The 63555-nt window shown below is 41.1% G+C and overlaps 2 protein-coding genes across 6 annotated transcripts; both read right to left on the minus strand.

Moving 5' to 3' along the window:
- Nucleotides 1-2540: 2540 nt before the first annotated feature.
- Nucleotides 2541-32819, minus strand: LSM11 (LSM11, U7 small nuclear RNA associated). 2 transcript variants are annotated; one of them, XM_049707830.1, is made up of 5 exons: nucleotides 32323-32805; nucleotides 26942-27081; nucleotides 25042-25125; nucleotides 24146-24354; nucleotides 2541-2908 (listed from the first exon to the last, which is right to left on the minus strand). In XM_049707830.1, the coding sequence occupies exons 1-5, from the start codon at nucleotides 32768-32770 to the stop codon at nucleotides 2788-2790; spliced, it is 1002 nt and encodes a 333-aa protein (XP_049563787.1). In that variant the 5' UTR covers nucleotides 32771-32805; the 3' UTR covers nucleotides 2541-2787. The 2 variants fall into 2 exon arrangements, with proteins under 2 accessions (XP_049563787.1, XP_004281024.1); XM_004280976.3 differs by lacking the exon at nucleotides 2541-2908 and having other exon boundaries at nucleotides 20001-24354; nucleotides 32323-32819.
- A 1718-nt stretch (nucleotides 32820-34537) lies between these two features.
- THG1L (tRNA-histidine guanylyltransferase 1 like) lies at nucleotides 34538-42599 on the minus strand. Of its 4 annotated transcripts, none has more exons than XM_004280977.3 (6): nucleotides 42371-42599; nucleotides 41373-41549; nucleotides 40545-40714; nucleotides 39653-39741; nucleotides 38338-38445; nucleotides 34538-37280 (listed from the first exon to the last, which is right to left on the minus strand). In XM_004280977.3, exons 1-6 carry the CDS (start codon nucleotides 42559-42561, stop codon nucleotides 37119-37121), a joined length of 897 nt encoding a protein of 298 aa, XP_004281025.1. In that variant the 5' UTR covers nucleotides 42562-42599; the 3' UTR covers nucleotides 34538-37118. The 4 variants fall into 4 exon arrangements, 3 of the variants coding, with proteins under 3 accessions (XP_004281025.1, XP_033263805.1, XP_049563788.1); XM_033407914.2 differs by having other exon boundaries at nucleotides 40545-40619; nucleotides 42371-42508; XR_004477518.2 differs by having other exon boundaries at nucleotides 37161-37280; nucleotides 38127-38445.
- Nucleotides 42600-63555: the final 20956 nt, after the last annotated feature.

Consider the following 63555-nt stretch of genomic DNA (forward strand, 5'->3'; position numbering starts at 1 on the left):
TGATTCAACAATCCCACTACTGGGCATATACCCAGAGAAAACCATAATTCAAAAAGACACATGCACCCCAATGTTCATTGCAGCACTATTTACAATAGCCAGGTCATGGAAGCAACCTAAATGCCCATCAACAGACAAATGGATAAAGAAGATGTGGTACATGTATACAATGGAATATTACTCAGCCATAAAAATGCAATGAAATTGCATTATTTGTAGAGATGTGGATGGACATAGAAACTGTCATACAGAGTGAAGTTAGAAGGAGAAAAATAAATATTGTACCTTAACGCATATATGTGGAATCTAGAAAAATGGTACAGATGAACCAGTTTGCAAGGCAGAAATAGAGACACAGATGTAGAGAACAAACGTATGGACGCAAAGGGGGGAAGCGGGGGGGTGGGGGGGATGGTGGTGGTGGTAGGATGAATTGGAGATTGGGATTGATGCATATAAACTAATACATATAAAATAGATAACTAATAAGAACCTGCTGTATAAAAAATAAATTAATTAAATTAAATTATAAAGAAGTAAGTTTGAAGCATAAGTTACACAAAAACCCATTTTTAAGTCATCTTTTATAGGAAAGTGATTAAGATTAAAGAAATATTAAAGTAGCTTTAATTAATTTACTAGGTTCATCAGTGTTGTCCTTTGGACCTAATTCCTATAATGAACCAAGGAAAGGATATTGTAGCTGAAATTTTTCAGTTGTTAGGAACATTTCACTTACTTTTAATTTCTCCAACATGGAAGGGTGTGTATGTATATCTCCACACATACAATATCAGTCTCTATATATTTATAATTATATAATAAAGGTTGGCTCTTAAATATTGTCTCTTTATCAAATTTTTTAGATGTCCCAAGAGCTCTCAAATTTGAATGATAAAAAGGTGCCATAAGGTATCACTTTAGTAATTAACTGGTTCTTTAATAAGGCCTCAATTACTTTGTTTCATGATAAGGAAAAAAAAAATGTTCCAAGACAGAGTTACATTCGACACCTGGGAACCTCCTAACAGCTGGCTACCTAATGAATATGCATCTGCTTAAGAGGCTGTAGACCATTAATAAACCAATAGATGTAAAGCAGAAACAATCTTTGTCAGCTTCAAATGAGATTGGATGCAATGTGCTGTGAAGTGTCACTGTCACATTGAATCGAGTTTGGGAGGTTAATAATCCACCGTTAGCTACTCAGGTCTTTGTAGCTGTACACTCGTGCTAACACTCTCTCCAAACTGGTGGCCACGTTTCCAGTGTACCACTTCTTTCTCCTGCGCACCTGATTTGAGGCTTACAATGTCTGTGTTTCAAAAATGTCTTCCGTTTTATTCCACTAAACAACACGTTTGCCAAGACTCTTTTAAAACAAAGGAGACTTTTCCAGATGGGAAAGGCAGGAAATATCAGGGTCAAGTTGGTGCAAGATGGACTTGCAGTGAATTAGAAACTATTTAGAATGAAAATTCTGTGTGTCTGCAGGTAACCTGGGTACTGCTGGGTCTCTCTAAGGGAACCCTTCCCTCCCCGTGCAGGCAGCGAGTCAGGTATTGATAACCTGTCTGAATGAGACCCTCAAGTAAGTGGTACACCCACCTAATATTAATAGTTGTGTGATCAGGACCATACTTCCCCAGTTTATCGATGAGATTTCTTGAGGGACATATTCATGGAAGACTTGTTTGAGACTATATCCTAGATGAGGGGAGATTATACCTAAAAGAGCTTGCACTTTCAAAACTAAATGTGTACCCATCACTCTGTTCTCACTGAAGTACTTGCTTACATATATATTTTGGGAGAACGTTAAGGGCAATGAGGAAAATTGGACATTAATTCTCATAAATTCAATTCAACTACCTTCTCTATTTCACTTGGCTTCTCTTTTTAAATTATGGTAAAAGATACATATTTTATGTGTATAATGTGGTGAATTTATGTGTATAAATGTGGTAAAATAACACAAAAATTACTATTTTCATCATTTTAAAGCATTGGTCCCCAACCTTTTTTGCACCAGGGACCGGTTTCATGGAAGACACTGTTTTCATGGATGGGGGTGGGGGGATGGTTCAGGCAGTAATGCGAGCGATGGGGAGTGATGGGGAGCGGCGGGGAGCGGCAGATGAAGCTTTGCTCACTCGCCCGCTGCTCACCTCCTGCTGTGCGGCCCGGTTCCTAACAGGCTGTGGATTGGTACCCGTTTCCGGCCTGGGGGTTGGGGACCCCTGTTTTAAAGCGTCCAGTTCTGGTAGATACATTCACATTGTTATGCAACCATTACCACCATCCATCTCTAGAACGTTTTCATCTCCCCCAACCAAAACTGTGTACCCATTAAACACTAACTCCCCACTCGCCCCTCCCTCAGCCTCTGGAAACCATCACTCTACTTTCTGCCTGAATTTGACCACTCTAAAGACCTGATATAAATGGATTCGTATCCCATTTGTCCTTTTGCGTCTGGCTTATTTCACTTAGCATATCTCAAAGCTCATCCAAGGTTTAGAGTATGTCAGAATTTCAATTCTTTTAAGGCTGAATAATATTCTATAATATGTACATACCACATTTGGTTTATCCATTAGTCTATTTTAAATGTACACTGTTTCCACTTACTGGTTATTGTGAACGTGAACATGGGTGCACAAATACCTGTTTGAATCTCTGCTTTCAATTCTTTTAGGTATACACTCAGAAATGAAATTGCTGGATCATGTAATAATTCTATGTTTTAGGAAGTGTCATTTGGCTTATTTTGGATTTCTGTTCATCTTACCTTGATATGGGGCCCTTAATCAGGTTCCATTTTCTCCCCTTGGTCTTTTCAAGGAAAAAGCCCAATACAACCTTAGGCTTTATTCTTTTTACTTTGATTTTTTTCCTCATTTCATGGCTGGAAAATAAATGAAAATGCACACCATGGGAATAAGTTTAAAAATGGGAATTAAGACACCCCCATTGCCCGCAACAGGAAAATGATTTATTACAAATGTGGTATTCTGTTATAAGCTGAGAATTTTGTTGTCTTTGAAAGAACCCATACATCAAATACAAATGTAAAAGTCTGTAATCTCTCAGTTGTATGAGTGACTCCTTTGTTGAATAAAACATCACCTTGAATTCCTACACAGAAATTATAACATTTTTTGTAGGAATGTAAGATCTATTTCCCCCCAAAACTCTATAAAAATTGACACCACAACTACCACCCCATTTAATATGCTCACATTACAGTTGGAAAGCCAAACACCAAAAATTTCAAATGGTGGACTGGCTCAGTGCTGGATGGAAGTAGTTTTGTAGGGAAGGACAGGTTGTACTGTTCATGTCACTACGACAATATTCTATACCACAAACTAGTAGGAAATCATATATTTGGATATGCAATAATATTCTCTAACTCTGAATGGGAGGGGAGACATTTATTTGAAGGAGTTCCAAGGCCATACTCAGGTTGACACTATTAGGCAGATGCAATCATACCTGTAGCATTTTCAATACAAGTTTTACAAAAATTAAATTTTTGTTTTTAAAGAAAAAAATTTCTTTGAAAATTGTGCTGCATCTTGTACGTACACCTGCATATCTTAAACACTAACAAATAAATGACTTAGACAATGTAAATAATAATATTCATTCACCCCTTGTAACATATTTGCAAGGCAACTTCCTTTTATTATTCTTTTATTCCTCCTTTACCTCACCACGTTACAAAATTATTTGGGAGCAGATAATATGTTCATTTGGTTTCAGTTAGGAGTGTAATCTGAGATGATGGTATTTTTCTCTGCCAAGGTTATATGTTATATTCTTATTGTTATATGGCAAGTATGGTCCCCACATTGGGGATTTTTCCATGGGCTTCCCACTTGCATTCTCAGGATTCAGCCATCGGTGCTGGGGTTGGTAAAATTCTTCAGTAATGTTAAGTCATTATTTAAATTCCTATTGTAGCTTTCAAAATTACATATTTATACTTTAAAAGGATTTTTTAAAATTTGTTATTGGTTGAAAATATGAGAATATATAACTATTTATAGCAAAAAAGAACAATAAAAAATCCAAGATCTGCTCAGGAAATATACAGGATTATAATCGCTCTGAATCAACTAATATCTTTTCCATTCCTTCTGCCATCTCTCGTTTGAGCTCAGAAAGACTTCTCACAAACACCTTGTAACAGCTTCCTAACTGGTTTCCGTGTTTCTAACCTTCACTTTCTAACTTCACTAACCTTCACTTCAGATATCCTATGCATCTCTCCCTGCTCATAAATCATCAGTGGCTCCCCACTCCCAATTGAATCAAGTCTAGATATTCAAGGCCATCTAACCCCAGGGTACTTTTCCAGATTTTATCCACTGGCTCTGCTCTCACGTGCCAACCAAAGGAAACTGCTCCCCAGTCCTGGCACACTCAGTGCCTGTTCTCCTCCCCATTGCTGCTCCAGGCCACTCCTGAACCAGGACCCTGGAGGCCTTCACCTGGACTCAGTGTCTATCAGTTGAAATACCCATACTTCTCTGAGAAGACTGAGTAACCCCAGGGGAAGTGATTTCTGTCTCTCTTTCCTTAGATAATTATATTAATAATAACCAGTAGGCACTTACAGCTGATATTTCCCTCTCTGGATGGAAAACAATAATAACATTATAATCATGGTTCTATTAACCTTTAGTATTAGCTATGTGTCAGGCACTATGCTAAAAAGTTTATATACATTCTCCTATTGAATTCTCATGATGTCCTGTCAGCTGGTCTTACAATGAAGTTACAGCTCCTGTGGAGGTCTGACTGTAGAAGCAGGAATATGGTAGATGTTGGGTAGGGTCAGAATTGCCCTTGAAAATCCCTTAAATTGTACATGGTTTTGTGTACATAAACCTACATAACTATATATGCATAAACATATAGCGTTATATACAGCATATAATAAACATATGTAAGTGGAGCATAATCCTGACCATGGATTGAAACCAGGCCCTGGCAGCGGAAGCGTGGAGTTCTAACGACTGGACCATCTGGGAATTCCCGGCCCTGCGTCTTTAAACACTAGGACACACTCGAAGTTCACATGAGAGTCAGGTGGAAATTGAACCCAGCAGAGGAAACAGCAGACTTGGGTCTCCCATCATCCCTTCCAGGCCAAACATGCACGAAGAAGAAAGGGCCTTGAAAGAGCCTATACTCTTTCAAGTGCTACTGAAGTAACATGCAAATCCACAGTGTACGCCTTATTTTCCAGATTAGGAGCAAACTGGGGCTCAGCAGGGCTGGAGAAAATGGCTCACGGTCCTGGCAGCCCCCGCAGTTGCACCAGATCTAACTCCCAAGCTCACGCTGCTAACCAGGCTGCTGAAGGTGTGGAGTGTGGCCCCTTCTAGCTGCGCTTGAGTATGTTTCCCACATGCTGCCTTGACTTGTGGCTATCCATCGTCTTTCCTCCACAATACTGAATGTGTGGAGCGTACAGGCCCTGTTGACTTGGCCTGCCACGGCACTCGGGACACAGCCCTGAGGAAATGTGATGGCTGGGCTGCCAGAATTCATGCCTGTCTGGGTGTTTGGGTGTTACGTAGATTGGTTCTTCCGTCACCAGGCAGCATACTTTTTTCTTTTCAAAAAAAAACGGGGCTTCCCTGGTGGCGCAGTGGTTAAGAATCCGCCTGCCAATGCAGGGTACACGGGTTCGAGCCCTGGTCCAGGAAGATCCCACATGCCACAGAGCAACTAAGCCCGTGTGCCACAACTACTGAGCCTGCGTGCCACAGCTACTGAAGCCTGCGCACCTAGAGCCCGTGCTCTGCAACAAGAGAAGCCACTGCAATGAGAAGCCTGTGCACCGCAACAAAGAGTAGCCCCCGCTCACCGCAACTAGAGAAAGCCCGCACGCAGCAACGAAGACCCAACGCAGCCAAAAATAAATAAATGAATAAAATAACATTTTTTTTAAAAAAGGGACTCTTCTGCCCATCATGCTTGTTACCCTAGGCTGACTAGTAAGTTAACTTCCTTTTCCAGAAGGAGAAACTGAGGTCCCATAACGTTCTTAATAGAGCTAGGAGAAAACCTGGGACTAAATATTTCCAGAGAATATACAAGTGAATTCTCAAATATTTAGCACTGCTAACACCAAATGAGATCATTTTTTTAAACAGAAATCTATGATATGGGAGGAGAACCATTGGCATTGACAGAGCTGAGAATATTGACTTCTCAGTGATTCAGATCAGTGAATGGCTGGGGGAAGCGAGGTCCTGCATCACACAGCACGTCAATCAATGGCAGAGCTAGGAGGAGCCTGAGAACTAAATTTTACAGCCTCCAAATGGAAGAGGAAAGCTCCTCATGGAGCTGAGGATATAATCTGTTGCTTGATTACACGTGTCAAGATAGCCAGCAAAACCCTTTAAAGAAGGTCTAGCAGATACATTGTTAGTTTTTAAATAGCTTAAGGCAATCTTTCCCAACATGTGGTGCTTTGGGTTTTTTGCTTGTTTGAGTTGGTTTGGTGATTTGGGGTAGCACACGGAAGATTTTTTTTTTGCGGGGGGCATTTTTAAAGCCTTTTCCCCCCAGCTTTATTGAGGTATAACTGACAAAATTGTAAGTTATATAAAGTGTTCATTATGGTGATTTGATACACATATACATTGTGAAAGGATTCTCTCCCATCTAGTTCATTAACACATCCATCACCTCACATATTTAACTTTTTTTTTTTTGGTGAGACCATTTAAGTTCTACTCTCTTAGCAACTTCAATTTTACAATGTTATCAACTACAGACACCATGTTTTACATCAGATCCTCAGACCTTATTCTCCATACAGGCGAAAGTTTATACTCTTTTACCAATCTCTCCCTGTTTCTTGCACCTGTCACTCACTTTTCTACTCTTCGTTTTTATGAGTTTGACTTTTTTTTTTATTCCACATATAAGTGATACCATGCAGTTTTGTCTTCCTCTGTCTGACTTACTTCACTTAGCATAATGTCCTCAAGCTCCATGCATGCTTTCAAAATGGCAGGATTTCCTTCTTTCTTGTGGCTGAATAATATTCCATTGTATATATATTCCACATCTTCTTTATCCATTGATAGACACTTAGGTTGTTTTCATATCTTGGCTATTATGAATAATATTGCAGTGAACATGGGAGCGCAGCTCTCTCTTTAACATCTTATTTTCATTTCCTTTGGATATACACCAGAAGCAGAATTGCTGGATCATACAGTAGTTCTGTTCTTAATTTTCTGAGGAACCTCCATACTGTTCTCCACAGTGGCTTCACAAATTTATATTCCCGCCAACAGTGCACGAGGGTTCCCTTTCCTCCATACGCTCGACAACACTTGTTATCTCATGTCTTTTTGATAATAGCCACTCTGATAGGTGTGAGGGGACATCTCATTGTGGTTTTAAAACATTTAATAATTACACACTTAGTTGTTTTAAAAAATTTCTTCCTATTTATGGCAAGTAAGGTTGGCATTCCATTTATGGCAGTGATATAAAAAATCTTTTTGAATATATTAAGTGAAAATGAGAAAATTTAAAGACAAGTATTTCTAAAATAATAATACCATGGTACTTTGACAAGGTAAAAATTGAGATGGTAATATGAGCAGGGCAGAACTTGGGGAAACACTGGCATATGAAATAACTGCATATCTCTGAAAGCTTTGACCAGTGATCCCAAAAGAAACTCCAGGGAAGGTCAAAGGCCAGAATGTTCTGTTTAATGCACTTTCCATCCAGATTCTTATGCAAGAAATGCCCCGAATCTTCTTAAGGTGCTCCTAGCAGTAGATCTGTTCCCCATCAACATAAGGCACATTTCTTCAAGAACCCTTGGTTATTTACCACAAGTTACGTCAATTGTTCAGTGCAGTGATCTTCAAAGGTAGGTTTACACAGGCCCTGGGTGAATGCCAGAGGATCCGCAAGGCATGACAGGGCTGGAATATCTATTTGTATTTTTTTAATCTAAAATACAGGGCTTCCCTGATGGCGCAGTTGTTGAGAGTCTGCCTGCCGATGCAGGGGACGTGGGTTCATGCCCCGGTCCAGGAGGATCCCATATGCCGCGGAGCGGCTGGGCCCGTGAGCCATGGCCACTGAGCCTGCGCGTCCGGAGCCTGTGCTCCACAATGGGAGAGGCCACAGCAGTGAGAGGCCCGCGTACCGCAAAAAAAAATAAAAAATAAAATAAAATACAGAAAAATAAATTTGCTAATGATTAATACACAGACTGACAATAGAGCAGATGTCTATTTTATAAGTGTACACATTTGGGAGTGGGACACTAAACACCATTTTACAAATAGGACATTCAATCAAAAAGGTATGATTACTACCAGATGAGAGAAAGGGGTTGATTAGATCTAGGACTTGCACTATTGGTGTATTTGCAACCTGTTTTCTCTAGGCAGGCTTGTTCTCTCCCCCCCTATCTATCCCTGAGGAAGGGTGAAGTGAGAGAGGGCAGAAGACCCTGAAGAAGCCACCCTTGAATAAAAGATGTGTGTCCAAGAGGTCACCCTCACATGTGAAGGATCATATGCGGTTTTTTACAGTCCTTTGGAGATCTCAAAACCCAACCATCTTGTTCCAGTTCCAAATTTCAAAAAGGAAAGAAGACCCAAGCCACAAATGGACTGGGTTCCCAAATCTTCTTAGTATTCATCTATAACTCAGAATTAATTTTTCTATAAAAATGGCTTATAGTAATTCATTTTCTTAGAAGAGATCTATTTAATACTCAATATGGCAGAAATAGACATTTGCAATGACAATTTACAGATTATAATGCTGTTACAATACTAGTGATTAATGGACAAAAATTGAATAATGTATTTTGAACCATGTTGTAGGTAGAGAAAACCATGAGAATGAAAAATAGAGACTTTCATGAAGACTTGGAAAATGGCTTCTAGTCTCCTTCGAGGACATGAAAGATACACAGAACTGGCTTTTTCTTGTCCAAGTTCACTGCAAAACTCACAGCGCCTCTCTTCCTTAATACTAGAGTATCACTAGTACACTCCTTTCACTTACATTCATGATTAGCATCCATCTTGGGTTGGTAAAGACGGAAAGAACAAAGATTCATTTGACTCCGACAGAACTTCACCCACCAAAGTAATTATTCATTAATATAAGGGTCTGCTTATATTTAACCTTTTCTTGTCTCATTAAAATATTACGTTCTCAACACACCTCTCAGAGATAATTCAGCTGGTGTTGGGAGTTGGGTATATACTGCTCTTCATGGGTGTTAAAAAAAAAAAAAAAAGGCCCAATGGTTCACGAGCTAAGGTTCCACTTTACTGGACCACTGTTTAGTTTACAATTGACAGAGATTATGGGGGTCCTTTCTGAGGCTTTCTCTTAAGGACCCAGGCAGGATGATACTTTTTCCACGTATCTGAGGAGCACACACATCAGATTTATTGTTTGGGCTAGGTCGCTTTTCCCAAAGAACTTAGAATCCATGGGACAATGTGGAAATTTATGAATATTTTAAAGTTTCATCAACACATCATGAAGGCGCTAAAACAGATTGGAAATACATAAAACATAGCTGTAACCACTTGCAGAGGATGACAGTGGCAGGAAGACATAAGGGAAGAGAAATAGCTCTCTCTGCAGTTTCTCACGTACACACACTAACAACAAAATGCACACAAGTTCATATTGGGGTCTGATTGCAAAAAAGAGCCCGCACTTGCAAAAGAACAGTAATGCTAATGATGGCAGCGTAATGATGCCATCTCCATTTTCTTTCAGTCTCTCTCACCTTCCACTCTCACTCCCACCCTGCCTCCCTGTCTGTCTCCCTGGTTGCCTTCGCCATCCTCCTGCTCTAACATGAACAGGACACAAAGCAGAAAAGAACTGAACAACTGGTGAAATGGGGTGGCTGGGGGGGTGGAAACTCTGAGTTGTTCAAGACTCCCCTGTCTATTTGCCATGTTACTTTCCTCAGAGAGGCCTCCCCTGACGACTCAGTCACAAAGAGCTGCCCCAGTCACCGTCATCACACTCTCCCATTCTCCTGGTTGACTTTTTTCCCTAGCACTTTGCATTGTCTAAAGTAGTTGTTTGTATTTTGTTTTCTCGTGATGTATGATTTTTATTTCTCTTCCCTAATAGAATGTAAACACCATGAGAGCGGGGGATTTGCCTGTCCAGTTCATTCCAAGATCTCCAGTGCCCAGAACAGTGCCTGGTCCCAGGAGGCGCTCAGTTAATAAATGTTGACTCAACAAATACCCTGAAATATCCAACAGATGACATGGGCAACCAACAGTTTCTAGGAAGTAGATAGTAAGGACTCAATACATGGTGGTTATTATGGTTTTATTATTATACTGCTGTTAGCCAGAAAAATTACCTGGCCTCTAGGATTTGACCACATTCTTTCCCAGGCCAGCAAAAGAATCTGGTTCCTCTTGCCTCACCCTGATCCTAGAAATAAAATTTGTCCCCAGGCCTCAGAGCTGCATCCTACCCATCCTCAGCCATAGTCCCAACACCTCTGTGCCCTCAAAAGCAGGCTCACTGCGCGGCCGGGGCCTGTGCTCCGCGACGGGAGAGGCCACAACAGTGAGAGGCCCGCGTACCGCCAAAAAAAAAAAAAAAAAGCAGGCTTAGTGCTACGATCCAGTCTCCTTTGAGAATATTGGGTGAAAAATCCCCACAGCCTTGGCCTCAGCTTTCTTTGTTCACACTGTTTGCTTTGAAGACCTTAACACGGTGCTGAGAAATCAATAAGCAGGGATGCTGCCAACCCTGCGTGTATCTCCTTCTGATTCTCCTCCGGGAGGCTTGGCTCACTCTGACACACTGATAAGTCATGAAGTGCCCAGCTTGGTCTGCAAATTAAGCCCCTCATAAGTAATCAAGGAACACCAAGCTTAGTGTGCTGTGGGTTTTCCATCGTGAGTGTCATTGGATGAAATGAAAGTACACAGTACCGGTTTTCGTAATGAACAAGCCTCAAGTCAGGTTTGCTGTGATAGGGTTATCAGTCATTGCACAAATTAATTATTTAGGAAAGCACTTTTTACAGTGGGTTTTCATTCAAGTTTTGCCCCTTGATGTATGTGTATAAAAATGACTAATCCATTGGACACTGCTATTGTACTTGTGCATCTATCACTATCTGGCCTTTTTTTAGTAATTGGTTTATTAATTATAGCATCTTAATGATCTGTTTAAAATAAATAAACCATTTGCACCATTTCAAAGGTATTTTGTGAGGCTCAGCTGATATTAAAATAGCACCAGCCTTATGTGCTTTTTCAGCAAGTGACCTAATTAGTTAATAAAGTAATTGAATATTAAAAAGGATGTTGCAGGTGATTAAAATTTAAGAGTCTTCAGAATGTTATTAAAGCTATAAATCATACATCACTGTTTTAATTTGCATAGCTACAGAATTACTAATGGTCCCACGTGCACATGGGGCTTGGCAATTATTCCTTTAACAAAATGTTGGTGATGCTGAGGTACCAAATTCTTTCAACTTCTGTTGATAGCTGCATAGAAACCTGTTTCTGCCAGATTAAATATCTAACTGTTGAAATTGCTGCTTGCTCCCTTTTGACAGGTACAGACATTCATTCACTCAAGAATGAATTGTCCAAGAATTGTTAGGTGTTGAGTATAATGGTGAGGAAAACAGACATGGTCCTAATGGCGTTTATATTCTGGAGTTAGTTGGGCAGAGACACTAGTCATAAACTTCCCTAAATTCATGTATAATTACAAAAGGTAATAAGGAGCTATGAAGGAAAAGTACAGGATTTTGCTGGTGAAATCTGACCTCATCAGCTAGATTAGGGATCAAACACTTAATTCCAGGTGAAGGGGCTGGGACTTCACCCAGCAGGCTGTGAGCTCTTGTTCAAGCAGGAAATCCCTGATGAGCCTGCCAGTGGTATGTAGGAAGGACTGGCTGGAAATGCTGGTTGTTTACCCAACAGCCATCACTCTTTCCTGGCTATCAGAATCCCAGTTCTATTTGGGTATAGCACTAGTACTATGCTCAGGGAAAGTAGGCCAAGGCCCAGGGATAAATGATGAGAAGTCCAAATCAATTGTTGTAATCCCATTGCCCTTTGTCTATGATTGGTTTAAGGTAGATGTGTTCTGAGGAACTCAAAGAGGCTTTCTGAAGAATGGAAAAGGAAATATACAAGAAGAACACTCCTTTCCTCTATGCTTTTGGATGTTAGCATGAGTGGTGGTGCTACTTGGAGCTATAGCAGCCATACTGACACCATGAGGGGGAAGACAAAACAAACGAACAAAGCCACACACATACATACACAAACATACTCCCTAAGCCTGAGGCCTAATATTGTTGAATTGCTGAACCAACTCTAGAAACTTTGGATGTCTTAAAACATGAAAGAATAAATTGAAGTTGAATATTCTGTTACGTGCTGCCTAAAGCATCTTAACTGAACCAGAGGAGTCAAAAATGAAGATACTGGAAGCTGAAAGACAAATTAAGAGGCAAATATAACTGTCAGGTGAGCAGTGATAAAATGCTAAGCATGGTAGGGTGGAACAAGACGAATGGAAAGTAAAGTCAAGAATGGAGTTGAGGGGCTTCCCTGGTGGCACAGTGGTTAAGAATCCACCTGCCAATGCAGGGGACACAGGTTCGAGCCCTAGTCTGGGAAGATCCCACATGCCACGGAGCAGCTAAGCCCATGCACCACAACTACTGAGCCTGTGCTCTAGAGCCCGTGAGCCACAACTACTGAGCCCACGTGCCACCACTACTGCAGCCCGGGTGCCTAGAGCCTTTGCTCTGCAACAAAGAGAAGCCAACACAATGACAAGCCCGTGCACCGCAACAAAGAGTAGCCCTCGCTCACTGCAACTAGAGAAAGCCCACGCACAGCAACAAAGACCCAACGCAGCCAATAACTAAATAAATAAATAAATTTATCAAAAAATAAAAGAACAGAGCTGAGGCATTGTGGACACAGAATCAACAGAATTTGTCAACTTACTAGTATCCAAGGTACCAGGTAATGGTAACTGCCATTCACTGAGTATTTCCTATGTTCCAGGCATTATTCTGAGCACTTTACATGCAGCATCTCATGTAACCATTTCAACAACTTTATGAAGTACTATTAGTTTTCACCATGGTTGAATCCTGTTTCAGTCATGCCTTGATTTATCAAGTCAAATCCCAATATCCTCTATAGCCACCAGTGGGCAAAAGCAGATGACTTGCTTCAGACTCCTTGGGAAAGCTGCTGGCTAGACTGCTGCTCCTAACATTTTTCATTTCATAGCACACATAGAAAATTATAATATTAAAGCACACACTGGGGTAAATGCGAGGGGACTCGGGCATCTATATGGGGCTTCGCAAAAGCCTTCACTACTCTTTATTATATAATTATAAGAAAATAAAATTCAAAATTTAGGGAAGATATTAAATACTGAATTTGTGTAAAATTTCTAAAAAATAATCTCTTTGATTTTTAATGAAAAATTTGTTTTTTATGAATATAGTTTTTTAATATCAGATTTTATGCTTGAAATAGCAATTCCTGAAGACTTTTAATCCAATCAATACTTACTAATCATGGTCTCTTCAAATTCTTGATAGTCATCACTAACAATAAATTTTGTTCACACAAGTGATATAAATAAAAGTAAAAATTCTTCTGACACCCTTCCAAATTTTTTACAACTTTTGAGTCATATTTAAAGTGTGTGTGTGCACGCGCACGCAGTCGTTCAAAGTAGTTCTTGTGGTTAAAGTAGTCATCAGGTCCACACACAAGGGAAGAAAGCTGATACAACTGCATTCCCACTTCTTAACATTTTGATTTTCTAATCTGAGTAAGTCTTCTGGCACTTATAAAATGGTCTGGCCCTTTTGTTACTAATTCATGGCTTTCCAAGGATGAGAAAGCTACAAAAGTGGGATAACCCAAGCAGCACTGAAATAACAGGAGTTATTCTTATGGGCTGTTCTTGTGCAGCAAGAACCCACAAGGTAAGGGAGACATGAAAAGAAAAGGAAAAGCTATTCACCTGCTGACACTTCTACGGCCCTGACAACTTCGTGTTTCCATACCGCTAAAATGTTACACTCTGCCTTATGGTATATTTGAATCCAGATTCCTATATAAGACAATTTTCCTGGTTGGGGCTCATCTCTGGACCTGGAAGCAGGGAGAGAGGACTCTTTGGACTTCACATTCACAAACGCCTCACATACAGACTGTGGCTCTACCTCCAAATGAGGCTATGCACCCACTCACAGGTACACAGTGAGGATTGGAAGCTGTACGTCATTCAGCCTGAATTTTACAAATACACCACATTTATGACTCTTTGACATTTCTTCACTATTTTCATGTATTGCAAGCCTCAAATAATGGAAATGGCCAGGCTCTCTCTCTACCCTGAAGAGGCCCGTGTGTGTCTCTGTGTGTGTCTTTTTATGTGTATTTGTCCTCCAGTGCACATTTTCATAAGTGGATTGGATGTAACATGTTCAATTAATTAAGGAATACATTTTTATTACCAACACCACTAACGGTTATATCTTGATCTCCATAAGGAACTGGCCAACTGGGGAGATTAGCGTGCACTGGCTCATGACTGGAGGGGAACAAAGATGTGTGGTCAACACATCTGCTTTGCACGTTTGTGCTTTGTTTATCATAAAATGGGCGATAATGATAAGGATGTGTAAGAAGCACAGTGTTAATGACAGTGCCAATGGAGAGTGTGAACAAAAGCCATGACTTCTGAGAAAGAGCTGGATGTAAATTAAACCCCAGATTTGTTCAGACTATAGGTTTTATAGCTACACGTTTATGGCTATTAGAAAGATCTTTGGTGTTGAAATTCCTGCAAGAATAATTTCATCACTTCAAGTGTGAAACTCCCTAGTCACTGATTCCAACTTCTCCCATGGAAGCAACTGCTTTAGAATATTGTTTTTGCTGATGTGACCATTTTATTACAGAACATAGTGTGTATTACGTAACACATGCAGCTTATATCCATGCATTTCATAACACACAGGAGGACACTGACCACTTGTGGCTCAGGAGGTCTTTGCCTATAGTCTGAAGATAAACATTTTAATTTCAATAGTTGCCTATTTATTTTCATGTATACTTTCAATTTAAGGCAAATTTCCCTATTTTGCACTGATGGTAGTGATGCATAGCTTCTTTTTAAGTGTTAGCTGAAAAGTGAGTCAATGTATAAAACATATCAAATAAATAAAAATGCAGTGGTCTATTTGGGATAAGGCAAAAATCATGGAGATGCTCTGCAAATGACCCAAGTCTTGGAAACCATGGGCTAGGTAATAATAAGAAGGAAGATGTAGGCTTTGGGTTGCGTTTCTGATAGCGATGATGGCCACACATTCATCCTGGAGACCAGTGCCATACACACGTAAAGCTGCTGCCTGATGCCCCAGGAGCGTGCTTTTCCACGTGACACTAATTGGCCCACACAGGAGTGAAACCATGACCCTTCCCTCATTAGCCACATGCTCAGACCAGCTGAGCTAGCTCGCTCTGGGTCACTGGGGTCCCATGTAGGAAATTACCATTCCAGTGCCCTGTGGTCCTCTCGTAACCCCAACTAATGAATGTCCCGTGGAGCCTAATGTCATTCCTGGGGGAGCACATAGCTCTCCCAGCAGTGAAGAAGTTGATGACATGCTGAAGTTTTAACCTAGGGAGAACCAACTGAGGCGGCACGGAGAACTCAGGAAGCCTGGGAACAATCTTTCAAACATCTGTGTGTTAGAAAAAGGCCTGGCCTCAGGACATGAAATGCAAGCACAGGGAAGTGAAGAAAGCAGCTGAGCATCACACAGCAAGTTTATCATGGCATAAATGACAGTAAGTGCTTGCTGTCTGGGCTGAGCACTTCCTGTCACCAACCCTATAAGGTAGGTGGTATTATCCTTATTTTAGAGATCAGGAAACCGAGGCTCAGAAGTCACTAGTAAGCCTCTAAGATAGGCACTCCTCCTAGGATTGCCATATTGTGGAAATTAATACATCACCAAGTAGAAGGGAAATATTACCAGACAGACAGCTTGCCAAACCTTTCTGCTTGTGCCCCCTTTTAGGTCTCAGGGTAAAGACTGTAGGCCTTCAGGTAATCTTTATTTTTCTGTTGCTTTAGCACATCCACAGTGTAGCCTTTAGAAGAGTTTTTTTTTTTAATAAGATGAATAATAAGATTAAGAAGGCAAGGCCTAGGGAAAGCATTCTTCCCAGGTGTTGGAGAACACTGGAAAGAAAGGGATGGCAGCCTTTCTATATGCATTCTGAAGACCTGGGAAAGCCCACTAGCCACTCCCCCTGCTTTTTTAACAAGACTATTGGATCGACACCCCTTCCAGGGCCAAACTAACGGGTGGGTGAAATGAAATACCAAGTGGCCCTCACCTGGCAGCCACTCTTACCAGAGCCGCAGCTGGCCCACTGCCCTGGGGCTGCCCACTGCCAAAGTCCTTTCTGGGAGCTCTGAAGGCCCATGTGAGTGTCCACTTCCAGCCGAAGATCAGGGCAAAAGGAACTAGAGACACTTGGCACAAAACAAAAGCCCTAGTTTAACTCAGCCCTCTGTTTTCTGATTAGTCTAAGGGGATGACTCAGCTTGTCCTCAAAGCTTCCCACTCAATGCCTGAGAAATTTGATATTTTTAAGGCGCAACTGGCTAACAATCAACCTAAGAGTCAGATAGATAGAGACAGAGTCCCAAATTTGACATTTATTAGCAGGAGAGATGTTGGTAAGTTATTTAACCTGTTTCAGTTCCCTCACATATATACTGGGGATAAAATCTTCCCCTCACAGTGGCTGTATCTGAACAAGGCAATGTGTGTAATACACTTGGCACACAGGGTCTAATGCTCAAGAATGACAGTACTTCTTATCGCATCCTCTGTCCTCTGTCCCCTCACGGAGCGCAACTGAGTGAAATGTGATGCAAGTTGTCATGGTCCAAAAAAGCATGAAATAAAACTTCTTATTATCATCTTATTTTTAGTTGTTCATTTGAAGACCAGCGTCTAGTTATTTCACATACTATATTCCTCTTCACCATAGGCTGCTGGGAAATTATTCCTTGACATAGAGAGGGGAAGGTCTTTTGAAGGCCTTGATGTGAAGCGCTTAGAAGACTTACCAGCACTGCCCACCCACCCCTCCTGCCCCCAGTGCCCAGCCTAAAACAACATACTTTTCTGTGTCTATTAGAAACTTTTCTTGCTTGCAGCCTTGGAGTGGAGGCTTAATTCTGGTCACAGAATTGTGAGAGAACTGCAACCTCTCTCATAAATGGGCTCTCAGGCATCAACACTGGAGGAAACTGAATTGTTTCCAAAAGCGAGACAGCGGCTAAGAAATAAGGGTATCAAGACAGTTTTCCTGGAGTAATCTCCTACCCAGTGGGAAGAGGCCAGGCGGAGCGGACAGTATTCTGAGAAGAAATGAGGAGCCCACAATGTGAGAACAGCAACAGACTCCCTAACATAGTGGACAGCGGGCCATCTCTCTCTTCATCACTCTTCCGCGGGCACGTTGGCTGGCTGATTGCCATCGGTCAGGCTTCCTTAACTTCACATTATGTAAATTCAGTAGTGGTAAGAGATGTTTATATTGCCACTTGGGTTGACTATAGTTTGTTTTTCTTGATTATCTCAGTCCAGACTGGTGAACATTTAATAAATTGTAGCAGTGCCTGGAGATCTGGAGACTCAAATCCCCCCCTGGGACTCTGTAGTTAAACAGTTCTCTTTAAACCACTGCCACCTAGTGGTAACTGAGCAGACTGAAATGCGCTTCACTTATGTCCAACGAGAGAATGGGGATGGGCAAAAAGGAACTTGTTTTTTCCCTGCCACCCTACCCAGGAAGCATAGGGAAAGAAGTGACAGAAGATGAATCTCATTCCACTGGCCTCCACTCCCTGCCAATGTTTAACCATCACTGTACATTTTATATGTCAAGCTAGTGGACTCTTCTGACTTTATTTTGACTAATGAGGACATTTTCATTTAATCACAAGCCTTTGAGATATAAAACAAACAAGCAAGGGCCAGAACTGGAGCACCTGGGTCTTGCCTCCCTTTCCTCCACCGTGGTGGTTAGAAACTTCCTGATGTCAGCTGCGCCCAACTTAATGTGTTCTTTGAAAGTAGGGAATTGGGTCTTGACAATTAACTTGAGGTTTCCCCCTCTAAGAATCAACGTCATTTTTGCTTCTCCACCTTACTCAGGTGACTCAGCGCTAGAAGCACACAGAGGAGATCAAGTACTCAATGTGGCAAATCTCTGCAGATCAATTTCCTGTACATGCACAGAGGAGCTGGTGGCAAATTCAGATATTCCTGGAAGCATATGAGGATCAACGAGTCAAACGCAGTAAAATCCTCCGAGGTGAGCAGAGTCAATGGTGATCTCAGCAGGTTGTGAAGAGAGTGGATTAATGCCAGTGAGCTATTAGGTAGAATAAATTCACAGAGCAATTACCACTGCTTGGGGCTTAGAGGAGATAATTCACAACGTGGGCCAATTTCCTTTTCTAAGCGTGAACTTCAAATAAACTTGGAACAACAAAGCAAGCTCAAGGATAGTGATGTAGGTGTGTGAGCTCTGGTAAAGAGAAGGCACAAGGTTACAACAATGAGACTGCAGAAAGCCTGAGATGTTTCAGCTTTCTAGATCAGTGTCTTCCCTTGGTAACAGACTCCTCTGCCTCCTTCTCTGCACCCACCCCTCTCCAATCAGCAGACACAAAGCAGCCAGTATATTGTATTAATCATATTTATTACAGTTTCCAGACTCCCATATGACAAATACCTAAAGCAGAAGAACACTGCAAGCTGACGTTACTAGCAGCAACCCACCTAAACCCTTCCTGGGAGGAAGGGTTTAGGTGAATTTAACAATGAGGAGTAATTTCAAGACAAGAATAAAAGTCATGTTTTTTCTTTTAGCAGCTGGTATATGAACAGTGAAACTATAAATACAGAGAGTCATCCAGGTTTAGCCTTGTCTAAAAAACATTAATAAGTCACGGTGCAGAGGGGTATCCCCAGGGTTGCCAAACAGAAGGCTAATGCCTTTAGATGTCAGTATGAAATAAGCAAATCACTTTTCAAGACACTGCTTACTATCTGCTTTGCTGTCAGGACAACAGAAAAAGAACTGGACTGCTGCCCTAGAACTTAGCTCACACATAATTCAGCCAGACACTCATTGTTTCAATCACCCCTAAATTTTTTTAAAACACATCCCCCCGCCATCGACAGCTCTAAAAACATAACATCAGACATTTGCTCGGAAGGACTAAAAATCAAAATCAATTGCAGTGTATTCGGAACAGCTTTTACGGCTTTCCTGAGGGACAGTTCCTATCTCTTAAGAGAATGTTTTTAAAGAAGCACTAACTCTGGTAGCTTATCAAACTACTCTTTATTCTAAATAAATAAGACCAACTGAAGGTCTCAGGTGTACTTCTTCCACACACACCCCCTCCCCCAGATCTCCAAACCATCCAAAGCCATTTCTTGACAGAGAGCTTTCATTTTTATTAGAGGAGTGCAAGAGAACTTACAAACATGTGAAAAATACTCGAAACACCGACAGTAAAGGAGGCCCAACCCTTCCTCAGAGCCCAGAAAACTGTGGCAGGAACCCCAAAGGCTTATCTTAAATCCATCAACTCAATTTGCCAGAAAGTCATGACAGACCACTCACCGTTGCCACACAGGCCTAGATGGGATTTTCCTTCTTTACAATCACTAAGAAAAGCCTTCTGGGAGTTATTGCCCAGAAGAACACAGGCTGATGAACAGAAGCTACTGAAAAGGGGTCGACTGCATTCTATATCTGGCACAGGAAAAGGAAAATTAAAACATCTGGAAACCATTACATTTATACCACGATACTCTTAGGTGAATCTTTACCTTCCCTCAGCAACCATTTCTTTCATAAAAAATACACAAAGGCTTAGAAAGCATTGGGGCAGCACCAGTGACAGCTACCTGTCTTTGAATAATTTTAATTTTTTCCTAAAGGCAAAATTAAGAGAAACTTAAAGAAGTAATTTACAGAACAGATTCTATTTCATGGTTTTGCCCATGTCAGCTGCTATGGAAACAGTACAAACAGAAATACAAATAGCCACTCTACATCAAGTTAGGTTTCCATTTTTTCTCAAGGGATAGAAGCAGTACACCTAGGTTTCTGTAAGCCTTCTGAGGATGAAGGGCAGCTCATAGCTCATGGCCTGACAATCTCTAAAAGTACTCCTGGACTATTTCACCATGAGGATAGGTAAAGCCCTTCTTCATTCGCTAACGACTCTAGCAAGGATTCTATGCACCTAGACTTTAACGCTAATGGTTTCTAGGCTTTCTGACTTGACATGCGCCATGCACGGAGAGCAAGGAACCAACCAGTCCAAGGCCACCTGCCTTAGACACTGATAACTCCAGCTAACCATCGCACAAACGGCCCACCTGTTGTAAATGGTCTCTCAGAGGAAGCAGAAATACTTCCCAAATACTAGCACAAACAACCTAAAGTACAGTCTCTCCTAGTGGTGAAGCAGTAGAACCATCTCTGTGTACAAAGAATGGCTCATGAAATCGTTCTGGGGGTGCAGCCACACCTTCCATTTCTCGATCCCTTGTTACTTCCTAACAAAGCTGGATACTCCTGAGAAGACCTCAACAAGTGTACAGGTCTGCCCTGTGAACTGCCCCAAAAACACACTGCCATGTCTAGAGATTACTTTGAAGAATCAAAGTTGAATGTTCAAAAATAAGTACTAGTGTCTCAAGCCCAAATCCCTAGAGAATACCAGAAGCCAGTTTTGCTGTGTTTTGGCTGCTTAGGACCCCCTTGACGAGTTGATGGGGGGCCTCCAGAAATCTACCATTCTGGCTTTTACTTTCCCTTTTTCTTTTCTTGCCTTCTGAGGAAGACTTCAGCTATTTCCATAGCAACTTATTTAAATGTCCTAGATGACCACATTTTTGAGCAGCATATACATTTTTAGGACATATTTTTCATTCCTTTTGAACAATTTCTCCCATAATAAAGAAAAAGCAATAATTAAAAAAAATTACTTCTCTAAAAATATGGTTATCATGCTTTGTACACAACAGCACATTTACTAGATAATACTCATTCCAGAATCACTGTCCAAACCAAACAAATAAATGGGGGTATATGGGCACATAAGACAGATGACACACAGTTTTGTTTTTTTTGTTTTTTTGCGGTACGTGGGCCTCTCACTGCTGTGGCCACTCCTGTTGCGGAGCACAGGCTCTGGACGCGCAGGCTCAGCGGCCATGGCTCACGGGCCCAGCGGCTCCGCGGCATGTGGGATCTTCCCGGACCGGAGCACGAACCTGTGTCCCCTGCATCAGCAGGCGGACTCTCAACCACTGCGCCACCAGGGAAGCCCGACACACAGTTTTAAAATAATTTTCAGATCCAGAATTAGTAACTTGGGCAGAAAAGCAGTAAATCAATCCTTATATGGATACATGAAAATTAAATGCAAACTAGAAAACGAGCATGTGTTTAAAATAAATCAGGTTAGATTTAATCAGGCACTACAATGAATGGAAATTGATTATATTCCTTTTGATTCCAAATTTCCACTTTATTGGGAAAATCTAGTAACCATTACAGCTTCTAGCTGAGGGACAAGAGGACAGACAGATGGCGACTGCCAAACAGGGAGGACTGGTAAAGAGGTAGAGGCAGGGGTGCCTGATGATTAAACAAGACAACTACTAATTGGGGAACTGAGATTTTAGCCATACTGTTTAGAAGAGATTTAGACTGGCAGATTCCAAAGATAATTGTTCACGAGCGTTTGTAACCTAGAACTTCTCTAAATGTTTAGTGCACCTAATCTGGCTCTAAAGAGTATATTTAAAATGCATTTTGAAACAAAATCAAATAAACAAAACAAAACAACTTCCACAGATGCCTCTTTGGGGATGCGTTGTTTTTAGGTGCGCATCCTTCCTTCGGTGCTGTCATATAAACCCCTCAGAAAGTGCAGTGGAATTCCCTCTCATCCTGACCAGCAGAGGGCGGGGGCTGGGATACGGGGGCGGGGGGGGGGCAGCAACGAAATGCCCCTCTTCCTTTACTGAAGATACTCTTCTGAACACTTCCATTGTCCCTTAGGAGGAAGGAACGGAATATGGAAAACAGTTCCTGAAGATATCACTGCTTTTTGATAACAAGATCGTAACTGTGACACCTATGGAGATGACTCTCTGATATTATATAGCACCTACCTTGCTCATGAAACACTGAACTTTTACCAAGCTATGAAACAGGGTGAGTAAAAATCACTCATGGCACTCACACGTGTTAAAAGACTTTAAAATGCCTTCCCCAAATTCTTTTACTCAGTGCCCCTGTGAGGTAGGTGTCTGGTGGGAAAAAACTGAGGCACAGAGGGGTTAGTCTGCTCTCCTCTCACTACATGATGAGCCAGAGTCCCAGCTCCTTGAACTTGATTCACCAGCTTCTCAGAAGGCTTATTTAAGTAACACGACAAATACAGCAGAGGAAGTTTTTCTTTTCAAACGTTTTAACTAGTTAGCTATTTATCATTCTCACTTTGAACCTAAGTTATCTAAAATAAAACCAAATAATGTATAAACTAACAAAACAAAAGGTCAACATTGCCTAACAGTCTGTGTCAAGATATAGCCTATTTTGCACTGGTGATTGGAAAAGCATATGGTTCAAGTAGAAGTAGTAGCAGGTGGTCTAGTGTTCCTGTTACTCAAGCCAGGCTGAGTAAAGTGTCCCTTACAGACACCACCGCTGTACTTTGTGAGAACCTCTTTGGTCTGAAACAAGGGAATAAAACTCCACCCCTGTTTCATGGAAACCATCCTAAAAGATACTCTAGACAGGGGCCAGCCCTGCCTGGAAAGAGTACTCTTGGCCACATGATGAGTGTGTATTATTGAGTCCACGCAGAACTCTTTGAAGCCAGACATGAAGGTCACAGTCTCCTGACATAAAGCTCACAGGACAGGTCACACTATATACAGAGGGGCAATACACAGGGTACATGCACTAGCACCATGCCACAGAAGTGAAAGAGAAGGACAAGAGCATCTTATAGTCCCATCTGGTACACCATCTGCAGAAGCTATCTCTGGCAAGAGGAAGACCAACAACGAGGTCCCATATTTCTTTCCATAAAGTGGAGAGGCATAAAAACACAGCATTCATTGCTAGATGCTTTGAGCATACCACCTACCCAAATTTCACTCTTACATAAACTGGTGGGCTTCTTATATCTTATAGATATTAAAAGATAACAAATTACATTTCTTGATCGAGAGAATGGTGTAGAGCAAAATTCAAAGGTCATTTACAAGATGTGGGTTCAGGGCTCAGGGTGATTTATACTGCTACTCTTAGAAACAAATTTATGAGTACTCAGGGCACTAGCTTTTAGAAATGAGATCATTCTTTTTGAGGTGTTTTTTTTCTTCACCGTGCTATAGTGTCTGTGGAGTGAATTCAATTCATACCATGCTCCCTAATTCAAATCTAGTATTTGGTTTGAGTGTCTGAAGTAGACCAAGATACCAAATAAGATGCATGTACCTCTGTACAGCTTTTGCCTTGATATTAATGTACACACCCACCCACCCTCTCAAGGCCTATTTCCCCTTCAGGGACCTCATCTCCCAGAAGGCCCGAGCCTGGCTCTATGCTCTGCACATGGCAGACCAGAGGGAATCATTCCAACTCATAGCTTCACTGGGATACTAGGATATAGCATAGCAGCGATTCATGCATCTTATTTCGAAAAACCAAAGCTCAAGTGAGGCCGAGCTGGTCACTGTGCAAGATGAACCAGCAGGACATTCTCGCCTCGAATGAAAATCTGATTTATGTGTCGAGTGAATACCTGCTGGTAATCCACTTTGGGCTTTCGCTTTTTCTTACGGGGCTGGCCCCTGGAAAGGGTGGTGGCCCTGGAAAAGGTACCTCCCGCACTCGACCCTTCTGTCTGTGTAGTCCTCCCTGACAGCTCTGACCTGGACTCCTCCCTTGCCGATGCCTGCAGGGAAGAAGGGACGGAGCGGGAACGCTTGCGTGAACCCCGGTCAGTGTCTCCTCGTCCCCACACTGAAGCCACCTTCCAGGTGGATGTCTGGGAGTATCTGGACAGAGTGGAGTCTTCAACTGCAGACTTGGAATCTGTTTCCTTCTTGGAGGAATCCTGCAGTTTTAGTCGATCAAAGAGCTATAAGGAAAGCAATGACAAGTATTAGCCTTCCCTTTAGCTTACAACATCCCTCTTCCAATATGTAGAAGAAAGACTAGATTCCTTTATCATGCTCTGTGGACTGCTTGCTTTGCAATTTTTAAAAATTTAGTGGGCTTCCCTGGTGGCGCAGTGGTTGACAGTCCACCTGCCAATGCAGGGGACACGGTTTCGTGCCCCGGTCCGGAAAGATCCCACATGCTGTGGAGCGGCTGGGCCCGTGAGCCATGGCCGCTGAGCCTGCGCGTCTGGAGCCTGTGCTCCACAACGGGAGAGGCCACGGCAGTGAGAGGCCCATGTACCACAAAAAAAAAAAAAAAAAAAAAAAGTTAGTAACGAATTTTCTATTTCTAGCCGTAACTCAGATAAATCAATAAATATGTCAAGAGAAAAGGCACCCACTTTTCCTATGGTATAAAACTGAAAGACTTTTAAACCTTATAAGAGGTAACTTGTTGTTCAAACAATATGCAAGTAAGAAGCACAGACTCATTTTTGATTCGCTGGATGCATGGGAAGAGACTAATGAAGACCGTGGTCCAGGCACACCTGGTTGATAGCAATAGGGCTTTTCCACTTGGAAACCCTGGTCCCTGGGCTCAGTGATCTTAATTCCTAAGCTTGAAAGCATGTTGGGTACTCAGAAAGTCAGGGGAAACTGCCTACCCTAGTGAGAGTCAATGAAGAATCCCGTTCATATGCTTTGCCTAGAACAGGTTTTCGGTAGGTCTCATCCACATCAGTAAGTGCCTAGAGAAAAACAGACCAAAGTGGGGAAAATAAGGTAGCATTCAAATATTATTTTTATAGCTTTCAGGAAAAAATTTAAAAGGCAGAATAACATCTAATTATAGCAGAACTAACCTTAACAGGTGACTCAGCTCTTGGGCAGAAACAAATGGTTATACGTGGCACCCTCTGAATAGGAATTCCAAGCGGCTATGACCATGTAAGATGGGTTTCCCCTATGGTAAGGTGACTTTACCAACGCAGGGTAGAGGTTCATAAATTTCAGGGAGCATGAATATCTAGGAAGTTTATTAAAATACAAATCTAAGGCTATCCTCCTAGAGATTCTTCATCCTGGGATGAAGCCCAGGAACTTTCTACTTGAACCAAAAACCCCATGATTCTGATGCAGGACAGCCTCAGACCACACGTTAAGAAACACTACTGCTGCTTTTCCCTTTTCAGTCTGTATGTCTTATGACAGCAATTAATAGAGATTAACCAGGGTAACGCATAGAATTGCTGGTGAATTCTTGTTGTGGAGAGATGAACCTCACAGGAGAGCTATTAGGGTCAAATCAGATCAGGTATGAGAAATTACTTTGAAAAGTGTGAATCACCCTACAAATATAAGCTGACAGTATTATGATTACCACCACTGTTATCAAATATATTCTTTTAAATCTTTTCCTTCAAAGGTAAAATTATAATAAAATATTTTCCCTACACTTTAGAGATGAGAAAACTGAGGCTCAGAGAAATTACTTGGCCTAGAGTCACACAGCTACCAAATGGTGAAGCTAGGATTCAAATCCAGGTTTTCTGATTCCATACAGCTTAAAACATGGTCTCCGAAGCCAGAAAGGATAAAGTCATGGTCCTTTCACTTACTAACAGTGTGATCTGGGACCAATCTTCCAAAATCGCTAGCCTCAATTGCTTCATTTGTGAAATAAAACAGTGATAGACCCACAACTTATTCATTGAGATATTATATATAAAGCCCTTAGTACAGTATCTGGCACATAGCACGGGCTTAATAAGTATTAGCAACTATTATTATTACCAAGTTATTTTAATTGCCTCCTATCATAGTTGTGCTATAATATATCCCTTCTCTCCTACAAATGTTTAGTAAATAGACAGTAAGCCTCTAGAAGACTGAGGGCACGTGCTATACTCCTTCACAAGGAAACACTATGCAAAGTGTCCGGCTTATTAATATGTCTGCTTCCCCTCTATCCACATCTGTCTTTCTGAAAGCTGTAGAGTAAAAGTTCCTTTCTGAAATTTCTGTACCTAGCACTGTGCCCAGCCAAAGTAGGAAGTCAGCAAATATTTTTAAATGAATGAAAAATAGTTGGTAGGAAATCAACATAAAATTACTAAAAGATGAAATAAGTAATTATTCCTTAAGGCTAGATTGCTCAACCCTGGCACTCATAACATTTTAGACCAGATAATTCTTTGTTGTTGGGCAGGGCGGCGGGGGGTGGGGGTGGGGTTGTTTTGTGTACTGTTGGATGTGCAGCAGCAGCAGCCCTGGCCTCTACCCACTAGATGCCAGTAGTACCCCATCCCACAGTCGTGACAATCGAAACAAATGACATTGCCAAATGTCCCTGGGAAGGAGGAATGGGCAAAATCACTCCAGGTGAAAGCCTCTGCCTTTGGGAAAAGCAATAAAAAGAACTTTTTTGTTATTGCCCAAGAGAGTGCAAAGATTCTAGCTCCTCTGGGAAGTTATTCTGGAGGTTTTGCTGAATAAGGTCCTTGAGATATATGAAAAATTTAATCCCTAGAAGGTTCTCCAGCCCCTTGAGAAAGGTTTAATTACCATATTCCAGAACTTGTCAAATGCAACAAGGAAGCCCGTACAGACGCCCCGAAGTCCCTTGAAAGTGCGGATGTGAACATTCACCTTCACCCCCTCCCGGATACAACGATGGAGTTCACCCAGAGGGCTGCCTTCGTGCACTGAAACAAGAAGAACAGTCAGCACAGCATGAACACCTGCTCTCATTCCCAGAATTAACAACCAAGACCACCCAACCATCTCCAGCAACACAAGGCAACACGGTGTAGTGTCAGCCACACCACAGGAGCAGGAAGGCCCAGCGGGCAAAATGGCTAGCGTAGGCAATGCACACTGAATCGAAACAAGATTCCCTGGAACGTGGAGGGAGCTGTATGGCTACCATCCAAATGTTTCACTACCTCTCTACCCTATTTCTATGATGTCACTGATTCTAAGAGGCACCATCATTTTAAAACTTTTTTGGGAAAAAAAGAAATACTACATTAAATGTGTGCATCAGCAGCTAGATTCTTCTCAGTTCTATGCCCTGTTAAGACAACCTTTTTCAGGATAAAGCTCATGAACCACATATCCAGCTTGAGCCTTCCGAAGAACAAAAACCCTCGTCACAGGTTTAAAGGAAATGAACCATGTAACTCATTTGCCCTGAAACACATGCAATCGTCTAAGAAATAATGGCCTTTCGGCCTCTCAAGTCTGAGCTACTTCATGCACGAGCTCTCTGGGGCCACTAGTGTTTCAGTGTATATCATCTTTACAGTAGGAGGAAGAGGCCTGGTTGTATTCCAAGCCTTGCTGGTATAAAGGCACCTGCTGAGCATCTGACTCTTATGACATTGCTGATAAGCATCATACAAAAAGAGCAGTATGACAACTCATGGGAGGAATGCTGGGATTATAAACTGCAGCTTTTACTATGATGGACTCTTATTTTCAGAGCTTGGGAGCAAGGCTGAATTTTATTTTTATTATTTCATGTTAACTTAGCCTTCAAAATATGCTGGCTATACTACATAAAATCTCCCTAAAGAAAACTGCGTGAGCACACGCGTGCACACACACACACACTCTCTCTCTCACAGTCACATTCACACCCACACATACACAGTCTCATTCTTCCCCCCAAGTTTGCAAGGCACAATTCTTTGGAAGTTATTGTCATTGACAGTAAACAAACAAAAAATCTCTGTTTTGTTTCTAGTGGCATAAAAGAGAACAAAAGTCTTGCACTTCAACTTGGATAACTAAGGTGGTTACTCTTAACCTCCTTACCCCTCACTCATAGATTGGCTTATAAATGATGGCAGTGATAAATTAACACAAGAAGATATGCTTGGATTAAGTGACTTAGCACCCTTAGATTGAGGGTTCAGCAAGAAGGCACAGTTGGAGGCAGAGTGACAGAAACAGTGGCCTTGGAAAGGAACATGAGAACCTTGGTCTGATCTTCATCACCTATCCCTCCTCTAGCCATCTTTTAAAATTCTTTGAACCTATGACATATAAAGATGTATGTACATATATCTGGATATGTGTTATAGACAGTGTCAAATCAAGCACTGTAAACAACTTTTAGGTCATTATAACTAGTTGTGTGAACTTGGCGAACAACTTTTTCTCTATAAGCCCAAATTACCTCGTTCATAAAATGAGGTTAGACTAGTTAACTTCTAGAGTCATGTAAGGAATAAGCCTTTATAGTTCAATTTCTTAGAAACTGATCACAATGCCTGGATTATTCCGTTTACCTATACACATTCACTCCCCTTTCTCACCATACACGTATATGTTCCACAAAGGGTGGAAAGACCACTCTTTTTCTAACTTGAAAGAAAACAGGGGCACCACTTCTCCCCATGCACCCCTAAATCAGAGAGGAAGGACAGGCATGTATCTTAACAACTGTCTCTTATTCTAATTAAATGGCAAACTCAGGTTTTCCACCCTCACATGTGTGCTTTTCTTTTGATTTTTTTTCTTCCAAAGATTTAATAAGGTGTAATTCCAGGGAGTATTTCTCTCCTTATGTGATCAAAAATACAACACTAGCACCACCTATCAGAGCAAAACGCCAAGACAAAAATGAACTTCACATTCTGAATCAGAAGGCACAGTCTGAATCTCTTCGCAGCAGTGTCTGTGACAAACTCCAAATGCATATGAACCAGGCTTCTATATATATAGATAGATAGATGACACACACACACATATATATATATACACATACACATATGCCTTATCTTTGAAAAAGTTATTCTTCCAAATCCCGCTCTCCATTGCCATTACTCTTGGGCCACACACTTCCAAATCCAGGTCATTTTTAACCCCACTCTTATTTTTCCCTGCTTGTAGCCAATACTAAGTCCAAACAATAGATTCTCAATAACTAAGACCTGCCCTTTCTTTTCTCTTTCCACAACTAACAATACAGTCCAGGGCCCATCAGATGACTGGTTCACTTCAAGAGTCTCCTAGCTCCCCTCCTTCACATCAGCAACAGCATCATCATCACTGTCACCAACATTATCACCAATTACTGAGCCCTCAGTATGGGCCAGGCCCTATGGTAAGTTTAACTTTATACACATTATTTAATCCTCACAACTCAAACAGGTTTAAATAATTTGCTCAAAGTTACTTACCTAGTAAACAGCTGAGCCAACAGTCAATACTGGCAGGTTATGTGCATTCTGACCTGGGGCTTTTAATTATGAGAGTCTAAAACTAATAATAACCACAACAGCAATCTACAACAATAAAAACAGTGACATTTAACACTCACTGAGTATTTCCCTACATGTTAGGCCACATTACAATTGTAAACCTTTAAATGTGTTAACTAATTTAAACTTCACAACTAGATTCTATTATTGACCTCACTTCACTTATGAGGAAACTGAGGCCCCAAAGAGTTTAATTAACTTGCTTAAAGTAAAACAGTTGGAAAGTGGAGGAGCAAGTATTCAAACCTAGGCAGTCAAGCCCCTGAGCCTGTGCTCTACTCTACCTCCCCAAACACATTTTACTACTAGAAACTCAGCAATCAGAAACATTTGCCCTACAAAGCCTTTTGCTTAAGAATATACACCATGGTTCCCACTCTCTCTCATAACAAAGTCAAAGAAAAACTCTTTGGTCTTCAAAACATTCTGGCTACCAATCCCTTTCTGGACCCAAATTCAGTTCTCATTGATCTGGACACAAACCACATATGCAGCACCTTCCACCCACCAAAAAAAAAAAAGCAAGGAAGGAAACATTAGAATGTATTCTTCCTCTCCTGAGAATAGCATAATGGTTAAGGATATAGCCCCTGGACTGGGACAACCCAGGATGAGCGGCAAACTGACTAGTTACGTGATGCTGGGCAAGAAGTTGAACTCAATGAGTGTCAGTTTCCTCATCTATAAAAGTGGATCCAAGGGTAAAATGAGATGCAATGCATCTAAAGGGCTTAACATGTGTATAGCACATACTGGCTCAATAATAGCAGCTATAATTAACAACAATAAAGTTACCACCTGACTTACAAAGGGGCATGAGGAAACTTTCTGGTGCGGATTTGCTCTGTATCTTGATTGTGGTGGTGATTTCACGACCATACACTTGTCAAAACTCACTTTAAAAGAGTGAATTTTGCTATGTGTAAATTATACCTCAATAGTCTGATTTTAAAATAATTGCTGTTATCTTCAACCATGCCCTTCCTTAACTTCAAGACCTAAAGCTGACCTCATACATGAACTATTTCTTGAAAAAATCTAATCCTCACCCATGCTTCTGTACTTTTTTCGCTTTCTGAAGGTCATCAACTCTTTGTGCTATCTACTCATCTTTACCATGTACACCCAAGTGTTTCCAGGGGTGGGATTAAAATTTTCAGTGCCGAGGGCACATTCTGAGACTTTGATTCCAGGCATATATTTATCATGGGAAGTCAATAAAGTTGGCTTTCACACACTTTCATACCAATAATATAGCAAAGTGCTCCACAGGTAAAGGCAAAACCACCCACCACATAGAAATATTTCTTTTCTCTTGAAAATCTTGGAAGCAAAGCAATGATTGGCAAAATGGAAATAAATGTTACAATCTGAGACTTGGAGTGCATTTCAAAGATCTGATAGTGGCAAAAAGTATGGGCAAAATAAGGTCCCCCAAACTGCTCTTAATTTAGGAACATGCATAATCTATCTTTGTGCCACTGCTGGGCAAGCAAACTGGAATAAACCCTAGCTCAGGCAGGGATTCTCCGGCATAGTAAATCATCCGACAAAGCCACCCCTAACAGCACTCAGCTTTTCAGGATGTTTCTCTCTTAACAAACACATTTCTAGAAATGAAACAAAATATTCCTTTGCTTAGCACAACCCTCCATTCCAAAGGCAGTGATTTAATAATGCCAAGATTTAGCTATCAGGATACAGATGCTCTGAATGGCTAAGCAGGTCATCGTGTCCATGGGGCAGATGTCAGAACTGCTTGCCAGATGACAAAGATATAACCCTGGGCTGTTTTTATTCCATTTATACAAGACCTAACACACATTAGCAACTTCTGCTGTTTACAGCTTTACTCTAAGGATCTGTTAGGAGGCTGCAAGAAATTCCCTTGTGCCATTTACACCTTCAGAACATGAAATAACCTGTGCATATGGTAGTATGAGCCTGACAGACACAGTCCTGCACTCAGCCTGGCAGAGTGGCCGTAAAATAGCGTCTGTGCTTCACTGGCATTTTGTGCCTGCTGCATTCCAGGACTTGTGACTTGCTAATGTGAACATAGGTATATCAAAACCCTGCAGCCCTTCTCCTGCTTACAGCACTGAGAACGAGCTGTCACTTAATGTGCAGGGGTTGTGGGATCATGTCTCCTGTGCTACCTTAACAGATTTCCTCACACTGCATCCCAACATCCCCAAATCTCAATGACCAAGCACTCTCCCACCCCTAATATTGGCTATGCCCTCCCTCCCCGCACCGTGCGTGGTCCCAAGACCTCAACACCTCTGCAAACCCTACCTGTGAGGTCCCGTTTCCAGGCCCACCACCTCTCCGGACCCCCCATCACTCCTGCAGATCCTTTCTGCAGGCTCCTCATCACCTTTGTAGGCAGTTCCGTGGACCCCATCACCTTTACTCACGTTATCCAAGCAGACACTCCCCACGGCTATTAATTACCTCCACAGCCTTACCACTCTTCCCCCGCAGCTCAGACAGACCCTTCTTCACTCCTCAAGCTGACCCTCCCCACAGTCGCTGATTATCTCTTCAACCTTTACCAAGACCCTCCCCCGATACACGTAGACCCGCACCAAGCCGCTATCACCCCGCAAACGCCTCCAGGGCCGCCGCCTTCTCGACAGCTGGCCCGGCCCCAGCCCCGCCCGCCGGACTCACAGGGCATTCTCGTGAGCACGTTGCGCGGCGCCTTCCTGCTCCGACCCAGACCCCGCCGCCGCGCCCCGGCGGCCCCGTCCCCTTCCTCCTTGGCCACCATGAGGCGGCGGAGGCGCTGGATGCGCTCGGGGTCCGGGGCGGGGATGTCCGGGCGGCGGCGGGTCCTGCCCAAAGGCCCGGCGGCGGCGGTGGCGGGGTCCCCAGAGCCCGCGGCCGCGCCCCGCGCCCGTCCGCGCCCGCCGCCCCGGCACCCGGTCCTGAGGAAGCTCTCGTACTCGGCCAGGTTGTTGAAGCAGGGCGCGTTGGGGTAGGGGATGGGAGGCAGGCGAGGCGCGTACAGGGCCAGCAGTGGGTCGAAGCTGTCAGAACTGACATCCAGCCGCGGGCTGGGCGGGCGCGCAGGGCTGCCGGCGCGAGCCGACCTCGCCCCCCTCTCCCGCTCCTCCATGTTTGAAAGGCCCGCAAGCTGAGGCCGATGGGAAGGAGAGGGGGCCGCCAGAGGGCGGCACTGCGCAGCCGCGACGCGGGTCTCACTGCGCCGGCCTGGCCGCCAGGGGACAGCATCTGCCCGCGCTCTGCGTCTCCGGGGGTGTGGCGAGCGGCTGCGACCCGCCCGGTCCTCGCAGCGCATCAGCGTTCGGGGAAGAGGTTAATTTGCTCTAACGCAGTGTTTCCCCCATCTATATCATTATCAGTTTGGGTGTTTCCTAGTAGTGCGGATTCCCTGGGGGTGGAGCCCGGGCCCGGCATCTTAACAAGCTCCCCAGGTGTTGCTCTGCTCTCTGGAACTGCGCTCTACTCCTGGCTTGCGCTGGCGGGAAGCAGTGGGAAAGAGGGCAAGGAATGCCCTAGTTTGCTCTCATGCCGAGTACCACTGGGGTTTAGCCTAGGTGGGCTCCAACTATTTAGCTTCTCTGGCTCTTTACATTCTCATCTAAGATGTAGAAATGGTTGCCTGCCTCACAGAATTGTCCAAAGAATGAAGAGATACTGCATATAGAGCGCATAATAAATGCTCTGTGAATGTTAACTAATATTGGTTAAGTGTACAATGAAACTGAAGGATGATGGGTGGACCCTGGTACTGCATTTCCTACACCCTCTGCAAAAAGAAATTTACGCATACACCAGAAAGACGCTAGTATTAAGGCGAATTCACTATCACTGATCTTGTAAGCATTGCTTAGCACCTGGAGGAAATGAGCATGCCGCGATTGGAGGACAAGATAACAAGATTTTCAAAACCTGGTTGTACTTTGGAGCCTCTGTTCAGCGGAATATTTTGTTTTTTGATGTTAAAATTATAGTCTACTCTACACCAAAGGCCCAGATATTACCCCCTCATCCAGCAGAACCAAGGTGTTTCCAGTCACCTACAGGCCACACAAATCACTTTCCTAACTGCCACCACTCTCCCAAACTGCTATCAACTGGTATTAATTCTATACTAGTTGCTTTTGTGCATATTTTAAAGTTTCCTTAAGACCTGGAAAGGAAGCCCCAGAGAATACTATTCTCTTAGAGAGCAGGATGAAAATATACAGCTGTGAAGTATACTTTAGAATACATGATGCAAAATAAAAAAGATAACATAAAAACTACCAACAATGCTTCTGATAGCACTACATAACTCAATAGGTAAACCCGGGTCATTCCTTTGCTCAAAACCCCTGCCCCAACACAAACGTCAAACCTGCAAACTGCTGGCAATTCAACGAGCAAGTGCACATCCCCGTCTTGTAACAAAATCAAGTGATAGCCTTTGTGGTATCACATAGAACCCACAGAAAACACAAAACTTCCGCGGGTAGTTGTCTTAAAAATTTGTACTAATACCTTATATTTGTTTTGATATAAAATGCTATAATTTACTTACAATTAAGTTAAATTTGCCAATCAAGAGCTACATTCTTATTGCCTTACTTGGCCTATCAGTGTACTAGCCTAGGTATATCATATTTGGGCCTTGTTACACAAAGTGTGGTACATTGACCATTATCCACCAAAAGCCTTTGAACCCCAAAATCTTCATGCGGAAAGCTTAGAACTGGCATTTTAAATGAGTATTTCAAGTAAATTTGTTGCATTCAGAAGTCTGTGAACCACCACTATGATGAAGGGATGTGAGCCTGGCTTATGTAAAGACATACACACATGAAAGTTGGACTCATACTGCGTTTGTATGAAAAAAAACAAATGAAAAATTAGGCCAAGGGAGTTGAAAGCTTTATTTTTTTCTCTCAAAGAAATCAATTACCAAACATGAGCCATGTCTCCTATTCCCACGAAGCGAACAGAACAGGAAGGGAAAAAAAGGCATTGACAGATGGGGTGTCAATTGGTGAGGGATGAGACCAGCCGTTGCCCTTTCAAAATTACATTTTCTTCTTGGCTGTAAATTCTACAATGCAAGACCAGGCACTGGGATGTGGGCTGTCTCTTAGTTAATTCTTTATAGAGCCAAATTAATCTTCTTCCTCTACAACATGAAATGAGGACAAGAGGAGACATGAGTTCTCGACCACCTACCCCCACTGCCTCCCCCCTTCAGAGGCCAACGGCTTGGCGACACGCAGTTCCTGCTGCTCCTCACCCAACTCCACTGGCCCGTCGGCAGGCAGAACTATTAGGACTCCTCTGCCACCTGCTACCTGTGACCCCAAGATGAGGGTTGGTCCCTCTGTTCTCCAACTCAAATGTCACTGTTCCGATTATCCAGAGGCTACCTGAGAATCTTTTTCAGGAAGTCCACAGGAAGGTGACTTTCAAAACTGAAGTGTCTAGAGGACAGAGAGTAAATGTTTCTTCCTCCTCGTTCATTCATTCTCGCTGTTTTCTTTCTCCCACATAAACAGGTAATTCTCTTTCTTCTTAGAAAGAGGTTAAGTGGCCTTGTAATCATTGCCCCTGGCAAGATGATCATGATGATCAGGCTGCCAACTCCACAAAATCAATCTAGGGAATGTTTACACAAGGACATCCAAACTACAACTCATTTGTTCAGCTCAAGTTGCCAATCTAGAGATTGGCACAAAGCCCTGAGTTTGCCCTGGAATTCCTGAATTCAGAGGCATCAGGCAGGCATCAACCCATATTAACTCCAGGTCTGCCAAAGATGAATGCAAGTAGATAGGTGGGCAAGGTGACCAAGGTCACTGGATTCTGTGGTTAAGAATAAGTGGGTGACTGGGCATATACCCTGAGAAAACCAAAATTCAAAAAGAGTCATGTACCAAAATGTTCATTGCAGCTCTATTTACAATAGCCCGGAGATGGAAACAACCTAAGTGCCCATCATCGGATGAATGGATAAAGAAGATGTGGCACATATATACAATGGAATATTACTCAGCCATAAAAAGAAACGAAATTGAGCTATTTGTAATGAGGTGGATAGACCTAGAGTCTGTCATACAGAGTGAAGTAAGTCAGAAAGAAAAAGACAAATACCGTATGCTAACACATATATATGGAATTTAAGAAAAAAAATGTCATGAAGAACCTAGGGGTAAAGCAGGAATAAAGACGCAGACCTCCTAGAGAACGGACTTGAGATTATGGGGAGGGGGAAGGGTGAGCTGTGACAGGGCGAGAGAGAGTCATGGACATATACACACTAACAAACGTAGTAAGGTACATAGCTAGTGGGAAGCAGCCGCATGGCACAGGGATATTGGCTCGGTGCTTTGTGACAGCCTGGAGGGGTGGGATAGGGAGGGTGGGAGGGAGGGAGACGCAACAGGGAAGACATATGGGAACATATGTTTATGTATGACTGATTCACTTTGTTATAAAGCAGAAACTAACACACCATTGTAAAGCAATTATACCCCAATAAAGATGTTAAAAAAAAAAGAAGATGTGGCACATATATACAATGGAATATTACTCAGCCATAAAAAGAAACGAAGTTGAGCTATTTGTAATGAGGTGGATAGACCTAGAGTCTGTCATACAGAATGAAGTAAGTCAGAAAGAAAAAGACAAATACCGAATGCTAACACATATATATGGAATTTAAGAAAAAAAAATGTCATGAAGAACCTAGGGGTAAGGCAGGAATAAAGACGCAGACCTACTAGAGAACGGACTTGAGGTTATGGGGAGGGGGAAGGGTGAGCTGTGACAGGGCGAGAGAGAGTCATGGACATATACACACTAACAAACGTAGTAAGGTACATAGCTAGTGGGAAGCAGCCGCATGGCACAGGGATATTGGCTCGGTGCTTTGTGACAGCCTGGAGGGGTGGGATAGGGAGGGTGGGAGGGAGGGAGACGCAAGAGGGAAGACATATGGGAACATATATATATATGTATAACTGATTCACTTTGTTATAAAGCAGAAACTAACACACCATTGTAAAGCAATTATACCCCAATAAAGATGTTAAAAAAAAAAAAAAGAATAAGTGGGTGAGAGTAAAGTTTGGGCTCATCTTCTATCATAGGTGAAAAGAGCTTGACAAGTTTTTATAAGGCTTACGCCACAATCTAAAAATGATTCATTTTGCAAGACATAAAATAGTTCTTGCTTTATAAAAATAGTACCACGATTTTTAAAAAACTGTACTTCTACCAAAGGAACCATGTTTCAACACCGAAAAATAGGTGTTCCACTTAAAGCAGAACAAGATACACCGCCCACATTCATCCCTTCTTTCTCTGTTCCCCTCCCAACCAGAGTCATGTCACTCCCAGGACACTGTTCTGCATGGCACAGATGCTAGGGCCACCTAAGGCCAGGAGACTTGGAGGACCCTGCATGTTCAAGCACACCAGTAATGAAAAGCAAAGGGTCAGCTGTCTTCATGTAGGATTTCTGGATGTTCCTTCCAGAAAGCATCCCCAATGACATCGCAGTGTAAGGGCACCGCCTTAGTCCTGGTCCGGGTCACCACCATCTTTCTTCCTTCCATTTCTGCTGGCAGCCTAACTTCTTTTGTCGTGACTTCATCCACCTATAGGTAAAGTTAAAATATTGACACATTAACTAGAGAGTCGGTTTGGGAGAGAAGAGGGAGAAGTGGGGGAAGTTTACTTTTTTACTTTATATACTTCTGACAAATACGTATTTTCAGGCATATATATATATATGAACATATATATACATATATATATATATATATCAGAGATATATGTATATCTCTCACCATACATGAATTTCTTTACAACTAAAATACTTTTTAAAAAAGTTATGTTGCTATATTTTGAAAGGAGACCTTAGGAACAAAGAAGGGATTCTATGTTCCTTGTTAGCAATAACCATAAAATTAAAGACATTTCTGCTCTCCCACCTGCATTAAGAAGGATCCGAGTCTGTGCCAAACAAATGTTTTAAAAATACTAATAAAAGAGCTGAAGCTGCCAGTGGGATACCTAATACCCCTTAATACTTGAAAACATTCATTTCAGAAAAAAATACTTTAGACAGAAGGAAATAAACTTAGAGACTTCATTATGCCCAGGAGCTGGAACAGAGCAAAAATATTGGTAGAATTAAGGATACAGGTGAATGCACAGACAGAATATTAAGTTAAGTATGAATGTCTAGGGAAGCCCTCAAACATTCTGCAAGGGACAGAACCCTCACATGCAACATCAGTTCCTTATATTACAGTTCTCATGGGATGGATGGACCATTTAATGGAATTATCCAGTGTGGGAGAAATTATTTTTTTAAATGTTCTCTGAATGCAAAAATTCTCATATCTGCACTTACCTGTTTAAAGGGGTTTGATGAGATTTGGGGAGAGCTTATGACATGGAAAAGTGTAATAATTCTAAAATTCTGTGATTCTACTTACAGAACGGGGGAGTCCAGATCACAAGGTTCACTGACAAACTGACAAAACGAGCATCCATAATAATAATCTATGGCATCTCATTTTGGAAAGGGTCTAATTTGTGCTAGTGACTGGAGTCACATCAGCATACAGGCAGCAGGCAAGACAAAGCCTGGGATGGGCTCAGGCTTTCCTTCTGACCTCCGTTTTTCCTCAGACGTAACAGCATTACCTTCTGCCATATCAACACAGTTCCCTTCCTATACATCAGTGGCTCATTATTGTAGTTGATGTTGAATTCAGAAAATAAAATCTCATTCTTGTCTGCTGTAAGAGTTCCCTGAAGAAATAAAAACACATATAAAAAGCTTTGTAGGTCTTTTCTCTCCCCTAACCCCACCTATCCATTCCACTCCACCTAAACTTCCACAACAAATCAAGAAGTGGAAGCATTTCATCAAACGTCATATAGGTGTTAATGAATTTTCATCTTAAAAGCAGTTGAAATCTTATTTAAATATCAAAATTGATAAAATTCTCTTTTGTAGCAAATAACTGCCTTTACAAGTCACTACTGTGATGGGGTGAGAGGAACTAATAGTAAGAGTACCGATTCTGTACTGGATAGCTTTTGTATTATTTGACCCTCATAACCATCTCCATTTTAGAGATGAGAGCTCTGAAGCTTAGAAAGATTATATAAATTTTCCGAGGCCAAAAGTGCTCTTATTCGTATAAGAATCAAAATCTGATCTCAGCACTTCCAAACTCTGGCTAGATCTACCAGTCTTCCTATTACTGCTACATATGCAACTTTATCATGATTGTTAATAATGACAACCATTTACTGCGTCATTTTAAAGTCCCAGGCATTGTATTAGGAGCTAATACAACACATCATCTCATTTCACGGTTAGTTTTCCTACAAGGAGCATGGTCATCTAATGATACAAGCCAGTATTTAGTAAGTACTTACAGTGTGCCCTGTACTAGCCTTTATGTGTTTTACATGCATCATGCCATTTAATTCTCACCAGAAACCTATGAGGTAGGAACTACTATCTTCTACATTTTACCTATTAAAAACTAAGGCAGAGATGATAAAATTAAACAAAAGCCTCTGAGTACAATTATCTGACCCCCAGAGCCTAAACTCTTAATGATACACAGGAGTCCTAACCCCAAGGAACTCCAGGTCCCCAGCAGGGATTGACAATCATGAAGCAGCCAGGTGGGGCTGACAAAAAAAGAAGAGCATGTGCCCTTTATAGGGGGCAGCCTATACACAGCTCCAGCTAAGCACTACCATGTGGGAGTGTAGAGCCATTATTAAATCCATTTTCCAGCTGAGGACACTGAGGCTCAGGGAGTAGTAACAACTGATCCACAGTCACAAAGCAAGCAAGCAGCAGACCTGCTACTAGTATGATCTTTCTATCTTTTCAAAACAAAACCATAAAAATTTAAGAGCTTAAAAAGAAGGCCAAATGTCATGAGAGAGCGTAAACTGTCCCCCCTTAAGTATTAATGCAGTAAGATCTTTATACCTGTAATCTCTCTTGGGCTTGTATTGGTGTTAATCCAGACTGCTGTACAAGTGCCCAGAAAACTGTATTATAAAGATTATTGATGTGACCTGTAAGGAAAACATAGTTGGCACTGTGTACGCACATAGAATCTTTATTCAATATTCACCCTTCAAAGAGTACTGGAACCCCACCTCTCTCCCGCAGAGACATATAATTACTTGCGCAAAGCCATACACAGGGAACACAGGGGGAAGTGGTCAAGCAGAAAAAACTTATTTCCTAACAGTTTTATCCTGTCATTTCAGTTGTGCTTTACACAAATCTGTTAACTTGTGCATTAAGCTAAGGAATACTTTCCAAGTTATTTGATTTATATTATTCCCACCTCTCTTCCAGTTCTCCTGGCAAAATCAAGACACACCAAATGAATAAAAGTCTAACAAACATTCCACCATAGTCATGTAAGGAAGGGTCACAACTTGAATACCCACTGAAGCCAGCACAAACATAGGCGTGTAAAGCAGAGTTCCCAGGGGAACAACAGGGAATGGTAGAGGCTGAGGCACACTGGCTCCTATGTGCATGAATGTGTGCCTGCGTGTGTGTGTTTATGTGTGTGTGTGTGTCTGTGTGTATAAAGGCAGTAGTCACTACGCAGGTTCTGACCAATACTAAGTGGGAATATAGACCTAGTATTGCCAAATCTGATTTTTCCAAAAAAAAAAAAAAAAGTTGGAAATAGGTAGTATTTACATAAAACCTTCCAATTTTTCAAGTATTTTCAACTAATTTAAAAAACTTGAAATATTGCATTCCAAACAAAATACATGGGCCAAAAATGTATCAGATCATCACCTCTAATATAAGGAATCAGTAGTTTAACTACATCTGTTTATTTGGTTTCACTTACAATCTGCTTGCCGCCAGCTGAGATAGTCCTTTAAGGTCTGGTTGCTAGGATACACCACGACTCTTCCATCAAAGCCTGGGGGATACAGAAGGGGCTGGTCCTCAAAGTAATCCCGCCAGTAAAACACATAGCTGGAGGCGAACTGGGAGACCACGTGAGTCATAAACTTACTTGCAAAAGGCACAGTGGGTGGAGCAAGAAGAGAGAAAATACATGATATTAATTCAACACCATGACAGGGTCTGTGGGTGTAACAGAGAGATAACACAAACTGTCTAGCAAGCCAAGAGTGATGGGTCAAGAAAAACTATTTTAGTATTTCAGTTATATATTTAAAATGCAGCCTGTCTCTCCTTCTAGTCCTATAAGTAATTTACTAATGTCAAATGTTATTCCATAGCGTGTGACGTGAACTTATGGTTCAAGAGGTTTTTTTTCAAGTCTTGGAAGGCGGGGAACCATTGTTTTAAAAACATCCCAATTCATTACGTGATCTGTTTCCTGTGAGAGTTTCAATATACTGCCAAATCAAATATCAGATCTGTCTAATTTGTACTGAGAACCTCCTTAACTAAAACTTTAGTTTCTCTTTCTAGTCTTAATGTTCAATGCCAGATCAGTCTAGAAGCTAAGGTGATGGCGAATACAGAGAAAAACTTAAAGAGGTATACAGAATGCTCAGGTATCAGATGCAAGTACAACAGTCTAACCTGTTATATACATACATTCTGCAGTTGCAAATACTACAGTCTGTAAGTTTGTGATTAAGATAAGCAGAAGCCAAATGCTGGTAGGAAATATTCTGAAGGAGCTAGGCCACAAAATTACCTGGCTCTTCTTTTAAACCAATTACTTTTCCGCTTGAACACAAAGCTGTACTCATCACTCTGCCCATATGCAATCACAATATCCTCCAGTTCTTCCATTACGGTTTGGGCACATTTAGTCATTAGATGGAGAGCACGGCTGTCATTAGGTTTTGCAAAGTTGTGCTTCTCAGCAAACCTTCATAAGGGAGAAAGAAGAGGGAAAAGGGTATGGGTGGAAGAGAGCTTGTCATTAATACCACAGATCAAAGGGGCTACTCAAAGAGCGCTGTGAGTGTGCTGTGAGTCCAGACATTCCAGTAGCCACAACCTGATCCATTTCGTTAAGAACTCTAGTTTTTCTTGCTCTAACCAACTGAGAAAAAGTAACATAAATACTAAGCCTCCATTCCCTTTTCAGTGAAATGGGGATAAAGTTACTTCATAGGATTCTCCTGAAGATGAGAGGGAGATAAATATAACTATGCCTGGCTCCTTGGAAGTGCTCAATAAATGTTAACTACAATAAGCATTACTAAAGTAACACTTTTAAGACTTAAATTCCCATCTTCCTGCTACACTTTTCTTTTTTTCTGACTTTTTCCCTCCTGAATCCAGTCCATGTGTTCTGCTACTTATAATGAAACAACATACTCTACAGTGGTGCCCACAGCGAGGCCAGAACGGGCCGCAAAACACTCAGCCCTCAAAGATACCTACCAAAATAGCTTGTCAATTTGTTGAAGAGCTGAAATAATGGGCCCGAGAGTGACTTTTTCCACCACAGTCTTGCTAACGGACACCCCAAGCCAGCTCCTCACTAGGGGAGCACCGTGTCTCATTTACCCCACCTAGCTCGCGTTCAAGCCGGTTGTAGCCAGCACGCAGAGTGATGCTCAGTGCCGCGCGCTCACTGGCTGCCGAGTTACCCCGGTAACCACGAGCTCGGGGCTGCGACAAATGCGTCGCATTCTCTGGAAGCACTGGCGAACCACGCAGCCCTGAGCCCAGCTCGCTCACCGATGGAAATTCCTGCCGTCCAGCCGCACCACCACCCAGCAGTGGGCAAGGCATGTGTCGTCAGCCTCGAAGTCCCGCACGTACTCGAACTTGCTCTTTGCCATTGCCGCTCCCAATTTCAAGCACCGTCTCAAAGTGACGGAAAAGGCAGCCAAGCAACCGCTAACTTTCACGGCGCCAGCAGCCCACATTTCCCCCACGGAAATGGAAACACCAGAGAGCTCCACCCCGGAAGTTCCTGTGTCTTCTCACGGTCGCTCTAGCCGTAGTGGAGGCCAGCATCTCTCTCGCTTCTCCTTGTAGTTCTTAATGGACTTCCGGGCCTGGAAGGAGGGTTCCATGCTTCCCTTAGCACTACTCATGGCTGCTCGCCTGTCTCCTTCCGTCCTGCAACAAATCATTCTCACGAAATTTTAAAAAATTCATCTCTGGCCAAGTTTGAAGGTTTGTGATTTTTTTCTTTCCAAATAGTATTTGTTGTAGAAAATGTGGGATATATCGAAAAATATAATTAAGAAAATTAACACTTCATGCTTCCCCTCTCCCCGTCAAAGCACTGTGGAAGGTTCTTTACGGTCTGTTTTTATATATGTATGTTTACACAGGGAATACACAAAATTGGAATCAGACACCTGTGCAATTTTTGTATTTTTTCCACTCACCTCGAGTATTTGCCAACGTCATTAAATATTTCAAAGAGTGACTTAAATAAATTAATTAAAAGGACTCATTCTAACATACGTAGTACTAAATTAAGTCATTCAACTTTTTCACAAAGACTCATGCTTGAGATCTTGTTGCTGGTAGATACTAGTAACAGTAAAACCCTCATATTTGTACGATGCTGTATGATTTACAAAGCTCTTTTGAATTCATTACCTTCATATATATATATCCCTCAAAAAAAATCATTCAAACAATATAAAAGTATATATGGTGAAAAGTAAACCTCTCACTGACTCCTAACTCCCTACTTTAAGCAATCACTGTTACCAGTTTCTTGCATATCTATTCAGGGAGAGATATAGAAATAGAGACAGGGATGAACATAGAGATAGAGATGTGTTTCGTTAGGGGCCAAATTATGCTCAGAGACTGAGACTGTCTTTGCTAATATTTTATTTACCATAGGTTCACTGTGGGAATTATAATTTCACAAGCCAATAGCATACTGGGTATGTCTCTTAATAAGCCAATAAAGAAATAACATACTCCAGATGATAGATTGCTTACACTATTGTTCCAGGCAAGGGGAGATAAGAGAAAGTCCAAATTCAGTTGAGGTGTATCTTTCCTATGTGGTTGGTTCTCAGGAGACTTGGCTTAGCCAACCACAAGTTGATGTCCAGCTGCCAGCTAAACGAAAGTGGAAAGTCCCCTGTTGCTAGAGTATGTTGTTAGGGAATGAAGCCTGGTGTTGAGGTGCAATATGATCTTTGCTGGGTCCCTGCACAGCTTTCGCCAGTGCTGGTAAAAGAGTCACTTTTACCAGCAGAAGCTTATGCTCCAAGGGTCTTCAGAGAGCTGTTAGGTCAGCAAAGAGTCACCTTGCCCAGTTCAAAACTCTCGGATAGTCCTCACAAACTCCTCACCACAGTTGCTTCTTAGTCTGTTTTTATTGATAAGCCCCCAGTGGGGCCCCTCAGCAGTTGAGCTGCTGGGTGCTTATCGATGACAACAGATGAGATAATGACATCCTGACACAACTTACTTCATTCTTATAGCAAAACAACTTTATTTCTTTAGTTTTTTTTTTAAAGAAAGATTCTTAAATGTATTTATTTATTTATGGCTGCGTTGGGTCTTTGTTGCTGCGTGTGGGGTTTCTTTAATTGCGGCGAGCCAGGGCTACTCTTTGTTGCGGTGCACAGGCTTCCCACTCCAGTGGCTTCTCTTGTTGCGGAGCACAGGCTCTAGGCACGCAGGCTCCGTAGTTGTGGCTCGTGGTCTCTAGACCGTAGGCTCAGTAGTTGTGGCCCACAGGCTTAGCTGCTCCACAGCATGTGGGATCTTCCCGGACCAGGGCTCAAACCCGTGTCCCCTGCATTGGCAGGTGGATTCTAAACCACTGAGCCCCCAGGGAAGCCCGAAACAACTTTATTTCTAAAAACAGCTTTTTTTTTGCCTTTGCCATAAACAAGTGGATTAAAACAACTTCACTTTAGTCATAAACAAGTGGATCTGAAATCATATCAAACCACTTGGAGGTTTCTGGAGCAGCCTAGCCCAGTAGATGAGAAGGAGCAGTGATGTGCAGTAGCTGAGGAAAGGATGGGGATACCTCACTCCAGTCCCCCTCAGCCTTTGGGGCCTAGAAAAGATCATTATCATTATCAGTCCCATAAGAAGGATCTCAGAGGTTGGTGGGGGGCAGGAGCTGGGAATTGCCTCTGGGGCCACTGGGCAAGTAAAGTCACCCCTCCTGGAGACGATATGGAGACAGACAGAACTCGAAGGGCCAAAGGGAGCTATGGCTGCTTCTCTTCAAGGGATCCTTGGAGGATCAGGCTGGTGCTAAAAACATGGCCCCAGGCACCATGCCAACTCAGGAAGAGAGGACTTCCCACCACCCAGCCAATTACGTAGAAGGCCACTGCCTTGTCTACAGCCTAGTTCAGCCCTCAATTGGAATTAAGCCTTGAAAAGAGGGGAGTGATGCAGAGAATCTCAGAACCAGAATGTGCCTCCCACCTCCTTCCAGGTTGTTGGAGTGGGAGCAGAGTGAAAGAGCAGACCCTGGACCTCCCACTCCAAGCCCTTTCAAGTAAGAGGCCAGGCCTGCACTGGGGCTTTGAGGGAGGGGACACTTTTCACAAAAAGACAAATACTGTATGATTCTGGAAACTTGATGAGGTGCTTAGAGAAGTCAAATTCATACAGACAGAAAGTAGAATGATGGTTGCTAGGGGATGGGGGCAGTGGGGGGAAGGGGAGTTGTTGATGAGTATAGAATTTCTATTTTGTAAGATGAAAAGAGGCCTGGGGAATGGGTGCAGAATAATGTGAATATATTTAACACCACTGAACCGTACTTAAAAATGGTTAAAATGGTAAATTTTTTGTTATGTGTATTTTACCAAAATTAAAAAAAATTCTGCACATAGATATTTATGACCTAACTGCATGCTGACCTCTATTTTTCAAAAATTCTATTACTTAGAAGATCATTTACTCACTAAGACTGACAGAAAGAAAAGTTGCCTTTGGTATGGAAGTCACGTTTCAGTTTGTCTTCCCCAACGCTGACTCATTTCATTTATACTAAGAACTGCATTATGTAAATGAAATTTAGGGTGGAGGCGGGTAAGAAGGAATAATTTGTCTCTGAAGTCTCCTTCCCTGCTCTGAACCACTGTAATCAAATTTGTGGCTGGGAGTAATGCATATGCTTCCAGGAATGAACTGCCTAGTTCTGTCACAGTTTTGAGGCAGAGAGAAGCATTAGGACATACTAGGACACACACAGGTATAAAATTTAGAACTATTATTCTAGAGTAAATTAATGATTACACATCTTGTAATTGCCATAATACATTTATTCTGAATTTTTGAGACATAGCTTGCATGGGTCAGAGTGAATGGATTTTATTTCTGAATAGTCATTGATTGTGTGTCCTTAAAGGGACATGCTTAGTCAACTACCCATTCTTTCTCTACTTAGCAGCAGTTCCGTAAGTCATGAGGACATGGTCCCTGGAGGGCTTGGAAAAAAATATTAGGAGAGGGACTTCCCTGGTGGTCCAGTGGTTAAGAATCTGCCTTCCAATGCAGGGGACGTGGGTTCGATCCCTGGTCAGGGAACTAAGATCCCACATGCCACGGGCGGGGTAATTAAGCCCATGTACTGCAACTACTGAGCCCGCGTGCAACTAAGATCCCACGCAGACAAATAAATAAATAAGTAAATATTTTTTTAAAAATTAGGAGAACAGAAAGGGGAAATTAGATGTATGTTTCCTAGTCCACTTGACCTTGTTCCACTTAATCTCATGAATTTACTCATTCATTGAACAAATGTTTCTTAATTTCCTACTATGTACCATGCACAACAGGATACAACATCAAACAATACAGCCATGGTGCCTGCACAATGGAGTTCATGGCCAATGATGGAGACAGGCATTAAACAAGAATTTCACAAGTAACCATTAAACTAGAATTGTGTTAAGTGTTGTGAAACAGGTTGGAGGCCCTGCCCTGATTGGGGGACTGGGGATAAACGATGAAGTTTCCCCTGAGAAAGTAATACTTAAATTGAGATCTGAATGATGAGGTCAAAAGATAGCTTGCTCTGCATGTTCCTAGTGTCGTTGAATTTTAATGTTGAATGAATATTTCACCAAAACATTTTGCTTGTACAAAGTTTTGGAAAAGGACCCAGAGTGACATGAGTTTCCATATCATGGATCAGGCAATTAATAAATACCTAATGGGAGCCTTCAATGTGTAAGGGCACTGGGCAAGATACTGACTGGAAAAATGTAATAAATAATCATAATACCTTACAGATGTAAGAAACTTACAATTTTCAAACCATATTCTCATTTATTATCTCATTTTCCCTTTCAATGAGTGTGTGGGGGAGGCAGAAAAATAATTCTATTTTTCAAGAAAGGAAACAAACTCTGTGGGAGTTGGTTAAGTGATAGGCCCAATATCCCATGGCTTCCACAACCAGAATTAGAACCCAGTCCTTCTGATGCCAAGTCCAAGTTTTCTCTACTCTATGACCTTGCCTTTCTATGTTTTAAAGGAATGAAGTGGATAGCTGTTTTTTTGCCTACTCAACATCCCTTTTACTGTCTTTTGCCAAAGGCACCCCACTGTCCTTTTCCCACCCTCAGACCATTTGGTTTATGTGGGGATAACCCTATCCCACCTTTGCTCCATGGTGAGCACTTGACTAAAACCACTGTAGTGTCACAGTGTGAATTAGAAAAATGCACCCTCTCCAGCAGATATATTTCTGCACGAGGCAAAAACATGGTGTGCCCTGCACTGGACCTCAGCTCCTGCTTGTTCTCTTTGCAGTGAATAACCTGCACAAACACTTGTGGCGGCCTCACTAATAACTGAGATCTGTCTAATCAGGTTCAGAGATATGCACCTAGCCCAAGCCACGTCAATGAGACAGTCTAGCATTGTGCTACAATGACTGGGAAAATGAGACTGTCTTCCTATTAGAGTTGCTACACTGGTAGCCACAATGCTTCAAGCAGGAAGAGCCCATCCCTGCTCCAAATTAAGCCTGCACAAAAGGAAAAAGTCTGAAAGATGGAGAAAAAATTTTCTGATGACACTGATCACAATGCCTGGAGCCAGTGCTACTCCTAGACTCTTATAAGTTCCAGGAAGGCAGGGACCTTGTTTAATATTTTTCAAAGCTGTATCGCCCTTACCTAGAACAGTGTCTGGCACAAGGGAAGCAATCAATAAATATTTGTTGAGAGATTAAGCCAATAAGTTCCTTTTTTATTTATGAAATTGGGTTTTTAGATGTCTCAATTCATTGGGGTATATAAATAAATAATAACTTCATTTTTTCCCCTAATAACTGCTCTCTCTTGTTCTCCTTTGTTGTTGGTTAGCAATTTCCTTAAAGAATCTTGTCCAAAACCATACCTTCCCAGTTAGTAAAATGTATTAGTGTTGGTGTTCAAATACTGGTCAAGAAAACAGTGCTCCCCTGGAGGGTAGGCAACTCTCCCTCTCTGCCCTATTCCTCCATCAAGTCAGGATGGGGAGGTGGTTGATATAGCAGATCTGGTTTTGGTATCAGGGTGATGCTGGCCTTGTAGAATAAGTTTGGAAACATTTCTTCTTCCATTTTTTGGAATAGTTTGAGAAGGATAGGTGTTAACTCTTCTTTAAATGTTTGATAGAATTCATTTGTGAAGTGATCTGATCTTGGACTGTTGTTTGTTGCGAGTTATTAAAATTATTGATTCAATGTCATTACTGGTATAGGTGTGTTCATATTTTGTATTTCTTCCTGATTCAGTCTTGGGAGATTGTGTGTTTCTAGGAATTTATCCATTCTTCTAGATTGCCCATTTTATTGGCATACAATTGTTTATAATAATCTCTTATGATCCTATTTCTATGGTGTTGGTTGTAATTTCTCTTTCATTTCTGATTTTATTTATTTGGGCTCTTTTTTTTTTTTCTTGATGAGTCTGGCTGGCTAAAGGTTTATCAATTTTGTTTATCCTTTCAAGGAACCAGCTCTTAGTTTCATTGATCTTTTCTATTTTTTTTCTTTTTTTGGTCTTTATTTCTGCTCTGATCTTTATTATTTCTCTCCCTTTACCAACTTTGGGTTTTGTTTGCTCTTCTTTTTTCAGTCCTTTAGATTTAAAGCTAATTTATTTGTAATTTTTCTTATTCCCAGAGCTAGACTGTATCACAATAAACTTCTGTCTTAAAACTGCTTTTGCTGCATCCCATAGATTTTTTGGATCGTTTTTTCCATTTTCATTTGTCTTTAGGTATTTCTTGATTTCCTCTTTGATTTCTACAGTGACAAATTTGTTGTTTAGCAGCATTTTGTTTAGCCTCCATATGTTTGTTTGTACTTTTTGTTTTTTTTCTTGTAGTTCATTTCTAATTTCATAATATTGTGGTTGGAAAAGATGCTTGGTATGATTTCAGTCTTAAGCTAACTGAGACTTGTTTTGTGGTCTAGCATGTGATCTATCCCGAAGACTGTTGCATGTGCACTTGAAAAGATGTGTATTCTGCTGCTTTTGATGGAATGATCTATATGTACATCTATTAATTCCATCTGGTTTAATGTATCATTTAAGGTCTGTGATTCCTTATTGATTTTCTCTTTGAATGATTTGTCCATTGATAACAGTGGGGTGTTAAAATCTCCTGCTGGTATTATGTTGCTGTCAATTTCTCCCTTTATGTTTTTCCATATTTGCTTTATGTATTTAGGTGCTCGTATGTTGGATGCATATATATTTACAATTATTATATCATCACAAAACTTTGTTTTGAACTCTATTTTGTCTGATATAGGTATTGCTACCCCAACTTTCTTTCTGTTTCCATCTGCACAGGATACCTTTTTCCATCCTCTCATTTTCAGTTCGTGTGTGCCTTTAGATCTGAAGTGAGTCTCTTTAGGCCACATATAGATGGGTCTTGTTTGTTTTCTTTCTTTATCCATTCAGCCACTCTATGATTTTTGAATGCAACATTTAGTATATTTACATTTGCAGTAATTATTGATAGGTATGTACTTATTGCCATTTTGTTAATTGCTTTGCGGTTGTTTTTGTAGTTATTTTTTGTTCCTTTTTTCTTCTTTTGCTCTCTTCCCTTGTGATTTGATGACTATCTTTTTTTTTTTTTGCGGTATGCAGGCCTCTCACTGTTGTGGCCTCTCCCGTTGCGGAGCACAGGCTCCGGACACGCAGGCCCAGTGGCCATGGCTCACGGGCCCAGCCGCTCCGCGGCATGTGGGATCTTCCTGGACCGGGGCACGAACCCGTGTCCCCTCCATCAGCAGGTGGGCTCTCAACCACTGCGCCACCAGGGAAGCCCCTGATGACTATCTTTAGTGTTATGTTTGGATTCCTTTTTCTTTTTTGAGTGTGTAGCTATTATAGGTTTTTGGTTACTGTGAGGATCATATTACTATATATATATTATTATTATTACCAAATATAGTTATATTAAGTTAATGATCTCTTAAGTTCAAATGCATTCTAACAACTCTGCATTTTTTTAGACCTATTATTTCAGCTTTACTGAGGTATAATTGACATAAAATTACAAGACGTTTAAAATGTACATTGTGGTGATTTGATGTATGTGAACATTGTGAAAGGATTCCACCCATCTCGTTAATTAACACATCCATCACTTCACATATTTATCCTTTTGGGGGGGAGGTAAGAACATTTAAGTTCTACTCTTTCAGCAAATTTCAATTATACAATACAGTGTTATCACTAGTCGCCATGTTTTTTGTTAGATGCTCAGACCTTATTCATCTTATAACTGAAACTTTGTACCCTATTACCAACCTCTCCTTATTTCCCCTAACTCCCACCCTGGCAACCACTTTTCTGCTCTGTTTCTAGCCTTCAACTTTTTTTTTTTTTTTTTAAGATTTCACATATAAGTGATTCTATGCAGTATTTGTCTTCCTCTGCCTGGCTTATTTTAGATTAATTACATTTAAAAAGTACTCCAACCCATGTCCTCAAAAGCTGTATAATCTTCCTTTACAAATAAGAGTTTTTATTTAAATTGTATAAAACCCATATATGGTTTGCATTTTTTTCTTATTAGTCATCAATTTTATACACATAAGTGTATACATGTCAATCCCAATCGCCCAATTCATCACACCTCCACCACCACCACCCCCTGCCGCTTACCCCCCTTGGTGTCCATACGTTTGTTTTCTACATCTGTGTCTCAAGTTTACCCTGCAAACCGGTGCATCTGTACCATTTTTCTAAGTTCCACATATATGTGTTAATATACGATATTTGCTTTCCTCTTTCTGACTTACTTCACTGTGTATGAGAGTCTCTAGATCCATCCGCATCTCAACAAATGACCCAATTTCGTTCCTTTTTATGGCTGAGTAATATTCCATTGTATATATGTACCACATCTTCTTTATCCATTCGTCTGTTGATGGGCATTTAGGTTGCTTCCATGACCTGGCTATTGTAAATAGTGCTGCAATGAACATTGGGGTGCATGTGTCTTTTTGAATTATGGTTTTCTCTGGGTATATGCCCAGTAGTGGGATTGCTGGATGATATGGTAATTCTATTTTTAGTTTTTTAAGGAACCTCCGTACTGTTCTCCATAGTGGCTGTATCAATTTACATTCCCACCAACAGTGCAAGAGGGTTCCCTTTCCTCCACACCCTCTCCAGCATTTGTTGTTTCTAGATTTTCTGATGATTCCCATTCTAACTGGTGTGAGGTGATACCTCATCGTAGTTTTGATTTGCATTTCTCTAATAATTAGTGAGGTTGAGCAGCTTTTCATGTGCTTCTTGGCCACCTGTATGTCTTCTTTGGAGAAATGTCTATTTAGGTCTTCTGCCCATTTTTGGACTGGGTTGTTTGGTTTTCTAATATTGAGCTGCGTGAGCTGTTTATGTATTTTGGAGATTAATCCTTTGTCCGTTGATTCGTTGGCAAATATTTTCTCCCATTCTGAAGGTTGTCTTTTTGTCTTATTTATGGTTTCCTTTGCTATGCAAAAGCTTTTAAGTTTCATTAGGTCCCATTTGTTTATCTTTGTTTTTATTACCATTACTCTAGGAGGTGGATCAAAAAAGATCTTGCTGTGATTTATGTCAAAGAGTGTTCTTCCTGTGTTTTCCCCTAAGAGTTTTATAGTGTCCTGTCTTACATTTAGGTCTCTAATCCATTTTGAGTTTATTTTTGTGTATGGTGTTAGGGAGTGTTCTAATTTCATTGTCTTACATGTAGCTGTCCAGTTTTCCCAGCACCACTTATTGAGGAGACTGTCTTTTCTCCATTGTATATCCTTGCCTCCTTTGTCATATATTAGTTGACCATAGGTGCATGGGTTTATCTCTGGGCTTTCTATCTTGTTCCATTGATCTATGTTTCTGGTTTTTTTGTGTTTTTTTTTTGTGGCGGTACGCGGGCCTCTCACTGCTGTGGCCTCTCCCGTTGCAGGACAGGCTCCAGACGCGCAGGCCCAGTGGCCATGGCCCATGGGCCCAGCCGCTCCACGGCACGTGGGATCCTCCCAGACCGGGTCACGAACCTGTGTCCCCTGCATCGACAGGCGGACTCTCAACCACTGCGCCACCAGGGAAGCCCTATGTTTCTGTTTTTGTGCCAGTACCATATTTTCTTGATTACTGTAGCTTCATAGTATAGTCTGAATTCAGGGAGTCTGATTCCTCCAGCTCCATTTTTTTCCCCTGCTTTGGCTATTCAGGGTCTTTTGTGTCACCATACAAATTTAAAATTTTTTGTTCTAGTTCTGTAAAAATGCCATTGGTAATTTGATAGGGATTGCATTGAATCTGTAGATTGCTTTGGGTAGTATAGTCATTTTCACAATGTTGATTCTTCCAATCCAAGAATGTGGTATATCTCTCCATTTGTTGGTATCATCTTTAATTTTTTTCATCAGTGTCTTATAGTTTTCTGCATACAGGTCTTTTGTCTCCCTAGGTAGGTTTATTCCTAGGTATTTTATTCTTTTTGTTGCAATGGTAAATGGGAGTGTTTCCTTAATTTCTCTTTCAGATTTTTCATCATTAGTGTATAGGAATGCAAGAGATTTCTGTGCATTAATTTTGTATCCTGCAACTTTACCAAACTCATTGATTAGCTCTAGTAGTTTTCTGGTGGCATCTTTAGGATTCTCTATGTATAGTATCATGTCATCTGCAAACAGTGACAGTTTTACTTCTTCTTTTCCGATTTGGATTCCTTTTATTTCCTTTTCTTCTCTGATTGCCATAGCTAGGACTTCCAAAACTATGTTGAATAATAGTGGTGAGAGTGGACATCCTTGTCTTGTTCCTGATCTTAGTGGAAATGCTTTCAGTTTTTCACCATTGAGAATGATGTTTGCTGTGGGTTTTGTCGTATATGGCCTTTATTATGTTGAGGTAGGTTCCCTCTGTGCCCACTTTCTGGAGAGTTTTTATCATAAATCGGTGTTGAATTTTGTCAAAAGCTTTTCCTGCATCTATTGAGATGATCATATGGTTTTTATCCTTCAATTTGTTAATATGGTGTATCACATTGATTGATTTGTGTATATTGAAGAATCCTTGCATCCCTGGGATAAATCCCACTTGATCATGGTGTATGATCCTTTTAATGTGCTGTTGGATTCTGTTTGCTAGTATTTTGTTGAGGATTTTTGATCTATATTCATCAGTGATATTGGTCTGTATTTTTCTTTTTTGTAGTATCTTTGTCTGGTTTTGGTATCAGGGTGATGGTGGCCTCATAGAATGAGTTTGGGAGTGTTCCTTCCTCTGCAATTTTTTGGAAGAGTTTGAGAAGGATGGGTGTTAGCTCTTCTCTAAATGTTTGATAGAGTTCACCTGTGAAGCCATCTGGTCCTGGACTTTTGTTTGTTGGAAGATTTTTAATCACAGTTTCAACTTCATTACTTGTGCTTGGTCTGTTCATATTTTCTATTTCTTACTGGTTCAGTCTTGGAAGGTTATACCTTTCTAAGAATTTGTCCATTTCTTCCACGTTGTTCATTTTATTGGCATAGAGTTGCTTGTAGTAGTCTCTTAGGATGCTTTGTATTTCTGTGGTGTCTGTTGTAACTTCTCCTTTTTCATTTCTAAGTTTATTGATTTGAGTCCTCTCCCTCTTTTTCTTGATGAGTCTGGCTAATGGTTTATCAATTTCGTTTATCTTCTCAAAGAACCAGCTTTTAGTTTTATTGATCTTTGCTATTGTTTTCTTTGTTTCTATTTCATTTATTTCTGCTCTGATCTTTATGATTTCTTTCCTTCTGCTAATTTTGGGTTTTGTTTGTTCTTCTTTCTGTAGTTCCTTTAGGCGTAAGGTTAGATTGTTTATTTGAGATTTTTCGTGTTTCTTGAGGTAGACTTGTATAGCTATAAACTTCCCTCTTAGAACTGCTTTTGCTGCATCCCATAGGTTTTGGATCATCGTGTTTTCATTGTCATTTGTCTCTAGGTATTTTTTGATTTCCTCTTTGATTTCTTCAGTGATCTCTTGGTTATTTAGTAACATATTGTTTAGCTTCCATGTGTTTGTGTTTTTATGCTTTTTTCCCTGTAATTCATTTCTAATCTCATAGCGTTGTGGTCAGAAAAGATGCTTGATATGATTTCAATTTTCTTAAATTTACCAAGGTGATTTGTGACCCAAGATGTGATCTATCCTGGAGAATGTTCCGTGCACACTTGAGAAGAAAGTGTAATCTGTTCTTGGATGGAATGTCCTATAAATATCAATTAAATTTATATGGTCTATTGTGTCATTTAAAGCTTCTGTTTCCTTATTTATTTTCATTTTGGATGATCTGTCCATTGGTGTAAGTGAGGTGTCAAAGTCCCCCACTATTATTGTGCTACTGTTGATTTCCTCTTTTATAGCTGTTAGCAGTTGCCTTATGTATTGAGGTGCTCCTAAGTTGGGTGCATATATACTTATAATTGTTATATCTTCTTTCTGGATTTATCCCTTGATCACTATGTAGTGTCCTTCCTTGTCTCTTGTAACATTTATTTTAATGTCTATTTTATATGATATGAGTATTGCTACTCCAGCTTTCTTTTGACTTCCATGCATAGAATATCTTTTTCCATCCCATCACTTTCAGTCTGTATGTGTCCCTAGGTCTGTAGTGGGTCTCTTGTAGACAGCATACATATGGGTCTTGTTTTTGTATCCGTTCAACAAACCTGTGTCTTTTGGTTGGAGCATGTAATCCATTCACATTTAAGGTAATTATCAATATGTATGTTCCTATGACCATTTTCTTAATTGTTTTGGGTTTGTTTTTGTAAGTCCTTTTTTTCTCTTGTATTTCCCACTTACAGAAGTTCCTTTAGCATTTGCTGTAGAGCTTGTTTGGTGGTGCTGGATTCTCTTAGCTTTTGCTTGTCTGTAAAGTTTTTGATTTCTCCATCGAATCTGAATGAGATCCTTGCCGGGTAGAGTAATCTTGGTTGTAGGTTCTTCCCTTTCATCACTTTAAGTATATCATGCAACTCCCTTCTGGCTCGTAGAGTTTCTGCTGAGAAATCAGCTGTTATCCTTACGGGAGTTCCCCTGTATGTTGTCTTTTTTCCCTTGCTACTTTCAGTAATTTTTCTTTGTCTTTAATTTTTGCCAATTTGATTACTATGTGTCTCGGCATGTTTCTCCTTGGGTTTATCCTGTATGGGACTCTCTGCACTTCCTGGACTTGGGTGGCTATTTCCTTTCCCATGTTAGGGAAGTCTTCGACTATAATCTCTTCAAATATTTTCTCAAGTGCTTTCTCTCTCCCTTCTCCTTTTGGGACCCCTATAATGCGAATGTTTTTGCGTTTAATGTTGTCCCAGAGGTCTCTTAGGCTGTCTTCATTTCTTTTCATTGTTTTTTCTTTATTCTGTTCTGCAGCACGAATTCCATCATTCTGTCTTCCAGGTCACTTATCCATTCTTTTGCCTCAGTTATTCTGCTATTGATTCCTTCTATTGTAGTTTTCATTTCAGTTATTGTATTGTTCATCTTTGTTTGTTCGTTCTTTAATTCTTCTAGGTCTTTGTTAAACATTTCTTGCATCTTCTCGATCTTTGCCTCCATTCTTTTTCCGGGGTTCTGAATCATTTTCACTATCATTATTCTGAATTGTTTTTCTGGAAGGCTGCCTATCTCCACTTCATTTAATTGTTTTTCTGGGGTTTTATCTTGTTCCTTCATCTGGTACATAGCCCTCTGCCTTTTCATCTTGTATATCTTTCTGTGAAGGTAGTTTTTGTTCCACAGGCTGCAGCTGTAGTTCTTCTTGCTTCTGCTGTCTGCTCTCTGGTGGATGAGGCTATCTAAGAGGCTCGTGCAAGTTTCCTGATGGGAGGGACTGGTGGTGGGTAGAGCTGACTGTTGCTCTGGTGGGCAGAGCTCAGTAAAACTTTAATCCTTTTGACTGCTGATGGGTGGGGCTGGGTTCCCTCCCTGTTGGTTGTTTGGCCTGAGGCAACCCAACACTGGAGACTACCTGGGCTCTTTGGTGGGGCTAATGGCAGACTCTGGGAGGGCTCACGTCAAGGAGTATTTCCCAGAACTTCTGCTGCCAGTGTCCTTGTCCCCATGGTGAGCAACAGCCACCCCTGCCTCTGCAGGAGACCCTCCAACACTAGCAGGTAGGTCTGGTTCAGTCTCCCCTGAGGTCACTGCTCCTTCCCCTGGGTCCCAATGCGCACACTACTTTGTGTGTGCCCTCCAAGAGTGGAGTCTCTATTTCCCCCAGTCCTGTCGAAGTCCTGCAATCAAATCCCACTAGCCTTCAAAGTCAGATTCTCTAGGAATTCCTCCTCCCATTGCCAGACCTCCAGGTTGGGAAGCCTGATGTGGCGCTCAGAACCTTAACTCCAGTGGGTGGACTTCTATGGTATAAGTGTTCTCCAGTCTGTGAGTCACCCACCCAGCAGTTATGGGATTTGATTTTACTGTGATTGCGCCCCTCCTACCATCTCACTGCAGCTTCTCCTTTGTCTTTGGATGTGGGGTATCTTTTTTGGTGAGTTCCAGTGTCTTCCTTTCGATGACTGTCCAGCAGCTAGTTGTGATTCTGGTGTTCTCAGAAGAGGGAGTGAGAGCATGTCCTTCTACTCCACCATCTTGGTTCCCAACTCTGCATTTTTACTTCCCCCCTACACATTTAATGTTTTTGACATCATATGTTACAACATTTTATTTTGTGCATCCCCAAATACTTATTGTGGATATAGAGGATTTTTACTATTTTTGTCTTTTAACCTTCCAAATAACTTCATAAATGGTTGATCTACTACCTTTACTATATGATTGCCTTTACTAATGAGATTTTTCCTTTCATAATTTTCATATTTCCAGTTGTGGTCTTTTCTTTTCCACTTAGAGAAGTCCCTTTAATGCTTCTTTTAAAGCTGGTTTGGTGGTGCTGAACTCTTTTAGCTTTTGCTTATCAGTAAAACTCTTTATCTCTCCTTTAAATCTGAAGCAGATCTGCCTTGCTGGGTATGGTATTCTTGGTTGTAGACTTTTTCCTTTCATCACTTTGAATATATGATGCCATTCCCTTCTGGCTTGCAAAGTTTCTGATGAAAAGTCAGCTGAGAGTCTTATGGGAGTTCTCATGTATGTAACTAGTTGCTTTTCTCTGCTGCTTTTATGATTCTTTATTTTTTGTCATTTTAATTATTATGTATCTTGGGGTAGACCTCTTTGGGTTGGGTTCATCTTGTTTGTGCCTCTGTTTTCCTGAACCCTAATATCTGTTTACTTTCCTACGTTAGGAAGGTTTTCAGCTATCATTTCTTCAAATAAGTTCTCTGCCCCTTTCTCACTCTCTTCTCTTCTGGGACCCAACGTTAGTACACTTGATGTTAGTACACTTGATGTTGTCCCAAAGGTCTCTTAAAATTGTAGAGACCTGATTTTTAAAAATTCATTTTTCTTTTTTTCTGTGCAGCTTGGGTGATTTCCACTATTCTCTCTTCCAGTTTGGTGATCTGTTCCATCTAATCTACAGTTGATTCCTTCTAGTATATTCTTCAGTTATTATTTGGTTCTTCTTTATATTTTATAATTCTTTGTTAAACTTCTCACTGTTTTCATATATTTTTCTCCTGGGTTCATTGAGCATCTATATGATCATTTACCTTGAGCTCTTTATCAGGTAGATTGCTTTTCTCAAATTCTCTTAGCTCTTCTTCTGGTGTTTTGTTCCTTTGTTTTGAACATATTCCTCTGTCTCCTCATTTTGCCTAATTCTCTGTTTTTTCCCGTGTTTTTGGTAAGTTGGTTATGATTCCTGACCTTGGAGAAGTGACCCTGTGTAGGAGATGTCCTGTGGGGCCCAGTGATACATTCCCCTCTGATCACCAGAGCTATATGCTCTGGGGTGCCCCCTATGTGGGCTGCATGGGCCCTTCTTGTGGTGGGAGTGGCCCCCAGCTTGGTTGGCTGTTAGGCCTTGCCTCATAAGGTGGCTGCTGGTCTACTGGTGGGCAGGTTCAGACCCCAAAATGGCCAGCTGTGGGACCCTTGGGGCCCAGAGCTGGTACTGGCCTGCTGGTGGGCAGGTAAGTCCCTGGTGCTAAAAGGCTGGAATGAGGCTCCAAAATGGTGCTTTCCAGCACCAGTGTCCTTGTGGTAGAAAGAGTTCCCAAAAATGGTTGCCACCAGTAACTATGTCCCCAGGGGGAGTCCTAGTTGCCTCCCGCCCCTTTGGGAGGTTCTCCAAGATCAGCAAGTGGGTCTGACCCAGGGTCCTTTTATTTTTAATTAATTAATTTATTTTTGGCTGCATTGGGTCTTTGTTGCTGCACATGGGCTTTCCCTAGGTGCTGTGAGTGGGGCTACTCTTCGTTGCGGTGCGTGGGCTTCCCATTGCGGTGGCTTCTCTTGTTGCGGAGCATGGGCTCTAGGCACGTGGGCTTCAGTAGTTGTGGCTCACAGGCTCTAGAGCACAGGCTCAGTAGTTGTGGTGCACGGGCTTAGTTGCTCCGTGGCATGTGGGATCTTCCTGGACCAGGGCTCGAACCTGTGTCCCCTGCATTGGCAGGCGGATTCTTAACCACTGTGCCAACAGGGAAGTCCCCCAGGTTCCTTTTAAACTGCTGCCTCTGCACTAGGATTCAGAGCATGTGAATTTTGTATGCAGTCTTTAAGAGGGGAGTATCTGTTTCCTATAGCCATCTGGCTCTCCTGCATGCAAGCCCTGCTGGGCTTCAAAGCCAGACATTCTGGGGGCTCATCTTCCTGGTACAAAACCCCTGGGCTGGGAAGACTGATGTGGGACTCAGATCCCTTGCTCCTTGGGGAGAGCCTCTGTAATAGTTATTTCATCCCATTTATGGGTTGCCTATCCTGGGGATATGGGTCTTCACTCTACTGCATCTCCACCCCTCCTACCCGTCTCATTATGGTTCCTTCTTTATATTTTTAGTTGTGGAAAACCTTTTCTGCTAGTCTCCAGGTCATTCTCTTAGACATTTGCTCTGTAAATAGTTGTAATTTTGGTGTGCCCATGGCAGGAGGTGAGCTCAGGGTCTTCCTACGCTGCCATCTTAGTCATACCTCCTCCATGTTTGACTTTTATTACTGGTGCTGACTAGCTGGGGAACAAAAGTGGTTGAATGCTAATACACAGAATTTCCCCTCTAAATATTTCCAGCATAGCTTTCCTCTGTTTCCGTGAAGAAACATCAACTTGGGAAGAGAATTCAAGGGATTTCAGAGACTAAACCACATCACATCACTGATACTGCATGAATTTACACCATTTAAGGAAATCTTTTCTCTCTGTAATATTTTGTTTTTGAAGATCACTACTTGAGAACACATTTTTAGGCAGAATCTCAGAAACTACTACCTCCTTGGATTTGACTCATCATGGATGCAATCTGGAAGTTATCCTCCTCTTTAAATTACTATATTTAAAAGTACAATTCTGTGATTATAGAATTTCAGGATGAGTAACTGCAATTAAATCAGAATCTAAGCAGAGTAACTCTCTCTATATCCAAAATATCTTTACTCTCTAATTATATTTAGGCTTTGTTTTACATATGTCTGAAGATGAACATCATCTTTTCCATTTCCACACTGAATTTTGGCCCAGCTTATCTTTATTTTCCCAGTTAACCAGGCTTGAAAATTTGGAATCATTGTTGGCTCTTCTCTATTTTTCTCTAATAATAATGGCTAACGTGTTCAGTGTTTGTTACTTGTGAAATTCTGTATTGGGCCCTTTATATAGAATATTTAATATCCTCACAACAATTCTTTTAGGTATATACTATTATTACACCCATTTCATAGCTGAGGAAACAGCTTTATAGAAATTAAGTGACTTGCCCAAGGTCACATAGCTAGTAAGTGGTATAGCCAGGGTTGGAAGCCGGAAATGTAATACGTGAGGTTATGCTCTTAGCTATTTTTTCTATACTGCCTCCTAATAACATCACCACATTGATTTCCAGATTTATCCATTCATTTATTATTTATTCATTGCACAAACACTTCTTAAGCAATCATTCTAAATCAGAGACTATAGAAGGAGCTAGGAATTGATTAAGACAAGGTCCCTATTCTGACAATTTAGGGAGAGAAGCATGTTAACAAAACATTCAGGCATATTACAAGTGTTTAATTAATGTTGTTTTTGTTTCCCTTTCTATCAATTTGCATGCTTTGGGATGAAAATAACTTGGAACCTGACTTACAAAAACTTAAACAACGTGGGAAATTTACTTACATCACAGAAAAGTTTGGAGTTTGGCAGTTCCATGGTCCATTCAGTGGCTCAGTGATGCCAAGGATTGGAACACTTTTAATTCTTCTGCTTCACTATCCACACAATATATATGAGAGCTCTCTCCTCGTGTTCTGAAAATGACTGCCATGGTACCAGACATAACATCCTCACACTATAACATCTAAAGCAGAGGGAAGGAAATGAACAGAAAAGAGCTTTTTTGTATATCTGCTCTTTTACAGGGAAAAAAATTTCCCTCCAGAAGCATCCAACATACTGCTCTTTATGTCTCAGTGGACAGAGCTTGGGTCACATGCCCACCACTATACCAATCTCTGACTATGGGGAACAGTACTTGGCACAGTGCCTTCTGAACAAAAGCAGGGTTCTGTTAGCAAGGAAGAAGATGGAGGATAGGCAACCAATAGTATTGCCATATCCCCTTTCCAATATGAGTGCCAAAATAGAGATATACAGAAAGTGCTGTGAAAGCATTTATTAGATAAAGAAATGTTTCACTCTGGCTAGAACTACTGGCTTTTTTAAAAATTGAAGTATAGTTTATATATAAGTTATAGGTATACAATATAGTGATTCACAATTTTAAAAGATTATGTTCCATTTATAGTTATTATAAAATATTGGCTATATTTCCCTCTAGGAGCTTTATGGTATTTGGTCTTACACTTAGGGGTCTTTAATCCACTTTGAGTTTATTTTTGTATATGGTGTTAGAGAATGCTCTAATTTCATTCTTTTACATGTAGCTGTCCAGTTTTCCCAGCACCACTTATTGAAGAGACTGTATTTTCTCCATGGCATATTCTTGCCTCCTCTATTGCAGATTGATTGGCCACAAGTGCATGGGTTTATTTCCGGGTTCTCTATTCTGTTCCACTGATCCATATGTCTGTTTTTGTGCCAGTACCATACTGTTTTGATGACTGTAGCTTTGTAGTATAGTCTGAAGTCAGGGAGTGTGATTCCTCCATCTCTGTTCTTCTTTCTCAAAATTGTTTTGGATATTCAGGGTCTTTTATGTTTCCATATAAATTTTAAAATTATTTGTTCTAGTTCTGTGAAAAATGCCATTGGTATTTTGATAGGGATTGCATTGAATGTGTAGATTGCTTTGGGTACTATGGTCATTTTAATATTAATTCTCCCAATCCAAGAACATGAGATATCTTTCCATCTGTTTGTGTCATCTTCAATTTGTTTCATCAGTGTCTTATAGTTTTCTGAATAGAGGTTTTTTTATCTCCTTAGGTAGGTTTATTCCTAGGTATTTTATTCTTTCTGACGCAATGGTAAATGGTATTGTTTCCTTAGTTTCCTTCCTGATAGTTCACTGTAAGTGTATCGAAATGCAACAGATTTCTGTACATTAATTTTATATCCTGCAACTTTACCAGATTCATTGATGAGCTCTAGTAGTTTTCTAGTGGCATATTTAGGATTTTCTACATATAGTATCATGTTATCTGCAAACAGTTTACTTCTTTCTTTCCAATTTGGACTCCTTTTATTTATTTTTCTTCTCTGATTGCTGTGGCTAGAACTTCCAAAACTATATTGAATAAAAGTGGCAAGAGTGGGCATCCTTGTCTTGTTCCTGATCTTAGAGGAAATGCTTTCAGCTTTTCACTGTTGACTATGATGTTAGCTGTGGGTTTGTCATATATGGCCTTTATTACGTTGAGGTATGTAGAACTAATGACTTTTTGAGGACTGGTACATTTAAGCTGAGTCTTGAAGGGTAGATAGGAGTTTACCAGGCAAAGGATGAATATCTCAGAACACTAGGGATGATGGACCTTAAAGAGTTATTTAGTGCAAACTCCATTCAACACATGCATTTCCTTCACAGTATTTTCCAAATCTGCCTCATTCTTTTCTATGACCTATGCCTCCAGTCAAGTCAAAGCCAACAGTGCTTTGGCCTCCTCACTTTGGTCAACGGTAATTATATGTAGTAAGAGGTCCAAGATAAAATAAATGCGATAACCACATTTTTGCCAGCTGACCAAATACTCTTTTGATCAAAATAAGGTAATAAAGGACATAATAGGCACACTGTAAGGGGCCTTAAATATTTGTTCCTTTCTCAGCTTCTTTTCTCTCTTTTCCCATCTTTCCCATTTATTAACTATCTTACACTCTTAGGGAACACCAAAATTGAAAAGCTATCACTTACTTTTATTCCTCTGATAGAAACGAAATAGAAACTGAAGGGCACCATATAATAGAGACCAAAGAGCTCTACTTACTCGTTATTCAGTATTATAACTATATTAGTTATCCTCTGCTGTGTTACAAATTATCCCCAAAACCTAGTGGTTTAAAACAATAATAAACATTTATTATCTCACATAGTTTCTGTAAGTCAGAAATTCAGTAGATTAGCTGGGTGCTTTCAGCTCATGGTCTTTCATGAGGTTGTAATTAAGATGTCAGCTGGATGTATAGTCATTTGAAGGCTTGAATGGGGCTAGAGGATCTACTTCAAATATGGTTCATTTACATGACTGTTGGCAAGAAGCTTAAGCCCTCTCCATGTGATCTCTTCATAGGGCTATTTGATACATAGAACAGGGCAAATTAGCAGAGAAAACATGAATCATTAGATGGTGTTAGTATAACTAGATTACTATGTGAAATTAACTTGGATCCCTATTTTATATAACATAAAAGTTCCATATAGATTAAAGGCCTAACTATAAAGGTAAAATTATAGAACTAATGGAAGAAAATATAATAGAATTTCTTTGAGAAATTTGGGATGGAAAAATATTTCTTAAACAAGACCCTATAAGCCTAAAATATAAGGTGAAAAAATGACGGATGCAACCACGTTAAATTAAGGATTTCTGTTCAACAGAGGATGTCAGAGACAAATGAACAGATGAGTCACAGATAAGATATTTTCAATGTTTGAATATCTGTAATAAACAAGGGACTCATGCATATCAACAAGGAAAAAGTGGAAAACACAATAATGAAGTGGCAAAGGGTCTTAATGTACACATCATTGATGGGGAAAGGTGAAAGACTAATAAGTTTATGAAGAGATGCTCAACCTATCTAAAAATCAGAGAAGTGCAAATTAAAACAATTGGATGCTTCTATACACTGATAAGGTGGGCAAAATTTATTGAACAAAACCAAATGTTGGTAAGGAAGTTGGAAAAAGGAAATCCTTATGTACTGCTGT

This window comes from Orcinus orca, chromosome 3, assembly GCF_937001465.1.
Source record: "Orcinus orca chromosome 3, mOrcOrc1.1, whole genome shotgun sequence".
Lineage (NCBI taxonomy): Eukaryota > Metazoa > Chordata > Mammalia > Artiodactyla > Delphinidae > Orcinus > Orcinus orca.

Bases quoted from the DNA above. Each gene is read 5' to 3' on its own strand.
- LSM11 (XM_004280976.3), bottom strand. From the start codon at position 32,770: ATGGAGGAGCGGGAGAGGGGGGCGAGGTCGGCTCGCGCCGGCAGCCCT. The intron at 27,082-32,322 runs GTGAGTCCGGCG...TTCTTGTTTCAG, and splicing joins CGTGCTCACGAGAATGCCCT to TGCACGAAGGCAGCCCTCTG. The intron at 24,355-25,041 runs GTAGGCAGTTTC...CTTTCCTTATAG, and splicing joins CTTCATTGACTCTCACTAGG to CTCTTTGATCGACTAAAACT.
- THG1L (XM_004280977.3), bottom strand. From the start codon at position 42,561: ATGTGGGCTGCTGGCGCCGTGAAAGTTAGCGGTTGCTTGGCTGCCTTT. The intron at 39,742-40,544 runs GTAAGTGAAACC...TTTTCCTTACAG, and splicing joins CAGCTGGCGGCAAGCAGATT to GTCACATCAATAATCTTTAT. The intron at 38,446-39,652 runs GTATAAAGATCT...TTATTTCTTCAG, and splicing joins AAGCCCAAGAGAGATTACAG to GGAACTCTTACAGCAGACAA.